The sequence below is a fragment of the Ixodes scapularis genome, unplaced genomic scaffold, assembly GCF_016920785.2.
Source record: "Ixodes scapularis isolate PalLabHiFi unplaced genomic scaffold, ASM1692078v2 PGA_scaffold11__112_contigs__length_91849675, whole genome shotgun sequence".
Taxonomy (NCBI): domain Eukaryota; kingdom Metazoa; phylum Arthropoda; class Arachnida; order Ixodida; family Ixodidae; genus Ixodes; species Ixodes scapularis.
This window is the reverse complement of record NW_024609837.1, coordinates 60,735,983-60,808,071: the sequence shown is the minus strand read 5'-3', so window position 1 is coordinate 60,808,071 and position 72,089 is coordinate 60,735,983. Positions and strand designations below refer to the sequence as shown.

Genomic DNA, 72,089 nt, shown 5'->3' with positions numbered 1-72,089 from the left:
ACCATCATGGCAAACCGTACCAACGGTGAAGCAGCAAGAATGCCGAATGACAGATCAATGAAGCGGGGTGAATCACATTGCAGAGTCCGGAGCGATGACAAGCTCTGTCTAGTGAAATGGAAAGACAACAAGTCAGTCCTTCTGTTGTCTACTGCCTTCGGCACTGTGCCAGAGGGTAAATGCCGGAGGTGGTCAAAAGACGAAAAGAAGAGAGTCGAAGTCACACAGCCCGACATTGTAGACAAATACAACCAGCACATGGGCGGAGTTGACCTCATTGACCGCTATGTTGCATACTATCGAATCACTGTTCGCAGTAGGAAATGGACGGTCCGCGTTTTCACAGACTTCCTGGACATGGCATGCTGCAACAGTTGGATAGAGTACCAGAGGGACTGCGACAACGCCATGGTTCTCAAAAAGGACAGACTGGATCTGCTGCACTTCAAAGCAGTTATAGCTAATGTGCTCATACAAGCAGAGTCTTCCACTGCAAGAGGGTCTCGAGAAAACGCACAAATCGACCAAGAACCGACTGCAAAGAAGAGGACCAAGGTAATTCCACTACCTCCGAATGAAGTACGGTACGACATGACCGGCCATTTTCCTGAGCATGTTAAGCTCAAGTTCCAGATGAAGTGCCGAAATCCTCATTGCAACGGAAAATCGAGAGTGAAATGCACAAAATGCCACGTTTTTCTTTGCCTACAGAACAAAAACTGTTTCCTGGACTTCCACAACCGTTAAGTCCCACAGTACCCCCTTGGGTACCAAGAAGCTCAGCACTATCCCTTTGTGTTTTTGAATAGTTACTTTTTTATATGTTTATTTGCATCATTTGACACGCAATAAACAAGTTTCAAACACATTGCTAAAAAATTGCCGTCTCGGGACTGAGGAGGATAACTAATTTTAGAAAAAAAGAACCCGAGAGTGGCAAAAAGTTGAAGGACAACACAACACACATAGTCTCAAACGCAGCAGAATTTTTTCCACTGACCTTTGTGTTTATATAGGATTTTACTGCCGCCATAAACCAAAAGAAAGGAGGAGGAAACCAAAAACACTCTTCACGCAAACGCATGACACCGCAAAGAATTTGGAACAAAGCTGAAAGAAGTTGGGTCTAACCTTTACCATTCACCCGAAAATCCTGCTAAGACAAACTAAGCACACTAGAATCCTTCTTTCCCGGAACAAACCAACCGGACCGTGGGCAAAAGCCTTGAACTTCTAAACACCCAAACGAACGAAAAACAAAAAGAAAGGACACAAAAAGATAGACCGATAGGTTCAAAACAACAGGACCGTGGGCAAAACTTCGAACAACAAAACAAAACATCAAAACGAAGACAAAGCAAAAAATGGACGCAAAAAGCTAGACGCCTATGGCTAACAAAAGACCATGCTGACACAGAGGCTGGCGGGTGACCTTGCTCAAAACAATACAAGGCGACCAAATTTGTAGAAATATTCTTAACTCCGTATCTAAACTTAACTAAATTAGCCTGATTAACAGGGTAACTAGGTTAGGCTATGAATAGCCAAATTGGGCTAGTTATTTGATAGATTTGTCGTCAAAATTTGGCGTTTGGCTATGAGGCTACGTTCGGCTATTTTGGGGCTATGTCCAATTTTTGCGGGATTTCCGTGAAAGTGTCCTTTTTCCCTCTGTATAGAGGCCCGTGAGGCAGGACCCCGAAGGGGGGGGGGGGGGGGGGGGGAAGAGGGGGGTTGCGTGGAGACAAAACACAGGGAGGCTTTGTTGTACGCAGTCGAGGTCATAAGACCTCGAGTTCGCAAAAATTTGAGGGGAAAGGTAATTCATGCTGGACAGAATAGCGACGTTTACTTCCGGGTCATATATGCAGAAGCACCTCACACGAATCCTTGTCACCGTTCACGGCTTCGACTGAAAAGACTACTCTTCGTGAAATGGCGCAAGTTTTAATAGCATGCATCAAAAGCGTCTTGAAATGACTTCCGTCAAACATGCAGCTTTTGAGCGATTTGCGGCTACTGCAGCCGAGCAGCATTTTCACCTTTTATAGACCTTTTCATTTGAGTAGTTGGCTGACCGTCGGGTAGAGGGCGCTGGTGCACTCGCCGCCATAAGGTTGCTTCAATTTGTTTGGTTTCGGTTTGTACGCGCACGCCATTGCGTTGCTGTTTCATGCCGTTTTCGATTTTTGTGATGCAAAGTTTTTTTTTTGTGGCACGCAACGAATGGCACGATGGTACTGATCACTTGAACAACCACGAGGTGGTTTCGAGTCTAAATTGCGAGCACTTTCCTGAACACCAGATGCGTCCGATTACGTCCAATCGTCAATTTCGGCCAGGTTCGGTGATGTAACAACTGCACTAATGCAAAGAGAGGATTACCATCGGCCACGGCTGTAACCGCAAAAAATATTTCCTCGAAAAAAAAAAATATCAGGAGAAGCTTTGGCCACGTGCTTTTTGCCTGCCGCCGGGCTTTGGCTGCGCGTGCGCCGAGTGATATGAAAGGGCTCGAGCTCAAGTCAGAGATTCGACTGCTCGTCTTATATTGTAACAGACTATAATGCATGAGTTCTTAGTGAAGAAGCAGGTCCACAACATGATTAACAACGGGCTGAATCAGGAAAAGTATATGAAGTGACGACAAGTTTACTGTTTGGGTTTCGTAGACCAACTTTTTGTGAACTTCGCAGTCTGAAGAAGTCGCCTATAATGACGTAGATAATATAAAAAAGTGTTGTTTCCTTGGCCTGTCTTATTTAAATAAATTAAGTTCTCGAGAAATATTTTACTAGACCAACCTAGGTTGACTAGCAAATTTATTTAGCTAAAGTACCAATTAAAAAGATTTCACAGTATTGGCCTTGTGAAATAGACTATTTGTTATATGAAAATATGCTTCCGACGTTCTGAAAGTATGAGAGACAAACGTCACTTATCTGCAGATGGATTCTTCTCGGCGTCACAAATTCTGCACCCTAGGCACCCTCAAGCTGTCTGTGATAGTTTCGTACGCGGAAAGTCAAAACCTTTCTGCTGAAATGAATTGACTGTATTGAACTGGTTATATTAAGAAATCATTTAATAGCTAAAAGACTGTAGAAATGGGACTAATAAAAAACGGCATACAGTTTCTTGGAATCAATAAATAAACCGATCGAGCGAATGTTTATATAGCAAAAACATTTAGTAACGTCAAGCAGAGTGTGATATTGTAAATAAACAAATTGCCTGATGTTGACGCAAATCAGATAAAAAAATATTCAAATTAAACGTTTGTTGCCTATCTTCTCCACCGAGTTCACCTATGTATTCAAAAGCCGCTATTTTCGATTTGTTATAAATACAAAACATGATGCTTTCAGGAAACACACGCGGTTATTTACAGTGAGCATTTTGTCATTTTCCTTGAGATCCCCCCCCTTCCTAAATATGCAATCATATATATATTTACATGGTGCTTCCTATTGCGAATGTTCCGCCTCTATTAGTAAGCAAACTTGAGTTCTCATATGACATAAGTTATTGACCTTTGAACCCTCCTGCTGTCTTAGAGTCATATATGTGCTCAATGTGCGTGAGCGTTAACGCTGATTCATGTGCCCATATAGCCTCATCACACGTAGCCGGCAGATCGACGGTAAAAATAGTCAAAATGTGGTAGAAAATTAACTGCAGAAATTGTAAACATAATGATGTAATGCAATTACATGATAAATTTGTTAGTCTCGGACGACATTTCCAGGAGTGAGGTAAGAAACACGGTGAAGCGCAATGAAAAACACGAATTCAACGCATCCGCCAAGACGCGCAGTAGGAGCGGAGGGGAGAGTGGAGCGACGAGTTGAAGCAACTTAATGGCGGCCGCATCACGTGATTCCAAGATGGCAGCGCCCAAGCGGCGGAGGGTGAAAAGGTCTATACTGATGTCATCTGTCACAAACATGGAATCATACCACATGCCTCTCCCGACGAATATAAAGAGTTGTTATGAGGAGTGCGTAGTAACATTTAGGATGAACGTTGAAGCTGCGAAAAACAGTGCAGGAGCGAGAAGGTTTCCGCTGTTGTCACAAGTCGTCATCTCTCTCCTGACCCTTCCAATGTCAAATGTCGCTGCGGAGCGTGTCTTCAGTCAGGTGTCTCGGACGAAAACAGATTTCCGCAACAGGATGTCTCAAGAAACCCTGGAGAGAATCCTTAATGTGAAGTTTTTTTCTTTGTGAAAAAAGAGTGTTACAGTCATTTTAAGCCTTCCGAGAAATATTTCGCTCGGTTCAACTCTAGGCACTGTACGGAGCTAGCACGAGTGGTACAAGTGCTTTTTTGATAATATTGTTCATGGCATGAGGCTCTCCAGACGTGTCCAACTGAGCTCTTTGTTATATTACTTGAAATAAAACTGTTTGTTTTCAAAGTAGCTTCTTCTAATATTTCTACATTGGGGGCACATTTTAAAATAAAGAAAAATTCGGTCGGGCATGATTATCAACAGAAAAAAACGCTCACAAAATATTCATTTGAACAATTTGCGATTGGTTTCTTTTCAATAGCCCTGTTTCCTACTATCACCTTGGTAGCTCCTTTTTTACTTGATGTTAGTTGTCAAAAAAACCTTCGTGGCGAATATTTAATAAAGTTTTGCATCTTAAGATTGAAGAAGGAGAATTTCGATGCCTTTACTTTTGCTTTAAGTTCCGTACCTAGCGTCAGTATTTTAGCCTCTAGTAAACCAATTATTTTCCAACGCACTTTTGTTCTACACCTGGTTAAGCGACTTTTTTGATGGATTATGTCCCTTGTAATTCAGTGACTATTTAATTGCGCGTCTTTACTTTTATGAATGCACTCTGGTACAGTCCTTGTAAAATTAACCGCAGCTCGTCCACTCCAATCAGGGGGTTCCTAGCAAAGTCCTCAAATGTATCTTAGTTAAAGCCTTGTTGATCAATAATTAATTAGAAATTAGCTTTCTTAAATCTTCTTCATTAAGATATTTCCGTTTTCTTAAGCTAGAGCATCCAACGATAGTTCGAAGTGTACCATACTCTCATCTGAAATTCCCTTGTAAACCTTGAAATCGTGTCTGTGACGTGAGAGGATCTGACTGAGGAATTTCAAATCTATTAGAGATCGTGATTCCCCTTGTACCTTAGTATGCTTTTTAACAACCTGTGTCAAGTTGTGTGAGAAGGCCAAATCCAGAAATTCGTCAGAGAACGACACTTCACTGTCCCCAGTTCCTAGTGTAGCCCAGCCTACCCCACCGAGATTGATATCTCCCATCAAAATAATTTTCTTAAAGCTTACTTTTAGGGAAAAAAATTGATTCAACTTCTTAAAATATTCAATACACATTTGTGGTGATGCGATACACTGCACCTACGATTAATTCACTGTTTTTCAACATGGTCCTTCACCAAACATTATCAAAACCTGGAGCACCTTTCATTTCGAAAGCGATCAGGGACGATATGACTATTAGGGCAACACCTCCTCCTTTACTTCTTTTGTCTTTTTGAAAAATATTATAACTAGGGGGTACTATCTTATTGTCTAACCCTCATGAATCAAGCCAGGTCTCAGCAATAGCTACTATGCTGGGGTCATGATCCATTAAGATGTGTTCTAGCTGAAGCGTTTTTTTGGCAATGCTTCGAGCAATAAGGTTGATCTGTAGGAGGTTTTTTGTTTTTTGTGAATTAAGTTCACGTCATTGTTCAGAATGCAATACATTGCACGGTACCTTGGGCGCAAAAAGTTAAACTCACTGGTCAATATCGGAGTCCCAACTGTGCGTTACTTCATTGATTTTTTAGCTTGTCGTGCTATAGGAACACCTTGTCCACATTTCATTTCTTTGCAGCTGCAATCTCTCATAGCTTCCCACGGATAACTCTTACGTTTTTTTCAAAAAGTCCTCATTAATAAAAATTTGAAAATTTCTACAAATCTTCAAATTTTTATTAATGAGGACTTCATTAATAAAATTTCTACAAATTTGATGGCCTTGTTTTGTTTTGAGCAAGGTCCCCCACCAACCCATGTGTCGGCTTGCTCTTTTGTTAGCCATGGCCGTCTATCTTTTTGTGTCCTTTTTTGCTTTGTTGTCCAAGGTTTTACCGACGGTCCTGTTATTTTGTTCCTTACCGTCTATACTTTTCTGTGTTTTTTTTTTTTTTCGTTCGGGTGTTTAGAAGTTCGAGGTTTTTGCAACGGTCCTGCTGGTTTGTTTCGGGAAAGGGGGTTCTAGTGTTCGTTGTTTGTCTTAGCCGGATGTTCGCGTGAATTGATTGAGGTTCAACCCATTCTCTTTCGACTTTGTGTCAAGTCCTTTATGAACTTATGCGTTTGCGTAAAGAGTGTTCGAACTTTCCTTATCTTTTCTTTTTTGGTTTGAGGGGACAGTGAAACCCTCTATAAACACGAACTTCTGTGGAATAAAATTATCCTATGCTTCAGACTCTCTGTTGTGTTGTCCTTCGTCTTTTCCCCAGTCTCGGGGGTTTGTCTAAAATTATATTAAGCCTTCTCCAGCTCGTTTTGCGCCCTAACATTTTGTTGAATAACAAAAATTTTGGATTCCGGTTGTATCTGGCGGTAGCTTGCGCAACATAGTTTGCCGTAACCAACTATAATTTTGAGTTTAGGTAGGAATCGAATGCTCCAATGCACGCGTAAATTCTAAATTCCAAAGAATATTATGCATAATATGCAATATAAAATGAAAATCACCGCACTGAACAGGGAAACAAAGGGAAGAACCGAACGAAAAATTTATTAACGCACAAATATTTATTGTAACCCCACAGAGAACCGTAACAAAAATAACTGTTTTGCAGGCGTCCGTAAAAATGTGTGCTCAATTTCACCGTAAGGATGAGCATAGGAGGAGAAACGAGAGCAAGCTTGACGCTTCAAAGGTTTGAACGAAGTTGTAATGCACATCAGGTCGTAAAGTGAACGCGTCGTTCAAGACAACACGTTCGTGTTCGTAGCGTCAACTCGGTCGAATTTATGGGAAGCAGACAATAGCTTTCTGGCGACGTAGCTGACGTTCTAGAGACATTTTAAACACTCCACATACTGTAACCATCTCACCTTGGCCACAAAAAAGAACGTCAAGAAATCCACGCGACGACCGCAACAGCCTGTCGCATCCTATCATGCACCTTGGCTGCCGTTATGGCGTGGCTGGCGCGACTGCCAAATCATGTGTCTTGCCAAAGCCGCAGTCGCAGTCGCTGTAATATTATTGAAAACGTTCGAAGCGAATCCAGAACAAAAGCTCATCGGACAAATCTCACCTATTCTTTTCACACACCCAGACAAAAGCTCACGAAGAGAGAATTTCATGTTAGTCTTAACACGAGTGCTGACAGCTTTGGTGCATGCGTGCGACACTAAAGTGGAACGATAAATAATAATGAAAAAGTAAGAAGTCGAATATACAAACTGAGTTGTAATTTAGCGCGTTGTGAGTTACTTTTTTTTTCTGGTGTGCGTGTATTTTGAGTGTTGCCCTACTGAAAAGAAAGATTATTCAAATCTATATTAGAATTGATATAGAATATTCAAAAACTGATATGCGACATATGAAACTGATATCAAATACCCTAAAACTGGTATGCGACATATAATAACTGATATGCCACATACGCCAAATGCTATGCAGCATACAAGTTCATATACGACTTAAATAATAACTTATATGGCTTTCATATCAGAATTTGCAGTGTGTCCAATAAACATATCAGAAATAAATAGATACGCTTTTTTTTCAGTATACGACGTCCCGCGCGGGCAAGCAAACACGTGGCTTGGAACCGCAGTGGAGCGGCTTGCTTTATTGGCTTTCAAATAATTACGGCATGAGCGTTTACTTTTTACTTAGAGATTCATCCCCTAAGCCGTTCAAAATATTCTCAGATGTATGACATTGTTGAAAATAAATAAAAATGTTGGGAGTAATATTTGTTGCTTAGTTGGTCACCCAGAAAACCCGTGCCTTCTGAATGACCATAATGAAAGGCTGAAACGCAGAGGTCAGAAGTAGTTATCGGGTGTGCTGTTGCATTCATGTTTGTTGCGCCGTATATGTGTTCTGCTCAATGTATATGTTCAGCAGTGTAAAGAACCACCCAATAATTTCTTCCCAGCCCTGCGTTTCGGCCTTTTATAATGTTCGTTTTGAAGGGACAGATTTTCTCGGTGACCACCTAAGCAATAAATAGCATTCCGAGCATGTTGATATTTTTTCAGTAATGCCATAGAGTATTTTGAATGGCTCAGGGGATGAATCTCTTAGTAAAACGTAAACGCTTATTCCGTAATTATTTGAAAGTCAGTAAATCAAGCCGCTCCACTTCGGTTCCAACTTCCAAGCCATCTGTTTGCTTCCTCGCGCGGCACGTCGTATATTAAAAAAAAAGTATATGAATGTATTTCTGATATGCTTATTCGACAAATCTTCAAATCAGATTTTATATGATATAAGACATATCACATAAGCATACCCTTTCTTATATGTCGCATATCAGTTTTTGGGAATTTTATGTGTTTCATATATCACACATTAGGTTTTTTGAATATTCGATACCAATTCATATATAGATTCACATAATTTATTTCAGTGGGGTTTAAACTGCCCAAGGAAAGCCTCTACGGCCGCAGAGATCTCGGCCGTGTTTGTTTTCGCATAGTTAGAGACCAATTTTTCGTCAGTAGGTCTATCACCTACTGGAATGTCTAATACCACTGTAACCAATCTGGGGTAACTAAGCTCTTCGAGCAAGCCAACTGATTTAACCGTTTAGGTGGGGAAGTTATGAATAACTGAAGAATCAAATTCTCACGAGTCGGCCTATGCACTACTTGCTCTGGATAACTCGACTTACACAAATCTAGAACTATTTCACACTGTGAAACATTTTTACGGCCAGCTTTTGGTTTGTATGCAGCCCGGTCAATACCTGGAAAACTAAAATCGACTCCGAGAAAAACTGGATACATAGAGAATTGTGGAGTGACATAATCAAGGGCTTTACTCATTTCATCTTTAAACAAGACATGTTCGTCTGGTGAACTGTAACATGCACTGATTATGGCATAGGCAAAGGAAAATTTCACGCGAACAGAAGCAATTTCAACATCTTTATGAAACAAAATTGGAGTGATAGAAAAACAGTTTCTGATAGCGACAAGGACACCACCGCCTCTTGATTGACTGCTGTCTTTTCTATAGATTGCGCACTTCGTATTTATCAAAAAGGGCATTGTTGTCTACGTCACTTGAAAGCCATAATATGAGATTGTACAAATGATTTACGCAAGGTAATAGCAGACCTAGTACAAAAATAACAGGTTTGATTAAGAGGTTTTCACAATCTCCGTATTATAAATATAAAAAAGATACTCGCTATTTTTCATGTTTATAATGGCGGAGAATACGTCTGCGGTATCAGCGGGGTTCAAAACCGTAGTTTCGCTATTGCGGGAAATACTACATTTCGTATTACTGTTATAAGCACTATTCCAGATCCTCAGAAAGTAGTCATTGGACTTAGTCGAAATTTCAGTACCGGAAATAAATCTTATTCTCTAATATCAATTTAGCTATGGCTTTATAGTAAGATGGGTTGCGCAGAAGAGAATTTAGACGCTTCCAGACTACATCAGGCCGGATTAAAAAATATGCGTCAAATTTAACGACGAAAGGCAAGCCATGCGTTCTTTGTGCGTGTGTGTTATTCTACTGGTCCTCGTTCTTTTGGCGCTTTTAATTGACACAAAGACCTCATGGTCAAAAAATAACTCGAATATGAAAACGGCGGTGACGACGATGTCGACGGATTTAACGGTGCGAGAAGTATTGTTCGGCCTCCTGATATCCTACACCTTAATCGAGAAAGATCCCCGACAGAAGAGACTGCGCCATTTGGCGTAGAAGATCACCACCTGCCACGGCTGCACTTAAAAACTGCTGTGCCGTCTTGTTATAGGTCAGTCGACACAAAGACAAGCTTGGTTTTTTTCTGCTCACAGAGCGAATCGATGCAGTACTCGTAGTGTGTTTGTGTTGACACTTCAAAGAGATATCCAAACGGAAAAGTCAGGTGAGATACCGATCCATATAAATTGAAACGAATAGCGGTCTACCCAGTTCAATTGATCTGAAGCATTGAAGTAAGTTATTTTTGTTAAACATCGCTTGATGGATAGGAATAGCGCTTATAACCACGCCGTCACCGTAGCCACCGACGAATTGAGAAGTGCAGGGCCTAGCGTCCCCTGAGCACCATATCAGGGACGACAAGAGAGTCAATGTTTGGGCGAGGTAGTGCGTATCGAGATGCTGTCTATCACATTTTTTTTTCCTCTCTGATTTATTTTCGAGCTTCATCCCAGTCTCGGGGTTTGCAGACCTTGGTCCTATTAGGGAGTTTTAAGATAGCGTGCGCAAAAGCTTTGCGTACTCAAAGAATAGCGTCGTGGCCACTGGATACGCGTTGCATGCTAACCGTTTTGCGCCTTTCGTGCGCTATTTTAGCGTACTCTATTTACGGGAACTTGCGTGCGTACGCAAACAGTCTTTGCGTTCCTCCAAGGAGAATACGTGTTGCGGGAAAAGTTGGCCAAAGCCAAGACAAGCACTGTTCAAAAATGGCGGTTCCCGGGAACCACGGCTGCTGCCGCATTGGCGGTCGACGTGAGCACGCGACGTCAGTGGCATCATTGCGCCTGCGATTTTTAACAGAAGACAGCATTGCACTCCTACGGGAGTGGCACGCCATAAAACAGCTTGTAAGACTCCACAAGGTGGGGTGCAAACGCCCGCAACTTGCTGCTTGCGTTGCGCGAAAGTTTCTCGGCGATGAAAGGGAGTGTGAAGCTCAACACACGAGTCCACTCTTGCCCAGGGCGACGCAAGCGAACACTACCGGTCAACCTCTCGCGCCGCATTCTCACATATGCACGCATATAAAATGTTAAACCGGACCATAGCCTCCTATATACCGAAAAATACCGGCAGATCGCCCCGAGAAGCGGCCGCCGAAATGGAAGAGGTGGAACGGCAGACAAGGGATGAGAGGAGAGCCTAGGGTGCTTCCGTCCGCCAGCCGCTTTGTCGACAGGGTGAAGACACCGCTCTCGCCAGCGCCATATTGTGGCTATCCTCCGGATTGGCGGAAGTGGACGCTGTGTGTCCGCTAAGCGTTTTTGAGCAGAAAATTGAGCCGCGACTTGTTAAAATTACGCACATTGTGCTTCGAGTGTTGGCCCTGAATAATCACACTTTCATTGACGCTCCATCAGCAAAAGAAAGTTACAAGCATACAGCTCGTGCGTCGTGGATCTTAAATGCAAAGCTATTTCCTTCTCATTCGTAAATATTTTGTTTTGTTGCGTTTTCGGCATTTTCACTGCGGGTCCAAAAGGCGGCTCCACTCCTTCTTGACGCTCAAATTTATCCGAGTGCTTATTTTAATTTTATGAAGTATTTTAGGCGCTTCATTCAAGTGGTAGCAGGGTATGTAGTATCTTTGCCGGCACTATATCAACCATCATATAAGCTTGAAAACAACGATATCAGATGAAATCAAGTGCATAGACGCAGAAGAGTCGAGTCAATGCCATAAATGTCGAAGCAATTTTAATTTATAAAATAACAGAAATTTGTAGATAGTACACTCCTACTCTCAACTAGCACAAAGCGCTTTTTCACACAAAATATTTCATTTCTACGGGAGATTTGCATCGGCAACAGTCTTGCTACCATAAGACTCACTTGTCGCTTCCACAGCGTTTATCCACCGCACATAACTGCGAAGCCACATCCATACAAAGCTGTTCAACATCCCCGCACCTTGTCACGGTGAAAAGGAAAAGCCGATTTGCTATTTTGGATGACCTCTTGCACAGTGGAACACAGCACCACGACATGACTTGCTGAAGACAGCCCTTGGTCTTTCACTCCGAGTGCATCACACGCGGCTGCTGCTGCTGCCGCCGATACGGAGAATAGCCACAATATGGCGCCGCCGCGGCGCGAGCCTGGTCAGAGCGTGTCTCTACCCTGTCAGTGGAAGCGGCCGGCGGATGGAGGCACCCTTTGAGAGCCACGTGACTGGCGCCCCGCTGCGGCGAGGCACCGAAACACACTTCTGCCGAGCGAACAAGTGTGTTTCGGGTCCTCGGCGCTGCAAAAGCTGTGCTCTGACGTCCAGGTTCCCTGAAAAATGGCTCCTTGATGCTCTGTGCTACCATATCCTCGGGCTCCAAATTTGCGACCGGGCACTCTATGGCTCTGTCGTCGAACTGCCAGGCTTTGTGAGTATAGAGGAGGCTATGACTGGACCAAATATCTTTTTTTCCCTCCCTAGTAACAGCATTTCGTGTGTAAAGTAACATCTGTTACTGTATCTTGGTGGATTTGCGAGCTCGAGATGCTTGGATTCTCGCCTTTCGGGGGATTAAAGGCTATTTTGAAATTCTCTTGCGTAACCTGCTCTGACGCAACCGCAAAATGGAGAGCTAGCACGTGCTAAAATTTCGTACGTTTTCCAAAAATTCCTTATTATCGCTCCCCCGCGAATGAAACAGAGGCATTAGCCGTCAAGAATGCTAAAAATACAAAGCAAGAAGTCTAATCATAAAATATCATGTCCTGCATTTAAGCTTGCAATTACTATACGTTTATATAATAGATCTAGTTTAGGAAATGTGGACAGCGAAGCCTAATTTTATATAGTCATACCTAGACGCGATCGCATTCAGGAGCTCGTGTCGGAGGAACTCCGGCGTCAGCATCGGCGTCGGTGGGGCGGGAAAATCCTGATTGGTCGATTCCTGAACACTTCCGGAAACAGATATGTAAATAAATGTTATCGGTTTCTGTCTCACGTTGCAATACGTAAGATGAAGGCTCCAGTACACTCTGCGGGTAGTGAGTCGAACATTTTAATATTCTACAGTAAAAAACAAACAAAAAACACGGTGCTGCGACCCCTTATTGTTGCTGAATCTGTTCTGAAAACGATTTTGGATTCGGGTTCTTCCCTATGTCCTACGCCAGGGGCTCTCAACCACTGACGTTTCGCGGACCCCTTGTAGATCCACGGAGATGATGGAGGACACCGTTTGTGGTGAGGGAAAAAGGAATGTATAGGTTAATTATGACAATGAGTTAATAAACGGATAAAACTTGGGGCTTGTGCGAATAAACTTCTTTGATTGGCACACACACGAGACAACTCACCCGAAAATTGGAACGTTTATTGACCACCTGAAAAATTCCAACTTTTATTGCCGGGCTTGACTGATGAGGCAGAGCTTCGCGGACCCCTAGAATGTCTTCATGGACACCAAAGGGTCCGCAGACCCCCATTTGAAAACCACTGTGCAAAGCAATCACTGAACGTTCATCCTTCTATGCTTCAACGGGTAAAAAAAAATATTCTTTAGAAAAATATTTGACTAGTGACGACAATTTGCATTATTACCGGTTAACTCTCAATACGCAAAATAGGCTTATGTATCTTAAACTAAAATTAATTAATTAATTCTGGATGCATGCTAAAAACGCGTCCTCTGTTTCCGCCACTGAGCCTTGCCCAGAATACCAAATTTCATCGCACTACTAGAGTTCTTCAATGCGCAACTCGTCATGAAACTTCGGCCAAGGCTCAGTACAGGGTCAAAAATTTTCGCTAGGTGAGCTACAGACCTAGGAAGGGCATTTTTGTTTTGCTATTGCACCATGAGTGAGCCACCCCAAATTCGCTTTAACAATTAGTTTTCCAAAAACAATTTCTTGTGCACCGACATTTTGATACGCCTGTAATTGATCACTCTATTCAATCAGTGATTCGTGATTGATCCCTAACAAGAAAACTTACAAATAAACTTTTCGCCGCTTGTTTTTGAACTAAACTATGTTTTTCCAATCGAAAAAAGAGCCAGCAGAGTAAACATGCCGTTCGCAGTTCCTCTACTCCGCGGCGCTAGTAGCGCTAGTCGCGGCGGCGCTAGTTGCGCTAGTCGCGCTAGTCGCGGCGGCGCAAGTCGCACCAGTCGCGGCGGCGCTAGTCGCGCCAGTCGCAGATGCCCTAGTCGCGCTAGTCGCGGTGGCGCTAGTCGTGGCGCTTAATTTTGACAGTGAAGAGCGCATTAATAGTAATTTTGAGACAAGAAAAAGGCTAAGAATGCTTTTATATTGAAGATTCTTGCAGACATATGTAAGATTTATCTGATGATTGAGTGTTCGGAGCCGAGGACGCTTACATTAACAAGGAGCGCTGTCAGTGCGATGACGTGTTTTTCACGATAGATGGGTGACTCATATAGATCGGGTTCGAAATTCGAACACACTTCATGGTTGCCAGATTCCCACCAATGCTTACTAGATTGGCGGCTCCTGGCCCCCTCGTCGACGCCAGCGCTGCGCGTGGTCGAGTACCAAGCTCTCCCATAGCGTGCCGGAAATTGTTTCGTGGCCAGTGATTTGTCTTTGGTTGACAAACTTTATTACGAGAACGGGAACGACGCCTGGCACATGGATGTTGTGTGGAGTAGGGTTAGTAGCACACATGGGTGTCAAGGCCGGTCCGTGAGAGAATACAGAGTGCCACGAAGAAGACGCCACCAACCATACGTCTCTAAACACATAATACGTCCTTTTTCTTTTGACAAGAAGAAAGTTTATGTGAATTATAAGAAATCAGAGTCCACACATTCAGCGATACCTTGCTGGTGGCACAACTCGACGGCCTGATCGAGTGGTTCCGGGTATGCGAGGCTGCTGGGCAGGACTTTGGCGACGTTGATCGTTGGACGCGAGTTGGTAGTAGTCCTCTGGGGTCACAGTGCTTTTCCACGTGAATGGTCGAATGTGGAACCAATTTTTTTCTGTAACAAACCTGGTCTTCTGCTCTGGCTAGGTATGATCGTGACTGTGGCCCGACTTGGATCACAATTCCGGGTCTCCATTTGTGATTTCGACGGAAATAGACTCTCTCGCCTTGAGTCAGAGGACGTAGTGGTTTGCTCTGTGCGTCACCATGTCGGTGTCCACGCTTTTGGCGGAACTGAAGGCGTGCTTGAGCCTCCTTGATGTTGTAGTGAGGCTGCAGTTGCTGCAGTGCAGCTGGCTTGAGGGTTCTGATCCTGTGGCCCATCAGTAGTTCCGCTGAGGACAGTAGCTGAAAATTCGGTGTGTCCCTAAGCTCCATAAGAACAAGAGACAGGTCGTCGCCTTCCTTCAGTGCCTTGGTCACGTTGTCTTTCACTGTTTAAACTGACCTAGAGGAGAACTTGGGTTATACGTAACGTCCCAACTCTTGAGAAACCCTTTGATTGTTTTTGAGTTGAATGGTGGGCCGGTGGTCGCAGACCACTTCTTCTGGAATGGCGAATTGAGCAAACTCTTCTTTTAGGGCTGTGATCACTTTGGTAGCAGAAGTGTCCCCCATCTGCTCTACCACAATGTACTTGCTGAAGTAGTCCACTACAAGAGGTAGGTGACACTGTGGAGATGAAAGAAGTCAATGGCGACGATTTGCCATGGTCGTGTTGGAAGCCGTCTGTCTTCCAGGGGCTCTCGTTGGTTCGACCGCTGGTGTTACTGGCAGAGTTGGCAGTTGGAGACCATTCTTTTGATGTCGCTGTTGATTGTCGGCCAATAAAAGGTTGCGCGTGCCTTGTTTTAGTAACAACGATGGCTTGATGCGCAGTGTGCAGTCGTTTCAGAGCATCGCGCTGACAAGGACTGGGAATGACAAGTCGTGTTCCTCGAATAATGAGGCCATTTGATACGTGCAATTCATCCTGACAGTCCAGATATGGTTTCGCCAGTGGATCAACGCTGGGATGTTTCGGCCATCCACTGCGAATGTACTCTGTGACTTTCTGAAGTGCTGGGTTCTTTTCAGTTGCAACCCGAAGCTCCTGTAGCTTCTGTGTTGAAGCGGTGATCAAGGTAGCTACCCTACGCTCTTCTACGTCTGATGTCTCAGCACGGACCGAGGTGTTTAGTGCACGTTAAAGGGCATCTACAACTGTAAGATGTCTGCCTGGCACATACACGAGGTGCACGTCATACCTTTGGAGCCGCAGAAGCAGGCGTTGTAGTCGGGGGGTAATGACGTCAAAGTACTTTTCGGAAAGTCCAATCAGTGGCTTGTGGTCGGTGTGGACTTTCACAGGTCTGCCATACGTGTAAAAGTTAAAGTGCTCGCAGGCAAAAACCACTGCGATAAGTTCTTTCCCAATTTGTGTGTAGTTTTTCTGAGCCGGTGTGAGCAAGGATGATGCGTACGCAACCGGTGGGTTGTTTTGTGGGAGCACAGCACCGAGTCTATACGGACTCGCGTCGGCAGACACGATCAAGGGCTCTTTGTCGTTGAAGTTGAAGAAACCGAGTGAAGAGCCAGAAGGCTCTTCTGTCGGTGGCAGTTTCTTTCCATTTTAGCGTCCCAAACCCATGCTGAATCATTCCTGACGAGGGCTCGCAGCTGAGCAGTTTCCTCAAATAGACAGGGGACAAATTTTGCCACGAAGCTGACAGTGCCTAAAAACCTGAGAAGCTCTTCTTTTGTTGTGGGAGCCTTCATAGAGGCGATTGCTTGCAGTTTCGCTGGATCTGGATTTAGAACATCTGGTGTAAGCAGGTGTTCCAGGTGGCAGAGACTCGAGACCCCAACCTTCATTTTGGAGGTGTTCAGCTTCAAGTTGTGGTGTCTTGCTTCCTTCAGTACCAGTTGAGCTTTCTGTTGTGCTCTTCTATGTTTCTGGACGTAATGGGATGTAACATTTTCGATTCTCGAGAAGATACCGTCCATGGCTCGTTGAAAGAGTTCAGGTGCACTTTTAAGCCCAAAAGGGAGCCGCAAAAATTTTTACCGACCCCACGACGTAATGAACGTGCACAGTTTGGAGCTGCTTTCATCAAGTATTATCTGCCAAAACGCTGACTTTGCATCCAGAACTGTGAAGACTGTGCAGTTGTTCACGTGGGGAAGGAGCTCATCCTGTGTTGGTATGTGATAGTGTTCACATTTGATTCCATCGCTCAGTTGTCGGGGGTCCAGGCACAGCCTTAACGTGTCATCCTTTTTTGTGACAACCACCAGGGGGATGACCCAATCTGTTGATTCTGTAGCCTTTGTGATAATCTCCTTCATTTCCATTTGGTCAAGTTCATGCTTCCCTTTGTCTTGAATGGCAAGACGGATCTTCCTAGTAGCTGCGACGGTGGGCACCACATCATCTTTGTGCGTGATGTAGACAGTGCCAGGCAGTTGCCCGATTCCTTCGAAGACATCGGAGAAGGAGTCTAGAATAGCGTGGGTGCTGCTGGGTGGGGAACAGTCTTTTCTGGTTGTGCCACTGGTCTGCTCACTGTTCACCGAGTGCACTTCGTTCAGCCGAGCGATCAGGTGTCCCGGCATGCTGATGCTCCAAGGACTGGGTCTACATCTTTTTTCGTCACCAGGTATTTAAAAGTATGGCTCTTGCCATTGACGAGTGATCCAAGTTTGCACTTACCCAGAACTAGGAGTCGACTGCCGTCGTATGTAGAAACTCTCACATTGGACACGGTAAGTGTTGGCTGTTGTTGGCACTTTACGAGTGTGCTCTGGGGAATAACGTTGACATCAGCTCCTGTGTCGAGCCTGAAAACAACATCCAGCCCAATGATGGTAATAGTTTCCGTCCATTCAGATATTGCGTGGAGCTTCTTTATGGTCAGGCTACCAAGGCAGACGGGTTTGGTATCCAAGGTAGACACGGCGTTAATTGTTCTTCGAGCCGCGTCCACGGCCTCTTGCGACGCACTGACGCAAAGTGTCAAAATTTCTGGTAGGAGTAGCGGTTGCTTCCATACGCTGGGCAGTTTCGTGGTGAATGAATATTGCCACACCTTGAGCATGAACGCTGGGCGGGTTGGGTGTGCTGAGCAGAGCCGCTGGTTTGAGGCTTCGTGCGATACGTGCCGGTGTGAGGTGTGTGACTTTGCTGTCTTCCACCGCGAGAGTCGTAGCGAGAAAGACGATCCACCGTTTGCTCCCCCTGCTTATCCTGGACGTCGGGAGCATGTTGCTTGGAGATTTCGGCAGCTCTGCAAGCTGATATTATCTTGTCTGGTGTCAATTTCGGTTCTCGGTAAAGTCGCCCCCGCAGCGTATCGTCTCTGATGCTGACGATGACCCGATCGCCGAGTAGGCGCTTCTCCTGTTGTCCAAGCTCGCACTTACGTGCTTGTAACTTCAACGCTGTCACATAGTCGTCGATGACATGCGCTGGTTACTGCACCATCGTGTTAAACTCTGCCGTTGCTTGGGTCACGGCTTTGTACGGCGTGCACAAATCGTTGAGCTGCTGAAGAATCACCGCGACGGAGTCCGATCCGTTTACTTCGAGAAACGTTTGTTGTATACGGCGCGCTGATGATCCGAGGATATGAAGGTGGAGTGCTTTTCTGGTTGCGTCGGTTTTCTTTTTTTTGTGAATTCAATAGCCATTTCGTAAATGGTGAATGCTGGGTGTCATTCTTCCCACGCGACGGCTGGGTTGTCGCCGGGTTCGAAAGGCGGTGTAGGTTGCAAAAAGGCGCTTGCCATCGTTGTTGGCTTACGTGGCAGAAGTATGAGTGCCGTCCGTGGTTGCGGGTGCTTCTGACACCATGATATGACTTTGGTTGACAAACTTTATTACGAGAACGGGAACGACGCCGGGCACGTGGCTGTTGCGTAGCGTAGGGTTAGTTGAGTCGCACACGTGGGTGCCAAGGCCTATTCATGAGGGAGGAGAAAGTGCCACGAAGCGAGCGCCACCAACCATACGTCTCTAAATACATCACAGCCATTAGTGTATTGAAGGACTCTGAAAATACACTAAATCAAGCTTATTATGTTCCGCAGATTAAAAGAAACTGCAACAAAACCCTAATTACGCTGCTCAGAACTATATCAGCAACCTACACACGCTATTCTTACATACTCTAAAATTTACAGTTTGGCTTCAGTGACCTAGGTTTTTTTAGGTATATCCATTTTTTTTGTTTATTCGCTCACTACTATGCTTTGTTTATAATTAAGCTGACAATGCGGTAGAAGGAGGTACGCCCGCGTTGTATCAGTTATGCATTTATATTGCGTCATATTATCACGCCCTCGGACCAACGAGCTTAAACTTTATAGTAAAACTTAAAAACTGTTATGATAAAGGGTTTTCTTTAAGGGAACAAAAATAAGAAAAAAAAAAAGAAGAAACCTGTGGGTGACTGCTGATCTGCTGAAAAAAATGAGAGATAAAGATAAGAAGTTCCACACTTTTATCAGGCATCGTGACCTAAACATGCTCGCTGAGTTTAAAACGATAAGAAATAAATCGAATTCAGGCTTAAAAAAGGCGAAGTGCGAATATTATCAAGCTAAATTCGAACGCAATCATGGTGACCATAGCGAGATATAGGACACAGTAAACGATCTCACTAATAGAAAGCAAGCAAACGACCACGTGGAACATATCCTAATAGATAATCAAAGTGTCTCTGGTAAAGCACTTGCCGACAAGATAAATCAGCACTTTGTTAATATCGGCAAGTACGCTGAGCAACATGACTACACGGCTGAATATACAACGACCGCCAATCCGTCTGCATCTATAATGCTAGCTCCGACGACGCCAAAGGAAGCTAATAAAATTATTGACCGCTTAAAAATAATGTTGCCGCCGGTGATGACGAAATAAAGGCTCTGCCGATTAAATATAGAGGATCTCTGCTGAGCCCATTACTATCTGACGTTAAAAACAAAATGCTTGTAAGCGGTGACTTTCCTGGCGAACTAAGATTAGCAAAAGTTATTTCTGTATACAAGGGAGGTGCAGCAACAGATATTCATAATTACAGACCAATTTCTCTTCTGCCAATATTCTCAAAATTTTATGAACGCGTGATCAATGATAGATTAACTAGCTTTTTTCTGAAGTATGACATAACAACGAAAGAGCAATATGGCTTTCAGAAACACAAATCAATTGAGCAAGCACCCCTTGTCATTAAGGACAAAATTGTAGAAAACATTGAAAGCAATAAACTCACGCTTAGTTTGTTTTTAGATTTAAAAAAAAGCCTTCGATAATGTTCAACATGATATCCTACAACAAAAAAACATAAAAAAACTTGAGAGATACGGTATAAAAGGAATAGCGCTAAATCTAATAGAAAGGTATCTACAAAGTCGTCAGCAGTACGTCTCTATTAACAATATAGCATATAGTAAATTGAGAATACAGCACGGTGTTCCTCAAGGCTCCATTCTAGGTCCTTTATTATTTCTAGATTACGCGAATGACATAACGATAATACCAGGCCCCCCTGAGTTAGTAATGTATGCGGATGACACAAATGTCTTTTTTACTGGTGTGACTAAAGAATACCTAGAAAATACTTGCAATGCCTACCTCATTAATTTATCAAATTGGTTACGAGTAAATAGATTGAAGCTAAACACAAATAAGGCAAAATACAAACATAATCTTCAACCCTGTTAGTAAGCGAGACAGCAGCTCTATTAACATCATATTTTAAAAAAACACCGTTATAGAACAAGTTGCAGACCAAAAGTTCTTGGGCGTCTGGTTTAGCGAAGAGCTCACATGGTTCACTCATGTAAATAGACTGAAGGCAGAGCTGTCTCGAGTTATTGGTATTATATATAAAATGCAACATTGAATACCCACTTGGCTTAAAATAAAGTTGTATTATTCTCTCTTTTATTCTAAAATCAGTTATGCTATGTTTGTTTGGGGTAGGACCACTGCATCCAACTACAACAAACTAATCATACTTCAGAAAAAAATTCTTCGTATTTGCGAACATTACAGAGGCAATGTCAGAAATTTGAGCACTCAACCACTCTTTGTTAAATATAATATATTGAAGGCAGACCTGATATATCGCTTTAAATTATTTCAGTGGGTCTACAAAAACAACCTATATTTGACACAAACACCTCATTCTAGTGCACACATATTACGAGACTCGAAACTTAGAATCCCAAGCATACTAACAAATTGTGGCAGGCAAAGATTATCGTACATGATTACTAAATTATTAAATTCCCTCAGAATTGATGTTAATTTTAGTTCCACTTTTCCAAAGTTCGAAAAAGACTGCAGAGGAGCTCTGGTTTGCAGTGGTTTCGCATTTTAATCTATTTAAGACATGTATATATATTTATATATATTTTCAATAAAATCTAACGTATATAAAACTTTGTATCCGCATTTTTTGGTTACGTAGCCTGATTTTTAGTTTTAATTTTGCTTGTTTCCGCTTTTTTTTATAGAAATCCTTGTTTATAAATTTTTAGTAGATATGTAAAATCGGTGTCTATTTTTATCTTTATTTTAATTTTATTTTACTTCTGGGTTATGAAAAGCATATCGCCCCACATTGTTCAAGCAGTGCCACTTGTGTATAGTTGTTTGAGTTGCGTCATTGCATTTCATGTGCTTTCAGATGTTTCTAAAATAATTGTTTCTATTTGTTTTCATGACGATGGCTGTCTTGTTATTTATTATCACTGTGACTTGTTTGAAATGTTATTCCCGCTGTATGAACTGCAGGGGCCCGGGCAAAAGTGCTGTTTGGCATCATGCCTTTATTTCAGCCCCCTTTGCAGGTAAATAAAATCCACAAAAAAAAACAAAAAAACTTAGAGCGGTAAATTAGCGGCCAAAAACGGCACCCTCCCGGTTGGCGACATCTTGCCTGTTTGCCAGACTAGTGATCACGGGACTAAAGTTGAGGTTTGGGCGAGTTGGTACATACTTCGGAATTAAAAACAGCGCGGAAAGACGAGGACCAGACAAAGAAGTGACACGGACGTAGCGCTGACTTAAAACTCTTTTGTAAGTCAGCGTTGTAAGTCAGCGCTACGTCTGTGTCACTTCTTTGTCAGGCCCTCGTCTTTCCGCGCTGTTTTTTATTCCGAAGAATCACGGGACGTTAAGATGGCTGCCCCCAGAGGCCTGCCTCTGCCTGTGCAGAAAAGTGTAGTGTGGTGTACTTCCGGTTGTATCTCAGTGCACATACCGCAAGTAGACTGCCCTACACTTTTCTGCACCGCTGCAGGAGGTCCAAGTAAACCGAACGCAACTTCTAGCTTACTCCTCGGTGAAGGTATTGTACCCGTTGCGTTCGAAAACCTACCCGCGTCCAGCATTGCTGCTATCTGTCTTGTCACGTGACTTGATCCGCTGGAATAACTCGGATTCATTTGAGTAAGATTGGAACACAACCCCCCAGAGTGCCCATCTGGTGACCGTGATCTGGCCCGCCTCTAGGCGCAGCCATCTTAACGTCAAGGGATCACTAATGTGGCAAACAAGTAAGATGGCGGAAACCGGGAGGATGCCATTTCCGCTCCAGGCAGTGGGCTCGGGTTTACCACTCTAAGGTAAGACTCAAGGTCGTTGCCTCGGACACACGAGCAGGCAGCGGCTTCGGGGGTTAGAAAAGGGGGTCGATTAGTATGGCGACCGAGTAGTTCCCAGCCTACGGTGAGCTTCGGAGTGAACAAAGTATAGGTCTCTATTTCATTTTTATCATTGGTTGTGGTATTTGTTGTATGTTTTGTAACTTAGAACAGAACCAAGGCAAGCGTTTCCTTTGGACGATTTTAACGATATACTGGAAAATCATATAGGTGCCGAAAATCCAGCGGTGTGGGCGAAACATTTTGCCAATATCTTTCTCGTATATGCTAGTAATGAACAAATACAGGCGAAATTACAATCGCAGGGGTGATATTACATAAGACGTCATTTGTATTTATCTAACAGAAAAGTGTATTTTATTCGTTCGCGTTCTGGTATAAATATGCGATGAATTTCAAACATAAATCGACGATGCTCACGCATCATCTTTTTATATGTTTGAACACGTGTCAACTTGGCAAAAGCGTTTGCTTCAATAGATTGCGAAACTGCCTCGACCTTTAGAAATCATTTTTATTTTTAGAGTCCGCTTTGTGCAGCATCGCCGGCAGCATTTGCACTTGCATTGGCTTACGCATCGAGCGCCACGAACATTTCCACTTGTTTTCTCGACACAAAAAGCAGCTGCGATGCTCGCCATTCTAAAGAAATGGCGCTTGTTCGCCATCCTTCTGGCAAGCAATGTGAGCGTGTCGTTAGGATCGGAAAGCGAGACGTTTACGCTCACAATTCTGCACACCAACGACGTTCACTCGCACATTCAAGAGACCACCAAGTATGGGGGAGTCTGCTCGGCGAAGGACAAGAACGCCTCAAAATGCGTTGGAGGAGTTGCAAGAATTGTAACAAAGGTATGGTCAAGTTCAGCGTTCCAAAAGTTACATGACACTTTTAAACTTACACTAACTTTAAATTGATGTTGTGGCTTTAATCATGGCCGCTGTCATGCAAACTTTAATTATAAGCGTATCACAGCATCAGTTATGCCACCGAGCAGAAATACGCGTTTTAGTGAATCCCTCTAAACCTTAGTTTAACTTCAACGTTTTTTAGCAAACAAGTTTTTTTTATAGAATATCTGGCATGCGAACTAACGTTCATATGTAGATTCGTGCATACCATTCTAAATTAAGTTGAAATAGTTCATATAATGGAGAGGTGCAAGCGAGCTGGACAAGAATAACGATAATAATCCTGGGCAAGAAGAAACAAGGAGGATGACGCTAAGAAAAAAAATCTTTTGAAATTCAAACGGGTGGCAAACTGGTCGACCCGTTTGAATCAAATGGACGGCAGACTTTCGTTATGTTTGCGTCAATCATGATCATGAGAACGGGTGCCGTTTGAAACAATACCCGTTTGATGCCCTCGGATGTTCAGGCACATTATTCGTTAGCCCTAAATGGGTACCGGCAGGAAAGTTGGATACCTTACACTTATTTAAGACATTCCAAACTTAAATAATCCTTTTGAAAACACGAAGGAAACCAGAAAAAAAAAATGTACTCGCAGAGGTGTGTGAAAATTGGCAGGAAAAAACATAAATTTTGTTCTTAAAGTTTCGTGGAAGTTTATTACTCAAAGCCTATTCTACAGATAACTAGAAAAGTGCAAGCGATCTGTGAAATGCGAAGAGGTGCTACTAATATTTTATACAATTGAGAAGATTGCAAAGAAACAAGAACCAGGGTAGTTTTAGGCTATAGTGCCTATTCTCCCGGCAGCTGGAAAAATGATTTCCCCGAAAGTTTTCCGGCAGACGCCTCTCATTGGCGGTGGCAACCAGTTCACCGAACGACGTTACATCGACAGATTGTTTCATTGAGACGCTATGTTTCATCGACAACTTATTTTATAAAGTTATGGTTACCTGTCTTTTTTTGTTTGTTTTTTTTGTAGTAAGAAATTCCATACTCTCGCCGCAAATGGCTTTCGCAGGTGGGCTAGGTAGGTTAACATTTTTGTAATAAACCGTCGCAGACTGTCGCCGCGAAACTGCGTGAACGGGTCGGTAGGCCAGTGATACACGCGCGACGAAATGTGCCTACCGGGAGGAACTCAGGTGACTAGTGTTGGCGATATGTTAGTGTCGATGAAAGGTGTGTTCAAGAAACGTGTATCCACGAAACGTCGCCTAGGAAACCTGTTTCCACGTAATGCCGGGAGAATCAGGAAGTCAGTATTCTATCGACAGTTGTTATATGATTTCAGACAGCTAATGGAAGGTTTCTGCCGGTAGAATTTTGGGGGAATTATTCTCCGGGGCTGGGAGAATACACTGTTTAATTCTAGAGGCGATATGTTAGAGTATCCGAAGAAGAACGGTCAATCGTTGCCAAGAGGTAGGTTGCAACGCAGTTACCATAAGAGTTATTGACTTGAAAGATGTAATCCGATATATAGGTTGACACAGGCACAAAACAGCACAAAATTAATAGCGAGAACGAAGGGCTCCGTGCAGGTTCAACTCGATGTGGCACAAGCTCTCATTTGCCGAACTGAACCAAATCACAACAATTTCGGTGGCTTCTCTGAAGAAATCGTCGTTGCCGATATACGCGTAGGACTTTTTGAACACTGATAGCTTTGGTAAACTGCAAATATGTTGTCGAGGACGATTAATTTACCACTAAAATCCACGGCATCCCCACAGGCCTCAGCCCACAGGAAACTGGGAAAGCAAGCAGGCATTCACGGATTGGGAACCGCTAGTGTGTCATACGTCTATCTTTTACTACCTGATCACGCTCCAACCGTTATCCTAGCGCAAGGAGCGGAATCAGTTGATAAAAATCAGAGGGTTCACTGGTGCGACGAGAGCGCACCTTCTAACCTGTGCCATGCTTTCAGCTTAGGCAGAGAGCGAGAGAGAGAAAGAGAAGGAGTACCAAAGCAGGCGCTCCTTCAAGGTCGGCAAGGGGGGGGGGGGGGGTACGGTCACAAAAGGCTTCTCTTCAAGGGGCATACAGAAAGTGAGCACAGCTAGAGGATTTGTCACACTTATATCCTTTTGAGAGTTCGTCCCAAACTGGATAGCCCAGTAGCCCAGGGCTGGTCATCTGAGTGGCCTACCAAGCACCGGCCTTCAAGCAGGGGCCGTGCTCTGCCTATTCACCCGCCTGGAGACCGTAGTCACGTTACCGTAACCAGAAACACGATTGGCCTAAAATGTGCATAGCGTTTGCTCCGCTGTCAATACAGAGAAAACAAGACAGATGCAGGAAGGCTAGTATTTGGAGTTCCAAAGGAACTGCCCAGCCAAAAAGTCAACCAAAAACGGGAATTATGAAGATCCCATGTTTTACTCAGCATAATCCACGTTTAAATTGAAAAACAGAAGTAACCGCGACGTATTTCTGCGCACGATTTCCATATTTATATATTTATAAATCTCTCTCTCTCTCTATATATATATATATATGTATATATATATATATATCGGTGGTTTCATCTAAAATCAAGCAGGCTGAAAAGGTCTAATTTTTTATATTGACGAAAAAAAAAAAGGTATGATTTGGGGGCATTTCTCGAATGAAGCGGAGCGGACAGGGCATACATAAAATTGAAAGAATAAAACACTGAGGGCAAGCACAGGACAACCACTTTCTTTCATTCAGCAACGACGTTTATTTTGGGCAAAGACATTGTACCCTGAGCGAGACCCCGACTAAGATAGGTTGATAACGGGGAAGGCTAACTGGGAGATGGAAAGGGTGATATGGGGGACGAAAAAAGAAAAACTGGGAGATGGAAAAGGGATAAAGGGAAAAGAAAACTGGGATATGGAAACTGTGATAGGAGATAGAAAGGGAAAACCAAGAGGCACGGGCAGAGCTACCGTGGTGGTGTGTATTTAAGGGGAGTTGCGATATTTTTCAAGTTCAGGCCTAATGAATTCTAATTCCCGTCTTGATGAGGTTACTGAGGCCGATGAAACGTTGTTTCTTGCGTTCTGGATGAGAAAGGATTCGATGATTTCACGTCCGTGGCGATTGCGGTGTCCCCTTCTTGTCTTGGATCCTGCGAAGTCAGGCGCGCATCCAATGCATTCGTTCGCGTGAACCGCGATCGGATGAATGGGGTTGTCGGTTCTTGAAGTGGCCTCGTTTTCGTGCTCTCTTAAGCGGTCATTGATACATCGGCCGGTTTTTCCTATGTACTCGGCTCCGCATTTGAGGGAAGTCGAGTAAACTTTTTCTGTGCAGCAGGTCCGGAAAAGCGTGGCGTGCTTTTTTTCGCAAGCCGGCTTGGCTTCTGGTCGGTTGATCATGTTGCACATGCGTGCCGATTTGAATCTACTGGAAAAGACAACTTTCGTGTCATAGCGTGATGCAATAGAACGGATACAATGGGAAGCATTATGAATGTATGGTATGCTGGCTATCCTTCGACTGAAAGGCGTTTTTGTAGTTGCCTTTGGGTTAATAAGTTGGGGGAAAACGGACACGAGGCGTTGCACCGGATATCCGGACCTCAGGAGTCGTCGAGTTTGGCTCTTTATGCTATCTGTTGCCGAATGTTGACAGGATTTCGTTTTAGCTGATGTGATTAACGTCTTGATGATACCTATCTTAACAGTCTTTGAATGAGCACTCTCAAAAGGGAGCAGCGGCTTTTCTGAACGCTGACTGAACGCCCAGCAAACGCCTTCGTTGGATTTTTTCAATCGCAGGTCTAGAAATTGTAGCCCTTCCGAGGATGGATCTTCCTTTTTGAATTTTAGTTTGCCTCCTGCGCTTTCGAACGAGGCCACGATCACCTCGACTTTATTGGCTATAGGGTGAATGATCAGGTAGTCATCAACGTAGCGGACTACGGTGCATTCGGGGCTAGTGTTCATGAGCTTTACCTGTATGGTTCTATCGACATAAGACAGGTAGATTTTACTTAGTATGGGTGCAAGGCAAGACCCTATACACACCCTTTATTTCTGCATCCAGATTTTTCCTTCTTACTCGATCATTGTTGATTTTAGGTAGAGTTGCAGAAGCTCGAGGAAGCCGGAAAGTGATACTCCGGATGAGTTTTGGAAGCTACAGATTCCGTGTTCAGTGATGGCTTCTTCTACGGATTCGAGAAGAGTTGGAATGTCCAGATTATAGTACATATATTCTATGTCTAGGGAAAAGAAGTCTAAGTTAGGAGCGCCAGTATGAACCGGTTCTAGGGCGTTGATAAGCTATAGGGTGAATGATAAGATCATTCACCCTATAGCCAATAAAGTCGAGGTAATCGTTGCCTCGTTCGAAAGTGCAGAAGGCAAACTAAAATTCAAAAAGAAAGATCCATCCTCGGAAGGGCTACAATTTCTAGACCTGCGATTGAAAAAAAAAAAAAACAACGAAGGCGTTTGCTGGGCGTTCAGTCAGCGTTCAGAAAAGCCGGTGCTGCCTTTTGAGAGTGCTCATTCAAAGACTGTTAAGATAGGTATCATCAAGACGTTAATCACATCAGCTAAAACGAAATCCTGTCACTATTCGGCAACAGATAGCATAAAGAGCCAAACTCGACGACTCCTGAGGTCCGGATATCCGGTGCAACGCCTCGTGTCCGTTTTCCACCAACTTATTAACCCAAAGGCAACTACAAAAACGCCTTTCAGTCGAAGGATAGCCAGCATACCATACATTCATAATGCTTCCCATCGTATCCGTTACATTGCATCACGCAATGACACGAAAGTTTTCTTTTCCAGTAGATACAAATCGGCAACCATGTGCAACGTGATCAACCGACAAGAAGCCAAGCCGGCTTGCGAAAAAAAGCACGCCACGCTTTTCCGGACCTGCTGCACAGAGAAAGTTTACTCGATTCCCCTCAAATGCGGAGCCGAGTATATAGGACAAACCGGCCGATGTATCAATGACCGCTTAAGAGAGCACGAAAGCGAAGCCACTCCAAGAACCGACAACCCCATTCATCCGATCGCGGTTCACGCGAACGAATGCAGTGGATGCGCGCCTGACTTCGCAGGAACCAAGACAAGAGGGGTCACCGCAATCGCCACGGACGTGAAATCATCGAATTCTTTCTCATCCAGAACGCAAAAAACAACGTTTCATCGGCCTCAGTAACCTTATCAAGACGGGAATTAGAATTCATCAGGCCTGAACTTGAAAAATATCGCAACTCCCCGTAAATACACACCATCGCGGTAGCTCTGCTCGTGCCTTTTGGTTTTCCCTTTCCATCCCCTATTCCCGTTTCCATCTCCCAGTTTTCCGTCCCCCATATCACCCTTTCCATCTCCCAGTTTTTCTTTCCGTCCCCCATATCGCCCTTTCCATCTCCCAGTTAGCCTTCCTCCTTATCAACCTATCTTAGTCGGGGTCTGGTTAAGGGTTGGAATGTCTCTGCCCCAAATAAACATCGTTGCTAAATGAAAGGAAGTGGTTGTCCCGTGCTTGTCCTCCGTGTTTTATTCCTTCAATTTTATGTACGCGTGTTCAACCCGCTCGCCTTCACCAGAACACCGCATGTTACCCGGATTTTGATTCTCAAGTTACGAAGCCTAGAAGCCGCAGTAGAATGAACTAGTATTTTTGCCTGCCGTCGCAGGTCGCGTGTTTGACACTTTCTGTTGGCGCTAGTTTTCTTCCTCCTACATTTAAACGTTTTCCCCTCATTTAATAGGTACTTTAATGATAACACGATGTAATAACACTTTTTGAGGAATTGTATTTTCTTCTAAAAAATTTCAAACTCGTCCCTGTGGTGGATTTTTGGTCAAATTTGTCAGGTCCTTACTTTGTATTTACTTAAGGTAAAATTTTTTTTCTTTAGCTCTGTGGAAAGTTCAAAGCAGGCTCATTATATATATATATATATATATATTGTTAGGAAGGTGAAGACGACGACGAGGCAGTGGCGCGCACGACCATCTCGCGCCAGGCCCCACGGGCCGGCTCGGCCTCCATAAATCCTCAGTGTGTTCTGTCATCGTGTACTGTCCTGTCCTTTCTGCTGCCGTCAGCATTACCCTAACAGTATGGTGGAGGTGCGGAGCCATACTCATCTTCTTTATTGAACATCAGCGCCGCTTTGATCTTGTGAACCCGCGTTGTTGAAGCAGTCATCCGCAGCGGCAGACCAAACACCAGCCCATGGCTTCGTCGCCCAACCCCCGCCCAGACGCCATGACAAGCAGAATCAGACGAAGCCGCATCAGACGAAGCAGACAGACGATCCCCCGCCACTATCCCCAGCCCCCGACGTTCCGACGCTTCTCAGTGACGTGAGTCCCCCAGCCCGGACCGTGCCGTCGTGTGGCTGGTGCAGAGGTCTGTGACGCTGCGGAAGAGGCCTAAATTCAACGTTTCCATCTTCATCGTCACCCTCGCTGTCGGCAGCCGTCCCTTGTCCTTCTGTGTGTGTGGCTTTGTAAGTGTGTTTTATGTGTTCATTTATTCACCGGCCGGGTCGGCCGTTTTCGTCGGAGGGAGTGCTGTCAGGAAGGTGAAGACCACGACGGAGCAGTGGCGCGCACGACCATCTCGCGCCAGGCCCCACGGGCCGGCTCGCCCTCCATAAATCCTTTGTGTGTTCTATCATCGTGTACTGTCCTGTTCTTTCTGCTGCCGACAGCATCACCGTAACAATATATATATATATATATATATATATATATATATATATATATATATATATATAAAGGGCATGGTGGCGGGAGGCCTAAGGCGTGGGTATAAAACTGAGAAGAAAAAAACCCGTAGTGAGAAACAGCAACAGCGGACGATTTAATCTTCGACGTTTCGGCCGGAGTCCGGCCTTCGTCAGGAAGCTGACGAAGGCCGGACCCCGGCCGAAACGTCGAAGATTAAATCGTCCGTTGTTGCTGTTTCTCACTAAGGGTTTTTTTCTTCTCAGTTTTATATAAATATATATATATATATATATACATATATATATATATATATATATATATATATATATAGAGAAAAAAACGAAGCGCAGGATGACGGAAAGTATATACCAGATGTGTGGAATGCCACGTGACGTGGTCAAGGAGCGTCAGTGTGCCTTTATGTGCCAGTCTTGAAAAAGGTCTGTCTCAGGCCGAAACGTCGACCAACTTTACCAATAATATGTTTTAAAAACTCCAACAACCGTCTCAGGTGCGTTTTCTTCCGTATATATATATATATATATATATTATTATTATTATTATTACCATTATGATCTGCTGTTCAGCCACTCCGCTACATTCACGTAAACGTTGTGAAAAATAACAAATGTTAAAAGTTTGAGGTCAATTTTCTCAAAAACACCATTCTTGTACATTTTCATTTTTTAAATACTTTTAGATATTATATCTGACTACAAGAGAAAGCAGCTATGAGTGTAATATTTTAATTGTATGCCCTCTATTTGAGCCGCAATCGCGTGAAATGTGTGCTCTTTTGACTAAAATACAGCAACCTTGAACGTTGTGCGCCTCTACGATATCAAAAATATGTTTTTATTTTTGTTTAGGTTTCCAAAAAGGAACATAAAGTAGGCGTACTTTTGATATTCATTGTAAATTAAAACTTGAAATAAGAGAGAAGCCACGTGAGCACACTAAAAAAACAATGAGTAACAAGTATATACAAATTAAAAGGCAACGCGACATCTCAAAACATGTTCTACATTGAACGGTTCAAAGTAAACGAAGGTGGCTATCATTACTCAGCCTATTACCATTGAATTATACATTCTCACACCATTCCAATGTTGTGCATAAATAATCGGAAAACATTCGCCCATTTTTGTTCTCCTCGCATCTGGCAGATCGCCCACTGTTGACTGCACAGTTCTTGCACCTCAGTATTCTGGAAACGCGGGCGCTGAACCAGTAAAAAGCTCAAAAATATCGATGGCACATTTTCCGAAGGCAGTACACTTTTTTACTAGTTCGACGTAACTGTGAATCAGTTCTCGCACTGTGTAGGAGCCACGCAGTCCACGGTTGCAGTTTTGAACATGCCGACACTCACTCACTGATGATCTTCTGAATTTCGAGACACAAAACGGTACGTGAATGCCTTGACACGTCTATGCAGCTACTTTGTGCTTTTGCAAATCTTTTCGAGAGCAACGTTCAAGGCGCCTTCTTTCAGTGTCTTCCTCCACACGTGTGAGGATGATTCCCCTTGGTGGGTTTACCTTCTCCCACACTTTTCTGGAGCTCCCGGAAATGCGTGAGCTTTACTTTGGCGATTGAGAGTAGAATGATTCAGTTGACTTTCGGTCCTAGTGCCTCAAAGAAGCTTTGCGCGCTCGTTATGCAGTACAATTCTGTGGTTGTCAAATGTCAAATTATGCATGGATGCCTGGTGCTTGAGCACACCGCCCACTCCATAACACGAGCTTTTCCCGTGCCCTGATATGGAAAATATGCACTTGGGAACGTCATTCTTTTTCTTGAATTCGTACATCCGATGCCTGTTTTCGAAGAGGCTTGGAGTACTGTCGGAAATATAAACGAGTTGCGTGAAAATAGGCAGAACTTCCTCCAGCCACCCTTCGCCAACGCTGAGCGCAAAGAGCGCATGGGGCGAGTCATGGACGATGTCTTCGCTCACTACGACGATCTTAAAGTTCCCTGTTCTTTCGTGGCCACGCAGTAAAGATGAAAACCATTTTGCTCTTCCAGTTATGTCCTCGCACGGCGCGCTGGCTCATGACACTGCAGCTTTCAGCAAAATCGAAGTGCAAGATAACGGCATGTGATTTCACAAACGCTTTCTCAAGCCCTATAGCTCTTCGCCGGACGCGACTGATGAAGAATTGGGGAATGTATTCTATTTCCCAATTCTAAAACTCTTAAAAAAAAACGTCGAAATGTTTTTTTGTTTTGTTTATTTTTGCGAGGCAAGCTCCAGTTCGTCTTTGACTTCGAGTCTTAGCTTAGAGAGGAACGCGGTATACTTCTTCAGAGTTCACATTCTAGCAAGAAGCAGTCTTGCGTAGGGGTATTTTTTTTTAAACGTAAGGAAAAATTAAAATATATTTTCCAAATTGTACAGGCGCCAATGCCTGTAAGATGGCTGTATTTTGGACAAATGAGCAGACATTTGTCACGATCGCGGCTCAAATAAAGGACATAAAACCAAAATATTACATTTTTAGATTCTTTATTTTTTGTAGTCGACTATTGTATCTAAAACAAATTTAAAAAAATAAGAATTTACAAAAGTGAGATTTTCGAGAAAATCGGCTTTAAACTTTCAACATTTGTTATTTCTCACAAAGTTTACGTAAAGGGGGGGGGGGGTGGCTGGTCAACAGATCATAATGATATTATTATATCTATACTAAGTTTGCTTTGGTCTTTCTATAGAGCTAAAGAAACAAGACTTACCTTAAGTTCAGACAAAGTAAGGACCTGTCGAATTTGACCAAGAACCGACCTGAACGACAAGTTTATCACTGTCTTTAGAAAAAAAAAATCCTAAGAATGATTGGATACGTCAAGGTGCATTTATGGAAAAAAGTTAAGAGAGTGGAGGAAAAACACTAGCGCCAGCAGAGGGTGTCAAACACGCAACCAGCCACAGCAGGACGCATGTTTTTTTTTTTTTTTTTTTTTTTTTTTATAGTTTCTGTTGCTGCGGCTTCTACGTTTCTTAACTCGAGAACAAAAAGTCTGGGGAAAATGCAGTTTGCACTATCCTTCATTTGAGAAATATCCCCAAAACATTTTTTTTCGTCATATTAAAAAATTAGTACATTTTAGCCTGCCCGATTTAAGGTGAAACCACCCATATATATATATGTATATACATTTACACTGGAATAGGTAGAAAAGCACAAACAATTAAGAAAAAAAAGATTTAGCGGATGTGTATCAGGACGAATAAGTATCAATGTCACAATTCATAGCGGTGCGTTTCTCAGTTCTCTCTTTTTTGTGTTTGTCTAATGTTCCAGCTGACCTCCCTGTATAAAGAATAAAGGATATAAAGAAAATATGCTTCCTACAGAAAACCTTGGTGTTTACTTGGAGCTTAGGTATCTTAAACTGGTCGGTAGAACTAAAAGAAGAATGAATTATCTGATTAATTTTTTTATCGAAATATAATAAAGACCAAAATAAAAAAAAATAAACGAATACACGTAAGACTGCTTACGTGTAGGAATGCGAGCGCATTCCTACTTCTTTTTTTTCACACGGCTCTCCGGCGGGAACATCACGCTCCGCCAAGGCGCAGGCGCGGAGCCCGTGCCGGCTCCACGGTGTCCGTGGCAATGCATTTGCGTTGCTCTGCTTTTCTTTGTGTTTTATTTCTGAGGCGCGTCCGCTTTGACCTTGCGCGCCCCGCCGGCTTCCGTGACGAAGCATCGGCGTTGCTGTGCTTTTGGCCAATGGGACTTTAGTTGCCGTTTCACTCAGCCAATGGGAATTGATGTGCCGTTTTTCGCTGCTACAGACAACGCCGGCTTTGCTCCACGGGATAGTTAATGCTTTCGGGTTAAAAGGGTTATAAATGTTAACATTAAGTTCTATCGCTGAGAATAGGGCAATGTGAAAATGTTATTCTATACAGAGTGGTAATTGTGTATTCGGTAAAGGTAAAATAAATTTAAAGCACTAATGATTGTCTTGCATACTATTATTTCTTTCGTGAGTCATCTGTTGAAATGCATTGGAATGGTACAGCCATCGGTATCCTATATATATAAGCTTGCTCTTAGTTTGACATACTCTCACTACACAAGGTGTAATACGAGTAGGTAACTGTAATTACACAAGGTGTTAATTTTGATTTAAAACGTATTCATTTTTGAGGAGTGGCTGGTACCAAATTCTTCAGTTAGCGTTTAACGTGATGGGCAGACTTTAGACTGGAGGACAACCGTCTCATTGTTCTGCCTGAATAACGTTTTATATATGGAATTTATCCACCACCTTCAGAAATGCAATTGCATTTCTGAAGGTGGTGGATATTAGAGGTTACAGAAATATTCTGTCTATTTGAGTAAAAGCTACTGGCTTTACGATGACCAGATAATGCGTTTTTTTATATTTTTGTCATGATATATTTACATTATATTCAGAACGAGCACTGCATGCACGGCCCGTAAACGTGATGTACAGGGGACGGGTATATCGTCGTTATCTCGGCGCTATCTGAACATGCTGTAAGAAAATGTACCCATTACCATTACGTCAGCCTTCTGTTACTCTTTTGGGCACGGTCCGCGAAGCCTAATAAAAACGAACCAGGACAACTTCAACGCAAATCCACCCTACCAGTTAGAAAATATTTTTTGTATAAAATGGAAACATGAAGTACCATGTATATATTTCAATAATAGAGCAAATCTCGCTTCAAGGGTACACGTACGTTAATACCTGCAGGTTAAAAAATGTGATTTTGTCATTACCTACACAGGTTAAGCAACTCAAGAAAGAGCATCCAGGTGCTTTGTTTATGAACGGCGGAGATTTTTACCAGGGGACTCCCTACTACACGATTCTGAAACACTATATGGTTTCAACAATAATGACTGCGATGGCGTATGATCAGGTGGTAAGCAGAAAAAATGTTTTGAAGATTGTTTCTTCAAGATTCGTGTCCCGAAAAAAAAAATAATGTATTGATTTATGCTATCAAGAATTCAAAGGTATATTTTCACGATTGTTGCAACTATGAATACTTTGCTGCCAGCTTTTAAGTATATTTTAAAATAATGCAAATCTTAAGCCGTATCGGAGTATTTTTTTTTACAATCTAGTTTGAAGTTTACGCATGAATACCTAGAATTTTATTAATATATATTGAAATTTTGTTTATTTCCACACGCAATTCCTATAATGTCTCTCACCTAGACCTATATGAGGGTAATATCAGAAATAGTAAATTGAGACCCAAGTGTCCCATAAAGAACGATGAGATGGAATCTATATTGTTCATCCGAACATTTGTTATGCGTAATATAGAAGTTTTGAGTGTTGCACTATAATTTTACCTAACAAATGCTACCGTGTTTGTAAATTCAGCGTGTAATATATGCTGTGTTTTTATATTATGTGAGCTTTATTATATTTTCACTGCCGTGGCTTCCCGTAAACATTGTTTTTAATACAGATTTTTTTTTAAACGTGAAGAAAAATCTATGAAAATTTATCGCAAGGTAAATATCAGAGCGAATTTTGTGGGCATAAGATTAAAAATCGTATTACAGTTTCAAAATACTTGAAAACTGTAACTGCTTCACATGTTTTTTGTTTATTTGTTAAGCTAGAAAAGTGGTATTCAAGTCTTGCCGCGCGTACAAGGAATGAATATTTTATAGCTGTTTTACTAAGTATTATATCGTAAGTCCTGTACCTACAACGTTCATTATGAAGCATGACATGTACATTAATTCTCTACAAAAAGAAAACGGCTGAGATATCCCGCCATATGGAGTTATCTGTGCTATAACAGGCCTTATCTAATTATGGAAAATGTTTAGCATTTTGGAAGTCCTATTTCTTTTTTATGATTTTATTCTGAAGCACTTATTTTATTTTTCTTATTTTATCCTGAAGCATTATTTTAACTATTTCAAAATATTCCCAGCTTAGCACGTAATAGCTAGAATTAGTTTCAAACCAATTTTAAACACGTGTATTAGTTGGTTTTTGTAGGACCTCCTAGGCATGTTATCCTCCGTTTCGCATAATGTCCGAGTGCAGCTAACGCTACGATCCAATAAAGTCAATGAAACAACGTCCAACTTGCATCACCACGGCGCTGGTCGTCTTTGATCACTTGCTATTACCGGATAAACCAAGCACGTGAAGAAAAAATGTACGATCACGGATCTTGGACTGCGCTTGATTGCTTTAGCCTATGATAGAAAACGCATAAAGAGGAAGGGTACCGTGACAGAGCATGTCTGTTGCTACTTGAGTGACTCCATCTATTTGTAGCGTCGGTTGCACTTGGACTTGTCTGAAATAAAGTGTAGAAGCTGCAGACGGTCATCACCTCAATCTCATGAGCAAAGCGGGAGGTTTTCCATGTTGCTCATCCCGTCAAGTTTGAAAAATTGCATATGATTCCACTTTTACATGTTGTTAAAGTCATCATATCATTAACCTGCTATAAATAGTTTTCTCACATTTTTTTTAAAAACTCTCCTTTCCTGCCAATATTGTAGGGTCGTTATAGACACTTTTCAAAAGTATGCCCCATCGCCTATCTGCCATTGCTTGCTCATATACTCTGAGCAGGTATTGGTCATGAGCGCTGCGTCAGCGTTCGGCGAGGACTCCGATCCAATCACGTGCTTCCTGAGCAAGCAATGGCGACGCCCAATGTTGCTTGATGGACTTTTGAAAAGGGTATATTAAAAGCAGATAAAAAATAAATGGGACTCCGAAAGGTCTGAATACAGTGATGGAAACGTTAAAATGGCTTTTCTGAGCATTTTTCTCTCTTGCTATGCAACTACAGAAAAAAGGCTACGCTCTATAAGTTCCCAGAGAGACATAACGACACAACACACCCGTACACGCGCATCACTTTTATGACGGCATTGAAAGGAAGAGTTCATTGTCAGAGCCTTTTTTTCAAGATTGGCCGCGGAAACCAACAACGCTCATGATACGTCAAAATTTAAGTTGAGCGCTGGTATTCTCGGTAACGCGTTACTTCTACGGTAACGTAGCAACGAACTCGTTACTTCTTCAAAGCAGTAACGGATAACGTACTTACGTTACTTGTTTCAAGTAACGGGTGGCGTAGTTACGTTACAAGTTACTTCTTCCAAAACTAAAAAAAAAATACACTTCAATTTTTTTAGTGCTTTTAGGCGTCAAGCCACGTGAATTTTCGAGTTTTCCTGCGTTTGTTTTTGTGTTTCTTCTCGTGAGTATTTAGGTGAAACCGTGGAAAATATAAACATAATATGCTCAGTTTCTGCATGACCATGTTTCTTGAAATATGGCGCTTATGCATACATGTACCGTCAAAACAGTAAGTCGTGTTAATTCTTAATTAAGAGTAACGCAAAAGTAACTTGCACTACTTTTTATTGGTAACAGTATCGGTAACGTATTCCTATTATCTCGAAGTAACGTAGGTCGGTAACGCGTTCCTTTTATTCGCAAGTAACGAGTAACGTGTTTCGTTACTTTCTTTCGGTCACGCCTATAACACTGGTTGGTATTGACCTTTGCCAAAATCGCATTCGGCGCGCTGCTATCTTTGTCTGCTGGGCTGTGGAACGCCTTCTGAGCATGCGCTGTTGCTCTGCTGAGTGGTATATCGGACGCTGCGCATGCGTCCACAGCTCAGTGACTCAGCATTTTTGCCCAGGTGATTAGTAATGGAAAGGTCTATATATCACCTCGTAAAAGTCAAATATTTCACTTCAGTCATCCTGGATGACTGAAGTGAAATGACAGAAATCTAGCAGAAGGTGCCAGATTTCATTATTCAACGAATTCTTCAGAAATATTCTAAAGGTTAAGAACACAATCGATCATTTCTACTGTACAGGGAAATCTGTTTCTTTCAGTGCTTAGGAAATCACGAGTTTGATGATGGACCAGAAGGACTAGCTCCTTTTCTAGAAAGTATGGACGCTGCGAATATAAGTGTTGTCAGCACCAATACTGATTTCGACAAAGAACCGGCTCTTAAGGACAAGCCGATCAAGAAAAGTGTTATAGTAACTGTGAAAGGAAGAAAAATTGGAATCATCGGGGCTGTCCTTCCGCAAACAAAACAACTTTCAAATCCAGGTAGGAATATAGTCTAAATTATTACACACCAAATAGTATAATGTTCCGGCAGTACTCCCCGTTTTGATAAGGACGCGTTATTTGGGAAGTTATCTCTTTACGAATACAAAATGCTCCGGGCTACTATAATCTGTAACAACATTGTGTGGCTTTTAATCCTGGGCAACCGATTCTAACTGGGTCCTCTGACTATGTGGTACAATAGAGTTAACGAAAACAATGTTCAAGTTCTATTGAGAAAGGACTCTACAACGCAAACAAAACACTGAATAATTTATTTCAACTTCAGTTAGCCCAATTTCGCTTCAGGTTTGCTATTCCCCACGTACATATATAAGGTGGTGCCTGCCTGAATTGTATATTTGCGTTCATCGGTACGCACTTTAACCGTTATTTCTATATTAAATTTAACCCGGATTTTTTTTTTAACAAAAAATCATGTGACACAAAGACTAAACACCAAGAATGTGACTTTCAAGGCCTACAATAAAGAAAGAAGAAATGGACAAGTCATGTCAGTTATTTTAAGAAGGCGCAATGCGAGCGAGTTTGCCTTCCATGTCCCTCTTTCGTTATCGTAAATTAGACATTAACACGCTCAACCATTCCTATAGTCCCTTTAAGTCGCAAATTATAAAATAATGGACTCATACTTTGTTTTTGCTTTAGTCTTGTCTTTATTAATCTGAACAGTAAAAAAAACTAACTATCAAAGCGTTTGCATTAAAAATTTACAAACAGAATGTTAACAATATCGTTGATCTGCCCAGATATAAAGACACCGTAAAACATTGGGATGGTTTTTGTAGATGATGTCGTCCCCACGTGCCGCTTTCGTGGCATCGAGCCGCGTGCCACCACCAGACCGAGTGTCCATGAACACGATAAAGTGTGATTATATTTTCTCCACAAGCGGACATGACTGCTGTGTGTCGTCGCTCTTAACAAAGTTCTCACAACCTCAGTTCTGATGGTTCTCACAAAACCATTTTTAAAGAAATGGAACGAAGGAGTTCTTTCCGCTCTTATTGCATAGGAATAGTAGATTTTCTGCGCTTGAAGCCAGATACGCCTTTATGGCACACAGCCACGCATCCTCGGACTTGTGCTGAGCGTGATAGCTTCTTTCACTGAACTTCGGCGGCAACTCACCAGTGACTAAATGGAACAGCGCGGAACATAGGACAGAAAGAACAGGACAACACGAGCGCTGACTTACAACTAACTGTTTAATGAGAAGCGAAGGAAGAAGAAGAAATAAGAAGCGAAGGAAGAAGAAATAAACTGACGATAAGGATTGAAACAAAATACTTGCAATGAAAATAACTAAAAGATGAGGGAAAAGCAAAACAAAAACAAAAGTGAAGAAAAGAAAATAACTTTTTAGAAAAAGCAAGGTTCATTAAGTGCTCTCGAGATATGCGATTTCCTTCCTCAACAGGGTCACGGAAGGCATGCTGACTGCGCTTGTGTCTTTCTTAATGATGGAGAACGCTTCGATGATCTCGCGCGTGCGACAGTCTCTATGGTGTTTGATAATCTCGCATCTGTCAAATGCTGGGACGCAGGCACACGCTGCACAATGCCTGGCTAGGTTGCTGCCAGTGGTCGTTCCCAAAGAGGCGCGGTGTTCTCTCAGACGATCGTTGATGCACCGCCCGGTCTGGCCAACGTACGACCGACCGCACGATAGCGGAACGTCCTACACGACGCCTTCGACACACTCGACGAAAGGATTTGCATGGCTCTTCTGGCATTGCCTGATGGAGGTGGCAGAGGGGTTGGTAGAGTTTACTTTTTTGCACAGACGACCCAGTTTGTTAGGTGCAGAGAAAAGTACCTGAACGCCTGCCTTGGCTCCAACCTTTTTCAGGTTGTGGGACAAGCCATGGATGTAGGTTATGACTGTCCAAAGAGATCTCTTGCGTGTATCTTGAGGCTTGCTAGTGGAGCGACGCGACTCAAGAAGGAGCTTTTTTGCCAGGCTACTCAGCAGAGGTTGCGGGAAGCCTGCGGACAGCAGTCTGACCTCTTGGGCGTTGAAGCCTCTCTCAACCTGGTGATGGCAGGATCTTTGCGTGGCATTTTTCATAGCCGCTAGCGCTATTCCTCGCTTCACAAGCTTGGAGTGAGCGGACGAGAACGGCAAGAGCGCCTTTTGCGAACGAGGGGAATACCTCCAACAGACGTGCTCCGCTCCAAACACCAGGATCAGGTCTAGGAACCGCAACTGATTGTCTTCGGTCAGTTCCTTGGTGAGAGTGAAAACACGGAGGTTCGACTTGAAAATTTCAAAGATGTTTTCAACTTGCCAGTGGGTGTCAGCTCCAGAGGTTTGGAACAGCACCAAGAAATCATCGACATACCGGAACACTCTAGCTACCTTGAAGTCCCGCAGAGATATTTCGAGCAGTCTGTCATAGTAGGCCAACAGCAGATCGCTGAGGACTGGCGCAAGGCACGATCCTATGCACACACCCTTGCGTTGTATGTAAAACTGGTCGCAGTACACCACTGATGTAGAGCGCAGATAAAAAAGGAGGAGATCTAGAAAGTTGGCGATACTGACGCCGCATGAGTTCTGAAACTTTATAGTTCCAAACCTGTCGATGCAGTCACTCACGACCTCGCAGAGAAGGTCGTGGGGCAAAGAGTAATAAAGGTCTTTGACGTCAACTGAAAAGCCCTGCAGGTTCCCATCGTGCAGTTGTTCAAGGTAATCGGAAACTGCAGACGGCCTCCTGACCAAGAAGGGATCATCTAATTCTAATACAGAAAGCGACTTTTGGAGGAAAGATCCTACCGAGTGCTGCCACGTGCCTCGTTCAGAAACGATAACTCTGAAGGGACATTTGGTCTTGTGGGTCTTGGCCGTGAAAAAGCATTCCAGACTAAGACCTCGGCTGTTCCGTACCGACGTCGCCAGTGTGGTGAGGCCTAATTGCTGGCACTTCCTGATCGCTTCTGCTTTCACCTTTTTTGGGCGATGGTCTTTCAGTGGGCGAAAATTCCCAGTGATTGCTTCTAGGGATTTCTTACTGTAGATCTTGTCCGGTATGACGACAAAGCCTCCTTCTTTGTCGGAAAGGAGTAGTTTTAAATTTGCCTCGCGGAGCAGGGCAACCGCTTCACCTGTGCGAGCCGGGCAAGGGCTCCTGGGCGAAACTTGCAAGTGCTCTACGCCTTCGAGAATGCATCTGTGCGCTTCCTCACCTTCTGCTTTGGCGGCCGTTCTTCTCACCAAAGACAATAGTTCGGGCTTGTCTAATTTGATAGGGTTGCAATACTTGGGACCCAGTTGCAGTACGCTGAGCGCCTTGTCAGGAATCTGGGTGTTGCCAAGGGCACGAACATCTTGAGCTGGAGGAAAGCGGGGTCTCTTCTTGGGGAGTGAGGCAAGGATAGTGGACCAGAGGAAGTCGGTTGCCTGTGAGGCAGTTCGGAGTTCGAACTGCAGGCGCCTGGAAGCTTGATCTGGTGGTCCGTCTCGAAAACAGGCGAATCGAATGCACTCCGTAAAGAGGCGAACCTGACGCCAAGCTTCTGATCTGAGGATTCGGCAGATCCGGCGACCATGATTGGGCGATGGCGGGAGGGGCCCGACCATGACTGCGATGTCGGGTGGTAGGTAGGAATGCTTGATGGAGAAGGCGAGCAGCCGTGCTCGGCAAGATGCTAGGATGAGCAAGGTGACGTGGTTGGAAAGGGACGAACATAAATTAGGATGGAAAGGGCCCGATATAGAAGAAATAGATAAAATAAATAAAAGAAGAAAAAAAAAAGAGGTCCAACAAATGACTGCAGGTGCGAGGTCACCAGTGACCTCGCACCTGCAGTCATTTGTTGGCATGGGATGCTTTCTTGTTGCGTTGGAGTTCTGAAGAATACGCATGGACGAAACTCCTACAGGACGCGTGGAGAATTTTAGCTCCCCACACCAACGCGGAAAGGTTCAGTGACATCGCTTTCTCTCCCAGTGACGCACCGTCCCTTTTGTAAACTAATCAATCATTGACAATGCAAACGTCCATAGAACAATCGAAAATAGCTAGGTTCCATCTGTAAGACTTGGATAGAATCTTGTTGAGGTGAACTAGCATGTCTGAGAGATCAATCCCATCCATTTGCTTATTATACGCTGAACTGATCGATGGGGAGTTCACAATAACTTTTGATTTCTGTTTGTTGGACCTCTTTTACACAAGCAAGTGTTTATACACCATGTGCACTGCTTAGTAGCGTTACGCATCTGTTATCGTTCCATTTCAAAGCTTTTCCTCCTCAGAAACGTTTCCTTACTAGAGCCAAGCTCAGAGCCGCTTGGGTGTACATAAACGAGTGCCACACCGCGGTCGTTTCATCTTGCTTCGTAAAATAGTGTTTCCTTCATTCCGTTAGCAAAAATACTACTTCATAGCATACAAATATGTAAATATGATCTCAAAGTCACACCCCCATTATATAAAGTGGCCGATAAAGAAAGTAGTATTGAACATAAATTATGTAAATTATTTAATGAAAAAACAGTAAAAACATGAAGTGGTAAAACATGCTCCTAAAATAACAACAATGAAGGAGGTCGAAGATGAAGGAAGAAATAAAAGCCTCCACAAAGCACCTTCTTCTTCCTTCTCACAACTGCCTCATACCCACAAAGGGGAATTTGCCATGGCCAGATATGTATTTGAATAATATGAAAAACAAGCTACGAAAAAAGGCAAAAACTTACACAAAAAAAAAAGAAATTAAGAGAAGAAAGAGCAAAACGTTATATTCTTTCACAATTCAGCCAAAAATATTTCACAATTCAGCCAAAAATACAGGAGCCTTTCATGGAGATTTCAACACAAAACTGAATTTAGGTTAAGCTATCAAAGCATTACTACCAATGTGATAGGAGAGGCAAAGTGACTTTAGCCGTAAGAAAGACGCACAATTGTACATTGCTTCCTGCGCACTAATTTACAGAAATATATTTACAGAAACAACCTGCAGCGCCGAAGCATTATAGCACTTACCATATCATTGCTGCTCGGCAAATTTGTAGTCTCTCTTCATGCGTGTTGTGGGACGACTCTTGAGATTTTGTACGAATATCTTCAATGAGCCCCTCTGAAGCAAGGGAAATTTCGAAAGTATTTCACCTAACAATAATATTTTTTTAATGAATGTCTGCACGTAGCCAAAGTGGGAACCGGTGAAAAGTGGGGAGACGGGCGCTTTTCAGAACTAAACGTTATTGTTACGCCGTTTGTTCGTTATTAAAGACCTACTAAATAAAAAGCTTGGGTCTAAAAGTTGATACATTTAGCAGAATTCGTCAAAACTTTAAAGTAGTCGCGTTTTTTTCTTTTTTTTGGGGTCTGCTAAAGTGTTGATTTGCGCGCTAAAGGGTTAATTAGAATACCACCAGAGAAATATTCCAAAACAATGTAACATACACTTGGCCCCCGAAAAAAAAAAAAAAGAGTAGGATAGGAATGCACAAAGTAACCGATTTGCGGTGCTTCGGAAGTTTTCTCAAAACTGTCGGTAGTCATTAATAAACCAACCGCGTCCGCAATTTCATGGCAATCGTATCGTAAAGTAATATATTTCCGCTTACCGATACACAGACTTTGTCAAACTTTCAAAACTGCAGGGTATATAATTTCTGCGATACCTGAAGCTGGAACAAGTCCTGCATTACCGAGGTTTATGTCAGCATTTTGAAAGCTATGTCGACATAAGAATACAAGAAACCTGTAACAAATTTATGGCGTGCATCGTTTTGTTGTGTCGGCCAGCTTCATTTTAGTATTGAAGAGATTTCATTATTTAAATTTAATGAGAAGCACTGCACCAACGTTTCGGTTTTCGATCTTTAAAGCTGGACGGAAGCAAAAAAAAAATTCAAATTTTTCTTAATCTTGATTAAAATTACCGAGTAGAAAGGCCTCAGAGTACACCCTCGTTTTTTGTAGGACTATACAAACAAAAATTATGTTGAAATACATTAAATGATGCTGAGATTAAAACTTGCGGATGTGTCTGAAGCTTTATTTGGAAGTCATAATGCCGTTGACGTAAAAAAAAAAAAAAAAAAAAAAAAAAACATTAGCGTTGAGCCGCAGGAGTAGAGCTTACCATAGTCGGTTACAGGTTTAGAAGGTAGCGGCAAATGCCCCTCAAAGGGAATCATATATCCCTCCGCCACCTCCGTATCCAATAGCGTCCCATCGTTTCCGTGACGTCGCGGCCAACGCGAGAGGAGGGTCTTGCCTTTTGTACATATTTGCTTTATCTTTCGACTTTGACTTAGCATTGTGGAAGCCACGAGAGGGAGGTTAGAGTTTTCCCCCTCCGATGGAAACAATTACCACTCTCGGGGATTAGCTTCCCCCTCCGATGGATACAAAGGCTGCTTTCAGGGGCTCGGTTCCCTCTCCAATGAATACAAAGGTCGCTTTCTTAAAAAGTGGGATCGGAGACAAGTTGGAATCCATTGAAGCGGAACAAGGAGCGTTTCCAGTGAACTCTTCTTTCGACTGCGGAAAGATTTAAAACGGGCGCATCACGCTTGTGGGAGGAGCTTCTCCTACCTTCTTGACTTGTAACCGACTATAGGATATGCGAGTCGTGTTACTCGAGCACAATATATTGTCGAAAAAAGACAACGTCGAGTGGGGCACGTTGGGCCGCGTCGGCAAGGTTTGCCGAGTCGTCGCTACCGTATTCACGTAAGTTGACGGCCAGGCAGCCGTCTCCTTTGAACAATTTGTTTGAATGTTGAATGGGGCGAGTGTTCTCGAACATTCGGTGCGTTTACGGCGAGACAAAGTGCTAATTTGTGGCTGGAAACTGTTGCAGCATGGTGGTGCACCATTTGCGCAGGTCCACCATTTTTCGAACGAGGAGGAACTGCCGAAGCTGTGTTTCACATTTAAAGTGAACGCTTGCGAGGCAATCATATACGTAGTAAGGACTTTCTTTATGAAACGGTTGCAAAGGCGTTGACATATGTGGACCCACCAGTCACCACGTTTTGACAAAATAATAAAATCGCTTGACTGGGATCTGGCTGCAGGTACAGCGGCACAGGTGTCGTTCACTGAGGTCGTCATTTCGATCATACTCTTTGTACTGAAATGTTGTTCTACATAGAGCCGCAGCCTGGATGGTGAGCACTCCGCAAACGGGGTGCTGGTGGTGGTGGTGCCGATGGGGCAGTCAGGACAATGGGTGCGATTGGATCGACTGTCGTGCGGCTGTTCAGTCCCTTGGTACCACAACTGATCAGGATTGTAACGTGTCTTTGCCACCAAGTGGCAAACTTCTTAACTGCAGTGCACCTAATGTACCTACAACCAATTATATCACAAGCACAACGGATGTCTCTCAACGTTTGAGCTCTTCAATGGCTTACTTTGAAGTGATGGCCAAAATCACACGTTTAGAACAATAAATGTACACATTCTCTTAAATAAAAACGTAATTTGCATTTGCAGGTATTATTGATCTTATTTGGCTTATTGATGAATGTTTTGAGTGTATGATAAGTTTCGGTATTATTTGAAACATACCATATCGCGCAGTTATCAGGGAATATTCTGCACGAGTCTCTCTTTCTGTTCTGTACAGATTTGTGGCATTAACTCATTAGCGGGAAGCATTTTTGATCAATACCTACGTAGTTTAATAGATAACTTGAATGCTAGAACGTGGGCAGTTAATTTTCTCCCAACACAACACCTAAATCAAAACGTTTGTTTTTTTAGTTAGAAACCACTTACGGGGATAATGTATACGGGAGATTCTCTTACTAGCTTTGAATTTATTGCCAAACAAAGTGGTCCACAATTATAGGTGTGCAAGACATCACTAGGATAGTTTAAATTATATCTTCCCAAAATAAAGCTTTATGAATAATTAGCCCAGAAAAGTGCGTCCTCCTATAAACAAAGAACGTGATTTAACACTGAGGTTGACGTCGGCATTATATACATCATGCTCAGGGTCTTTCCGCAAACTTTTTTTCTATTTCATTATATGTCTCGGCGCTCGTCGAGCGCCTCCCTTAATGAGAATATGAATTGTACAGAGAGCTCATGTGACCCAGAAGGAATACGAATTCATTGTTTTCTCCGCAGCAAGTAAGCTAATCGCAATGTTCTACAAAAAAAAAAAAAAACAACTTTACAAGTAATTTAAGTTTATTGACGTGTTATTGAAAACACCACATTCGTTTCGATTGTGCTTCTTGTAAAACGTAGCGCCAGGATAAATGTAAGATTCCACTCACAGATCAGCATTTGATTACCTTGCCGGGGCTCACATCAAAATACACTTGCGAGTGACCATGGTCACCGAGAGGTAGGTCGCGAGTTCCCATGTTAACTTGCATGTTTATATTTGACAATACGCTACTGTATAAGTAGGCCGGAACGGGACCTCATGGGTACGACACCAGCACACCAGCACTACAACCACACCCATAGGTGATACAACGGAGCGTATGTTCATTCAAAGAATTCTACACGCAGAAGGAAATCGTATAATGCTCCAAATAAACATATACAGATTTCTTCCAGTTGCATAAGGTACAAACACTGCTGAGCTTAGTAAGCTAAACTTATCAGTTTTCAACCTTACTTGTGAATATTGACGATCACCTTGTATCACCCATGGTGTTGTAATATCTGTGCTTCAGCGCATAACACGAAATAAACTGTATATTAATATCTGTTTCCTTTTTTTTAAAACCGTAGGTCAAGTCGAATTTCATGACGAAATTGCGAGCTTTAAAAGTGAAGTTCAAAATCTGAAGAAAGAAAACGTGAATATCATCGTAGGAATTACTCACTGTGGGTACCTACGAGACATTGAAATAATGAAAGAAGTTGAAGATCTGGACGTTATTGTTGGTGGCCACACGAACACTTTTCTTTATCACGGTAATTTGTTTGAACAATTTTTCTATTAAAATAAGGTTTTCACAAGTACTTACTTATAATATCTTTTAGGCAATGGGTACCCCCCAGAAAATACCCCTGAAGGCGATTATCCCACACTTGTAGATAAAACCGACGGTTCCAGAGGGCTTGTAGTTCAAGCTTACTGCTACGGAAAGTACCTCGGATTCTTACAGGTTACATTTGATGGGAATGGAAATGTTATTAATGGAACGGGAAACCCTATTCTTCTAAATTCATCAGTCACCGAAGGTAAGTCAAGCAATATTTTATAAGGTATCGGCACATATTCATCGTAATGGATTCTTGAAAATAAATTGAAGTATCGGATAAAATGGTCAAAATGAAATAGCTACAGAAAAAATTGAAGTGAGAATGACAGTCAGTTTTTTAATATGTTTTGTGTGTACTCATAGCTATGAAGTGGTCACCTTACTTTGCCACTTGGCCCCCCGAAGTATTACTAATATATATTTTTTTTTGAAACATCAATTATGAAACAATAATATTTATAATCGATTTTAATTGAAAGTTTCTAAGACATACCCCCAGGTACAAACATTTTTTCCTGGTCACAGTATATCTCTATTGAAAAGGGATGGTTTGGCAATAATATTTGCAATCAAACACGAATGCTTTCGTATTAAAAAAAGCATTCCTACTGATGAGAACGCTACGCGTTCCACTAATATTTTATACGTGACTTCATGTCAAATATAACAAGTGTAACGAAAAAAGACGCCTCCTTACTCGTATAGGCATACCTTTACTACAATACCATATTAAAAAAAATGCGGTGGTTTAGCTCGGCTATGCCAGGATATACGTAGCGTGAGCTTATGCGCACAAATAGAGAGGCGCTATCAAGCGGCTTCGGTGCAGCGTCAGACTTGACTACTGCGCAACGGAGGCGCACAGTTGGGCACGCGGCGGCGGCAGTGCGTCTGCCGCGGCTATGACGTCACTCCTCTGGAATACGCAGACCGGCGAGGCGGGCGCGGCGGCGGCTCCGGCGCGCCAGCTGTGCGCCGCGTGACGTCACTGCTCCTCGCGCATGCGCAGCACGGAGCACGGCTTATTATGCGAGCCACGCGAAACTGCTCGACCTCGGCCAGTGTAGCTCACGCTACAAAAATAGGGTGGCTAATTAAAAAAAAAAAAAGAACTAAACGTTGTTCCAGCTGCGTGGTACATTCGTTCTTCGAATTTCTTGCAGATGAAAATATGACTCGAGTAATTGCGCCTTTCAAGGAAAATGTCACTAAGGTAATGCAGGAACCAGTTGGTTACACCAAAGTGTTGCTCGAACAACAGGATAATATATGCCGAATCCGGGAGTGCAACCTCGGAAATATGATGGCCGATGCGTACTTCGCCTACTACGCGGATATGAACACCTCTTCAGCAGAGCTTTGGTCCAACGTAAACGCAGCGATAATCAATGGGGGAACCATTAGAGCTCCACTTGAGCAAGGTGGTAAGTTGAAACACTTGTGTGATTCAATCGAAAAGATGATGATCATTTTGGGCTGGAACCCAGATATGCATTTTTCTCTTCAATCGGAAAACAAAAACATATAGCTAAACAGATTCCACAGATAAGTAACTACTGATTTACCAGGCTCAGTTGACATTGGGAATTTATTTAACGATCACGGACCTATGCCCTATAAAGTTGAAAGCAAAACTTATTCCGAGCGTTTTGATTACACACGACCTTCATTCAAAAACCGTGAAAAATCTTCGATTTCATTCAAACGAATACGTAGAGAAATTTGAAACCATGAATATACATTCCACAGATGTAAAATATTTTTTAGAAGCTTTCATTACGAGACAACAACACTACACAACTCCGAGAATCGAAGCGATCATAGCAGCGAGATGAGACACGAATCATTTTGGTCTCAGGCTAACCATGAAGTTGTGGTTTCGATAGGCCAAATGCACTTCATAATATTATGTTACAATCAGATACAATGTGCTTCCGCTTTCAAACATGTTACTTTTCTTTAATTTTAATAGTTTTTGTGTTGCCGACAGACATAGACGGATTCTGGGGCACGTTTTATTTTGGAGTCCCGACATGCTGTACTTTGTGCGTGTAAGAACAGCTGGTTGTGAGGTAAACGTAGGAAGACGAAGCCTTACAGGTCTCGCTACAGGTCGTTGCTTTGCGCTCAATTTTAACAGCTGGAGTACCGCAATTAATATTATATCACTTTTAGCTTCTCAAAGTTCGTGGTTTGCTAGATGTCCGATTATTGCAACTACCTGCCAAGCAACAACACGTCACCAGTCCGGCTGCTTTCGTCGCAGCCGATCTCAAAGTTTGCAAGAGCTTCAATCTTAAGCACTAAACATTTCGGGAGATATTTTTTGAAATAGGAAAGACTTAGCCGCCCATTTTGTGTAGCACCAAATGCAATTTGTTTGGCGTTTCGTTGATTTTCTTTTGCGCCAGTGACGGGCATAGCTGCGAGTACAGTGAGTGCGCCATGCGCTTCGCTGGCGGTTGCAAATCAGCGAACAGCTAAGAAATAGCACTTACTGCTGCGCGAAATGAACGGGTATGGATTTCTGATGCCAGCCGATATTTTCAATCCAAAGTTATTAGTGTGTAGCAGCCGCAACAGCTGTACCACTGCATCGAAATGGCGTTTTAGAAAACGCTGAGATCGGCAGGGACGGAGACGGTGTAGGAGCGGGAAGCAGCGACTTCCTTTCTCCTTAAGCCTAAGCACGCCCTTAGGGTCGTTGGATGTCCGTGTCACAACAGCAGCTCTGAGATTTTCCCGGTAAACTCACAGGGTAAGGTAAGCAAATATATAACACTTGCGTATTTATTTACCAAGGTAAATATGTGTAATGGAAGCCAGTGCCAAATTTATTTGTTCATTTGCATTTGTAATAAAATATTCACTTTTTCATTTGCAATAAAAATAATGTTAATATTAATATTATTTATTTATGCAGTTCTGACGTCCACTAATCAAAAATGAATTTATTTCCTTTTTAAACCATGTGCCGCGTTCTACCTCGCGTGCTCTGTCTTCGGCTGAAATCAGTCTTTGTCAGCTAGTTGATGCAATAATCACGCACTAAATCCGTTGACCAGCGAAATTGCCGTAAACGAAAGAGTTTGGCGTTCGAGCATGGTGACTCTCACCGCGTTTGTCGGGCCTTACTTGAGACGCATTTTTAAGTACAAAGCATTCAGGTGTCGAGATCTGGCCTCGCCAGATATCAGGACACAATTCCAAGTGGTCTAGTTTGAAAGTTCGGCTTCACCGAGGGAAACACTACATAAGCACTGGGCTAGCGCTTGATCTGGCATTCAAGCTAGCATACCCCGCGCATGGCTGCGTCGGTTATGACGGTTACGAAAACACTCGACTGCGGCGACAGGTTCACATGGTCAACAATAGCTCGGATCGTAGTTGACGTCGAATTGGGCTCAACCGTTGACAGAAGAGGCTCTAGCAGCGTCAACTGTTTTTCAGAGGTCGAAGACGGCACCATAGTCGCAGAGAAAGTCCATTCCGAGATTAACGCCCCTCGCACAGTTTTGCAGAACGAAGAACTTCACAGGGCACGTGTCACAGAGGGTTATCGACGAAGGCAGTGCAGCTCCCGACTAGTGTGATGAGGTGCCCTACGGCGGTTCGTATTTGAGTTCCATCCCACGGCGTCGCCATCTTACGGAGGCGACGAGAGAGCCTCCCACTCAAGACTGAGTAGTCTGCTCCGGTGTCCACGAGAGCCTATGCGTCGTGGCCGTCGAAAACAACGTGTAGGTTGTTTGGCACCGGTGCAGGCGCGTCGGTGCGATGCGTGGCCTCGGGAGACTGGGAGCGCTCCAGCGTTCTTAAAGGCTCTTTAGTCGTTTTCGGCAACGCCACCTACAAGCGTTGTCGCACTTAGTTTTCCCGACGAGATAGGAAGGACAGGCTGTACCACCCGGAGGGCGTAAGGGCGAAAGAGCACGTCAAGGCGAAGGCTATTGGGAACTTCGTTTTAGAGCCGGAACCGGGGACAGGTGTTTTCGGAGGTACTCCTCGGATATACCTCGGTCGCTCCCCAAGGCGGGGTCGCGGGTCGCTCGGCGCAAAACCTCGCAGGCCCATTTGTCGGTATGGGCACCTCCGGTAGACATCGTCGTCCTCGCCGTAGTGATCTCGCAGCGCTCGTCGATCGGCCATGCGCCACACATCCGTCTTCCTAGGTGCCGTTTCAGTGCGGACGAGCTGGGGCTGCCCTTGCCGACGTCAGAAAGCCTGCGGCGCTGGTGGGTCACGTCGAGGCGGTGTCGAATACTGCCGGCAGCTGGCGCTGGTCTCCAACCTAGTGCGGCGTAGGTCAGGGTTGGCTCCTCGGCTGCTGATACGCTGGCATGAACTTCCAGTTGGATTGTCTGTTGAACTTCCTCGCAGACAACTTCGGCTATCGATAGCGAAGCCGGCTGGCTGAGAGCAGGCAAAAGCTCCTCGAGCTCTTCCCGGGCGACATCGTGAATGATCTTGCGAATGCCTGGGATGCTAAATCCAAGATCGCTGCTAGACTGCCCGAGGGCAGAGACGCCGAGTAGTCGCTGGGTGTGACTGGCTCGGCCTGTAGGGCGCGCTAGTTGTTCGTGGCAACGGTGACGAAATCTTCGACTGTTGTCGAAGGGCTGCGGTCAAGACCACCGAAGGTGTTCTACCTCACGCCCCGCATTAGTATTCTTAGGTGCTTCTCTTATGCAGCCTGGGGTGCGGCGCGGGCGCTCAGGCACAGAACATCCTGCACGAAGCCGATGACGCTCTCGTTGGGGCCCAGGGTTCTGTTTCGAAGTAGATCTTCAGCTCTCTCTTTGCGGTGTTGGCTGACAAAAGGGCGAGCTAACTTCAGCTGGCCCTTGGAAACATCCCACGATGTCAAAGAAGACTCGTGATTTTGGTACCAGTACCTGGCAGTTCCTTCCAGCGAGAAATACACGTTTCTCAGGCGCTGCTCGTCGGTCCAGGCACTGTGGCGAGCGACGTGTTTGTACTGGCCGATCCCATCTTCGACGTCCTCGTAGAGTTTACCACGGAACGGAGCAGCCGTCCGTGGTGCGATGGGCAGGTAAACGACGGCAAAAGAGGCCGGGAACGGCGACTGGTTGGCCATCGGCGTCTTGTTCGGCTTGGGCTTGTCCAGCAGCACACCTAATTCAGGAAACTGTCCCCGGGGTGCGGCGGCTGCTGGCCCGAGTTTCATAATCCTTGATGAGTGGTCTTCACGCCGGGCTTGAAATGGGACTTGGTTGACGGGTTCGCGGGGGTGAATGAGTAAATTTGAGCATAGGCTGCTACCCCCGCGCCTCCACCAAAATGTCCCCAATGACTATTGATGCGGCGGGGTTTCGTTCAGCCATTCCCCGCCGCATCAATAGTCATTGGGGACATTTTGGTGCAGGCGCGGGGTAGCAGCCTATGGTCAAATTCACTCATTCAGTGAGGTTTCTGAATAGACCGATCCCACCAAGCATTCGGTGCATGCGTGACGCCGCCATAACTTTAGTTCACTGGAGGCAAACGGCAGTGCTCGCTCTGTCTCGTGCTCCACTCGCGCAGAGCTCCAGCGGGGTTGTCGCACGTGCAGAAAGACTAAAGTTCCCTCGATGCATTGCGGCAGCGGTGGCGGAGTCAAACTGGCTGGTGAGATCGGTCTATTCGGCGGTAAACGTTTCATGGGGCGCACTTGTGCCCAAAACAAAATACGTGAAGGTTAGGGTCGCTGGCGTCGACGGCAGCGTAACAGCGGGATAGAGCGCTGGGGCGAGACAGACTCCGGCTCGCCACGCGGAGCCCCTTATGTGCATGCGTGGGTTTCTTGAAAAATCGGCGGAGAATATTCGGTGCGCAGAACATTCGGTCCTCGAACAGGGACGGGGTTCTTGAATTCACGAGAACGTGACATTCACAAAAATAGCAAAAAGGTGCTTCGGCGCTTAGGCATCCAACCTCGGCCCCGTTTGCGTGGGAGTCAAGCAAAATAACCGTTCAGCCACGGGCGCGCTTGCTGGGAGACGTGTGTGGCGATATGAGTCGAGGAAGACAGCCCGGCCTCAACATCCTGGCCCGTTTAAAGCGTGGTAGCGTTGATATTTTTCAAGTCAATTCTATTCATTTAATCTTTATCGACTCCAGTTTGGAGAACAAGACGGGGAAAAAAGCTATACCGTGTAGCTTGACAACTACATTGCATAGCTTTCGCTGCAAGACGCGATCCCTGGAGAAGCGTTGGCGGAGAGGCCGCCTGCGTTTGTTTTTAGTAAAAATTCACGTGCTGCGAACCATGCCGACCTCTCTCGTTAGTTGATCGTGTTGCCAAAGACGCTGTCGCCACAGCAACAGCCCGCTCACGCGTGCGAGAACGTCGCTGCCTTTCTCTCACTTCGGAGCGCATTCATGGGTACCGATTTCTCTACTTCTTATGATGTGCGTAACTTACGAACGTCTGAGCTAATTTGTCGCAGTCTAAGAAGCTCTTCTTGAATCGGGCCCTTGTTACTTTTTAGGCTTGCTGGCGAAGACGTGCATCATGGCGATGCTCTCCACGTCCTCGAAATGCAAAACTCACTATCAGATTCTTTTTTTTTTTAGATGCGGAGCATCTCTTGCTCGGGCTATGTCCCGCGGCGTCGTAGTCCGCACTCACGCTACGCATGCGCAACTCTCCTCGCTGCACGTGCGTTCTCTCTCTCTCCAACAGCTGCGCGAAGTGCACGCAACTACCAGCTGCGTCCCTCTCTCCAACAGCTGCGCGAAGTGCACGCAGCTACCAGCTGCGTGCACTTCGCGTGCGTTCGCTTCTATAGTCGGTTACAAGTCAAGAAGGTAGGAGAAGCTCCTCCCACAAGTGTGATGCGCCCGTTTCAAATCTCTCCGCAGCCGAAAGAAGAGTTCACTGGAGACGCTCTTTGTTCCGCTTCAATAGATTCCCACTTGTCTCCGATCCCACTTTTTAAGAAAGCGACCTTTGTTATTCATCGGAGAGGGAACCGAGCCCCTGAAAGCAGCCTTTGTATTCATCGGGGGGGGGGGGGGGGGGGGGGGGAAGCTAATCCCCGAAAGTCGTATTTGTTTCCGTCGGTGGGGGAGAACTCTAATCTCCCTCTCGTGGCTTCCACAATGCTAAGTTAAAGTCGAAAGATAAAGCAAATATGTACAGAAAGGCAAGCCCTTCCTCGCGCGTTGGCCGCGACGTCACGGAAACGGTGGGACGCTATTGGATGCGGAGGTGGCGGAGGGATATCTGATTCCCTTTGAGGGGCATTTGCCGCTACCTTCTTAACCTGTAACTGACTATACTCACACCGCGCGCGCAGGCGCAACTCTCCTCCTCTACTTTCTTCTCCTTCAAGTTTGAATATAAGTAGCGGCAAATGCCCCTCAAAGGGGAGGAGTGGCCGAGTGGGCTAACACGTCTCAGCTCGGAGCGTGGAGCGAAAGCTTGCGCTGGGAACCTCCTGGGTTCGAGTCCCCGCCACCCCCGCCCGTTTCGATCTGGATGAGTTTCGTACCGGCACGCTTTCGTGTGATGACTACTGCGTGGTGCACGTTAAGAATCCCTGGTTAGCGGTTGTACTACACTGGCTAAATTTCTCATCTACAGCTAAGAGACCGATTACCCGTTGAGGCGCATCTCCATCCAGGCTGTATAAACATAAAGAGCAAACCAATTTCTGCGCGCGTTCAGTTCACCGCTGTTGACTCCACTCCGTTCTTCCGATGAAGTGTGATGGAACGATGCTCCGCATCACCTCATGGTTCCCCTCGGGAAGATGGTGTAATTTTTTTTTTTTTCGACTGTAGCCTCCAACGGTGCTCGTGTCGGTATCGAATGCGAACCTTCTTCAAGCTTTTGTCCTCTGAGTACCACGGCACGAGACCTGTGCGTTGCTTATGTGTTAGTTGCCTCATGAGGCACGAAAGTCCAACAAAAGACGACGGAAGATAAGAGCGATCAACGCAACGGGAGGGCCGGTGTCCGGGTTCCCAAAGACCAAGAATGAAGACGACGACTGTTTGAATAATTATTCTGAGAAATGTTCTATCTGAGCAAATGCATCCAAATATCACGTTGTATTTTTTTTTCTTTTAATTTTCGTTGAAATAAAAAAAAAAAAAAAAACGGTTTAGGTAAAGCACCAGAAAGTATTGAACAACGATTCTGTTTTACCGCCAAAACCAAACCCAAAACCAGTGGCTCTTACACTGACGGACTGGTGGTGCCATCTATGCGATGTGAGTCAAAACAGAGGCGTTTGTTACACTATTCCCCGTGGTCGTCGTCTGCTCGTCCATATCCGTCTTTACCTTCTTCTAAGTTTTGTTCCAGATAAGTTCGTGATCTCAAACTTTCGCATTCAGGCTAAAATAGTTTCACGTCAAATTTTGGACAATTAGTTTATTTATGTGGGCTAAAACCCCGGGTTTACCTTTCTAGTAGCATGGCGCATACACATGAGCCATGAAATTCATTTACTTGAGGCGGGAATTTAAGTTCTAATCCAACCATTTGAGGCGTACAAAAGCTTCAAAGCCATCGTAGCCAGAATCTTTCAGAAAGTTGAGAGTATCCGCTCGATCAGTTTCCTGAAGTGTAACTTTTCTTTCGTGTGCTTCACGTGGATATAATGATAGTGTAATGTACGATCTACAAAAGCTATTACCTTTCATTGAATATGATGTTTCGATTATCGAATATCTCAGTGTTTGCATATTTAATGCCGCCCCATACGGATTTTAGCGATTCTGGCACCTCATTCAGATACGTACATTATTGCCTTATTACAGTGATAACAATGGGCGCAATACTCACAACTGCACCATTTGGTCAAACTATTATCAATGTCACTCTGAATGGAACCACCTTACGAAAGATGTTCGAACATTCGGTTGCAAACTTCAGCTACCTAAACAAGAAGGGAGAATTTCTTCAAGTTTCTGGTGAGTATCTATGTTTAATAGGCAATACAAAAAAGCCTCACAAAGAGTAGAGGAATCACCGTGACAGATAGGTGACTTAGGCGATTGTTTTGCTTTCATATTTGAAATCGTAGACCTATGAACAGTTATAAACTAATTTTTTAACTCCCGCAGGCATGCGCGTGGAGTACAACTTGTCGCTGCCATCATCATGCCGGGTGATATCCCTAAAAATACTTTGTAAACAATGCCAGGTGCCTGTCTATCAAGACGTAGTTGACAGAGAAATGTACACAATCGTTACAACAGACTTCGTAGCCAGAGGTGGCGATGGATTTACCAAAGCAGAAAAATACGGAGAATCAGGTAGGAAGTTCCGATATTTGGATTGATTTTAATTGGCTTGAATAATACTTCGGGAGAAATAAATAGTTACCAAAATAATGCCGATGGTCACTATTATGGGTCCTCACTTAACTCGCTCATGGCTGGTGTTAATGTAATTAATGCAAAGGTGCAGCGAGCTGGACATGAGTAACGATAATAATCCCTGGAGGAAGGGTACAAGGGGGACAAAGAACAAACCTTCGTCCCTCATGATTGTATTTGCCGGGCCGTCGTTTAAGACTGTAGTTTGTCGTAGGGTGAGAGGCAAATGGCATTACCTTTCACAGCGCAATTAGCAAACAAGTAATGGATAAATTATGACGTTTACAGTTTTCGTCGAAAGCAATTTTTCTGTCCAGGTGATTATCACACTTTCCTCAGATAGCGTTCATTACTTGCCACCAGATGGATGGAAATGAGGGGCATTGACATTTTAGAAGTAAGAGTATGCGTTAAAAATTCACGTGATGCTAAGTAATCATTTAAACTGGGTGTTATTCGGACAGCCAGATATTTTAACATACCGTCTTGCAGAATAGCAACTAGTACACCAACGAACCCAAATGATTTTGCTTTTCAGGTCCCGTTGATTTCGATGTCCTAGTCTGGTATATTCGTAAGATGTCACCTATCAAGACACCTATCGAGGGACGAGTAATCATCTACGGGAACGTCACGGAACCACCCATATAGTGAAAAACGCATTTCGGAAAAATATTAAAATTAATACTTCTTTTTTAGAAGTAACCAAGTTTAAAATATGGACCATGCATCATACACGCTGTCATGTCACCGGTTGGGGTAACACGTGAATTTAGCAATAAATTAGTGAACTACTGAGAACACTTTATTTGTTTAAATGTTTCCTGCTCCTGTGCCCAACCCGGACTAGCACTTATTTGGAATTCCATTTTCATGTCAAGTTTTAAACCCATCCTATTCTTTTTGATGGTTTGAAGTGTTAATTACTAAATAAAAAAAATAAAAAATCTGAGGGTGGCTTGGGAAACAATGCAGTAGGGTTTTCTATGCCCCTGTTTCCTGTTCGTAGTGTCACCCTAATCCTGTCTTCAATGTTTAATTTTTATAGTCTAGTACGCAAACACGTGCACCGTTATTAATAACTTACCGTACATTAGCCGAAAATGTTATTATAAAATAAATTCGTATATAAAAAAAGAACTACCATGCTCCGTTTCACTTGAAGTGCGACCGACGCCGAAGCTAGAGAAACGAGCATGTTGGACGGAATGATGCTTGAACTGCAGGGGAGCGCGTGCTTGACAGGGACGGTGAAAGACCGTAGCTATCTCTTTTAGCTACTGCTACGTTCGCACTTACAGGGAAACGAATTTTAGTACCCCTAGTCCATTGCTCGAAAGATAGTTCCACCCCGCCATCGCTCATACAGAATATTTTTCGTTCGTCGATCTACTGTTTTAGAGCGCAGCTCTTAGGTGCCCGTTTCCGGGTTGAGGTGCGTCCGCGTCGGCGTCGGCGTCGGCGACGGCGGAACCTCGCGTTGCGTTATGGGACGTTTACTCTCAAAAGTTAGTGGCGAAATTTTTCCGCGAAAGTTATTGGGGAAAATGTCCCGCTAGAATAAGCGGAAATATTTTTTCCGCTAAACCTGGCTGGGAAGATTTTCCGCTAAATTTAGCGGGGAAATGTTTCCGCTCAATTTAGCGGGAAAGTTTTTTGTTAAATTTAGCGAAAAATTTTTTCTAAGTTTAGCGTAAAAGGTTCCCGCTAACTTTAGTGGGTTAAGTTTCCCCGCTAAATTTAGCGGGGAAATTTCGTCACGAGTTCTCAACACTGATTCAGTTTCCCCGCTAAATTTAACGGGACGCCACGACTTCGTGTCACGTCACCCATGAACAAATTCAGCAGCAGGAAGAGACGAGGAGGAGAGGCAAACCTCCCCTCCGTATCCTCCCTCCTCCTCCTCAAAAGCTGAGCTCTAGTTTCGCAGTACAGAGATTTGTAAACTTCTTTCATATTTATTTTTAATCTGTATCAGGCGATGGTAGCAAACAAGCTATCACTATTTTCCATAAGAGACACTCGAGTTTCTTGGCAGCTACACGTGCTTCCATTTGAGGAGAAAGAGGCCCTATCGACCAACACACTGTTTACAAACAAGCCTGCGTTTGCACGGACCGGGTGTGGGCATTGCGCATGCGTAGAAACCACATTCGCCTTAGGCGAAGCATCTGCGCATGCGCAGTGGCGACACCAGCGCCACCACAGTGGTGTGACGTCAGAGAGTTGAGTTGGTCTATACTCGCTTTCACATGAGGTCAAACTGCAGCCAACCACTACGATCCGACTTAGCCGATCAAGAAGCGTCAAAAGTGTATCCTTACGGCGCACTTGGTCTTCGTGCGTTTCATATCAACGGCTAAAGTAGTCCCGCACAGTGAATGCGGCATGACACTGCACTTTTCTGCTCTCCGCATGTTTAGCTGGCTGGACGTGTTCGGGCATACTTGTCTCAAGCATTTTTTTTATCGCTTTTTGCCCACACATATTACTTATTTTCATTTTATTCATGCACGAACCGAGCCATATAGACATACGCGAAAACAAATGGTCAAAGTGCAGGCGAGCTGGTGCGTATTAATCGTGTTGTTTAAACCCTTAGGCTAGGAAGTAAACTTCAAGATGAATTAGAATTGCCGGAAGTTGAGACGCGGTCTCTCACATTTATTTTGTCCCTTCTATTTTATCTTCAAGTTTCCTTCCCAGTCTCGCAGTTTAAGTAACACGATTAATATAACAAATTTCAAAATTGGGACGCTGTCTCCACACAATGCTAGAGTAAACGTCATGTCTTTGATGTTTTTTTTTCTTCTCACTTGTGCTGACTTCGCATTTCTTCTGATAGCTCCATGCACTTACAATAAAAATAAAAGATATATAAGACGCATTATATTACACACATCTCAGGTGTTCTTGGAATTGTAATAACTCTTATTTACAACCTTTTTAATTGTCGCCAGCAGGCATGCAATCTAGGATTCCTGGTATTGACTTGTGCTCCCAGAGCTTCGCCTTTACGGCTACATTTCTCTGCCCATACCACATAAAACATGTTTTCGGACAAATAAAAAAAAAAAAAGAAAAAAAAAACGCTAACAAACTTGCGTGTAAAACGTTTCACAATTCTGGTTTACCCGATGAACTCTAACAAATTTAAGGTGGTGGGATGCAAATATACTTGGTCGGAACCAGAGTGCCGAAATGAAAGTTTTATCGGTTCAAGTCGGGTTCGGGTTTACAGCATTTGGATCAGTTCCGGTTCGGTTCCGGATAACAAAAATAACGTTTCAAATCGGTTCGAACCGGTTTGAACGGCTAAATTGAGAATATATTTTTCGGGTTGTATTAAATCTAGGTACTATTTCCGCCGTGTAATGAGTAACTATATGTTTTTTTATCCTTTGTACAACCCACTTTTATTTTCAGGTAGAGTACTAATATAAGAAATGCGTTATTTATTTTCGCCTCACCAGTAAAATAAAATCTAGATTAATATACAAAACGTCGGATTTATACAACTCAACATCCATATGTTTACCTTAAAGGGATACTGAACCAAAGAATTTAGTGCCCATAATAAGTGGCGCACGTTCTTTCCACCAGCCAGCAGCCGCCGGTGTGCGCGAGCACACGCAACAAAAATGACGTCACAGACCTCCATTCGCGGTTGAGATGACAGTAAAATGCATGGGCTTCGGACTAAAGGAGAATAAAGACAGGCTTTTCATCTCTACAAGTGAAAGCTACGTGCATGTTAGACCAATTCATCGCTTACTTTTAGAGCGCAGCTCTTAGGGGCGCGTTCCCGACTTGAGCGGCGTCGCCGTCGCCGTCGGCGTCGCCGTCGGCGTAACCGCGCGGTGCATTATGGGTAAATTTCCCCGCTAAATCTAGCGGAAAAAATTTCCCCGCTAAATCTAGCGGAAAAATTTCCCCGCTAAATCTAGCGGGAAAATTTCCCCGTCAAATCTAGCGGAAAAAATTTTCCCGCTAAATCTAGCGGAAAACTTTCCCCGCTAAATCCTAGCGGAAAAAATTTCCCCGCTAAATGTAGCGGAAAAAATTTCCCCGCTAAATCTAGCGGAAAACTTTCCCCGCTAAATCTAGCGGAAAAAATTTCCCCACTAAATCTAGCGGGAAAATTTCCCCGCTAAATCTAGCGGAAAAAATTTCCCCGCTAAATCTAGCGGAAAAAATTTCCCCGCTAAATCTAGCGGAAAAAATTTCCCCGCTAAATCTAGCGGAAAAAGTTTGGTCACGTGACCCGGGGGTCACGTGACCTGGGGAGTCACGTGACCCCCTCCCGAGGTCACGTGACCTCTGAGGGGGCACGTGACCCCCGAGGTCACGTGACCCCCCCCCCCCCCCGAGAACACGTGGCCCTCAGTACCCTCCCCTCCTCCTCCTCAAGAGCTGCGCTCCAATTCGTCGTTACAGGGAGTGGTAAACGGCTTTCACTTTTTTTTTACACCAGGCACCATTGTGTAGATGAAAAACCTGTCTTTATTCTCCTTTGGTCCGAAGCCCATACATTTCACTGTCATCTCAACCAGGAATGGAGGTCTGTGACGTCATTTTTGTTGCGTGTGCTCGCGCACACCGGCGGCTGCTGGCTCGTGGAAAGAACGTGCGCCACTTATTATGGGCACCAAATTCCATGGTTTAGTATCCCTTTAATCACATATACACGAACTCAACTCTCCTACGTCACGCCGCGGGGGTGGCGTGTCGGGCGCACTTCCGGTCTGGGGCGGTGGGCAGAAGCATAGAGTTATTACAATAAACTCTAGAGGCTCACCTGGCGCTAGTGTCTATGGGACTTCCGGTTGCAAATTGAAGCAGACAGCATGCAGTCTACTTTTCCAGTTTCCCTGTGTATTCCTATGGAAAAACGCGCGTGAATTTTGTCTCGTCGCCGGAAAATAACATGAATAACTTTTGTTATTTCGGTTGTACCGGGTAATATGTACCTTTATTAATATTGTGAAAGTGTAATTGCTTTGGTTACAGCTTTTTTCCTTTACCACTGAACGATGCTAAACTTCGCTATATTTCAGGCCCTTAACCACTGTTCCATGGCAGGTATGTAGAAACGAGTGACGATTCTAAGCCAAATGACGATCGAAAGGAATGTAGAGTGTGTTCAAAGTTCGCCAGCATTCCGTTGGTGCTTATATATTGTTAATATGGCTGTCCTCTCACTATATGAAAATGACCCCGTCGTGCATCTTTACGAGTGGTTTAAAAAACATTCAAAACGTAAAGAATAAAGTACGTGGCCTACGAAAGGTGTGTTTTCTTATTATTTCCTCTGTTGGGCAGTTTTTATCGCGCACCTGTTCCCTGGCTTCCCCCTATTTGCAAATATTTGGAGCGTGCGGGTGATGATTTGAACACAGAACAAGCATCTTCGCACATATTCAGGAGCAGAAAGAATAAAGCAGCACTTATTTATTGCAAATCGGACTATATTACGTGACTTTCAATTTATTGTTATCGTCTGCAAGCACAAGGAGTTACTTACCCGGTGTTACTGCGTAGTTCTTGCCGTCTCTCTTCGTTTTCCACATGTCCTTTGTTCGTTTGGCACGTATACCCCCATGCTGGAAAGCGTCGACGCCGCGTTCGCGCTAACAGTGTCTGACAGTGCATATAAATACACGTACGAAGAGGTTTTAACATCGTTTTTAATGCCGCGAATTAAAAAAAAAAAATGCTGTAACTGACCAATTATTTCGTCTGCGTGACTGAGAAATGTTCCAATGTGCCTAGTACGTACAAATTATTCGTGATATTTGCTCTTATAATCGAGCGCAGAGAGAAAATGCACTCGCTTTTTCCATAGAAATGCATTACCGGAAGTCAATGGACCTTTTCCAAATACCGACGGCACCAGGCGGTGGCTGCACGAACTAAAAATCAAGGAAGTGACCTACCTGCGCTACCATCGATAATGGAAGCTACGTTACCAGTTGCTTCGCTCTCTGAGCAGCGTCGCGTGCCCAACGCAACGAGGTAGGCCTAGCGCGACTTTAAAGAAGGAAATCCGTAGCGTCCGCCCAAACGTCGTGTTTTTCTTTCCGTCCACTTTCTTTTTTTGTGTAACACAATTATATATATGCTGCAATTACGTGTTCTACTCGTCGATTTACAGCCTCATTCCGAATTTCCTCGATTTTTTCGTGCCGACTTCCACCGCTTGGCATCGGGCGCTCGCGCGTGCGCAGAACGCTTCTCGGAAAAGGTCCATTTCTGACTGCTTGCTGTCTGCTTCAAAATGCAACAGCACACTAGCGCCAGCTGAGCCTCTAGTGTTTATTGTAATAACTCTATGGGCAGAAGTCGCAGTGCGAGCCATACATTCCTGTGTGCTTTTCGGAGAAACCAGACAAAGAACCTGCGTTCTTGTCAAAATTCTACGACGGGGCCTGTACCAAAAGAGTCTGGAAAGGTTTGAAGATCACTTTTCATGTGTTTCTGCCCGCTCCGTTCGTCCGAGCACGTGAATAGTAGCCGTGAAAAGGGTAAACCAGACGCTGTCAAACTACGATTGCTTGTGCAGGCAACACTTTGTGGTAGCCAGATGTATTTGTTTTGTTCCAACATGAACGAGAGAAAACCGCCAAGCTGTCCGGGCCACCCGCGGGTTCAGTGCGTCTTCAAATTCAAACCGCCGCCTGATCGTTCCAAATTTCGTCTGCTCTTTCGAACTTGTCTGCTTTTTGTCGTCTGCTCGTTGAAACAAAAGCGGCCCGTAGACCAAACTTTGACCCGGTGATTGCAATAAGAAGTAATTGCAGGCCTCAAACGACTTAAGTAGGCTCGGTGTAAACAGTACATACAAGATGTTGATTATTGGTACCAGTGGCCATCACCGACTTGTTACGCTTTGTCTGTTTCCGCTTCCGAATTTCAGTATCAACGTCGATCATCGCCGCTACCTTCTACACTTTTGCAGCACGAGCGACGTCGCGACCGAAAATATCTAGAAGATTCTCATCTTGGTTTTGGCGTCCATTCTGTGGCGTTCACGCAAATGAATCGCCGCATGTCAAATTATTTACGCAAAGTTTAGCGGTGTAACGAGCCTAGGTAGTTACGCTCAGGCGATTAAAGTGGTAAGACATTGCGATGAGGACGTAGAATCGACAATTCCAACGGGAAAAGGGTATGCAGACTCACACAGACGCCGACAACGTGACATTCCAATGGCTTGTGGACGCGGGACGCGGTGCTTCTTGCCCGCACTCCATTTCGCATGCGTTCGAAATGTCGTCTGCTCTTTCAAACTTGTTTGCTTTTTGTCGTCAGCGCGTTCAAAGGACAGCGGCCCGTAAACCAAACGTTGACCCGGTAATTGCGATAAGAACTAAGTGCAGGCCTCAAAACACTTTTGAAGGTTGGTTGGGGTAAGTGGGCTAAGTGTAAAGAATACATACAAGAAGATGTTGATCATTGTTACCAGTGGCCAACACCGATTTGTAATGCCCGATTCTACTTGCGGTTTTCAGCATCTACGTTCACCATCTCAGCCAGGGTCCACGCTTTTGCAGCCCGAGCGATGTCGCGACTAATAGCGAGCAGTATCTCATCGTGGGAGTCAGGCTTTAGCGCCCATTCTGCGGCGTCCAGGTGAAATGAATCGCCGCAAGTCACATTATTCACGCAAAGTTTTGCCTCGTTAATTTTTCTGAAGCCGCTTAAGTAGTCAGGCATTGTTAGGAGGACGTAAAATCAACAATTTCAATGCGAAAAAGAGCACGGTGACTCCCACCGACGCCGAAAACAACGCAATGCAATGGTTTGTTTATGGGCGACGGCGGGCTTCTTGCCCACCGTCCACCGCGCATGCGCGGCGCCGGTGGCGTCCTCTGGGGGCGCTCCGGTTTGTTTGTAAACATGAGTTGGTGTATATTTTACCTAAATCAAAATATTATAAGAAAGTGTGGTGGGTCGCCTAAAATACCCGTGCTTAGGAAAACTTTGCGTCGCAGTATTAAAAGTTGAATCATAGTTCTGCTTTTGAACTAATGAATTAATTAGAGTGCTTAAAATCATGGAATGGGCACCTCGTCACCATATATATCGTGAAATACAGTTTACAAAATACGTTTCACGTCATAAATGATGGCGACGCATCTAAGCTAAAGTAAACATATATTCAAAATGTCACGAAAGTTTTAGGACAAGCCCTTTCAGTCTATCTTTTATAGGGACACTGAGAGGCAATCACAATGGCCGTTTTACTAAAGAACATTGTTTACACTCAGCACCGTGGTGCAAGCGAAGATTTATTAAAAAAAGAGTGATCAGAATTGTTCATTCTAATCAGTAGGCACCTCCATACTGAGATCAAATCAGGCCTAAAATAGCGGGTATTATGGCGCACCGTGGATTCACGAGGGCGCCTATCAAACCACTCTGCCAGTTTGGCCTCGAGGAAGCTAAGTACATACTTGTACACGTTACTGAAAAATAGTAAAGAATTACATATACAGTTACTCAAGGCTAAATTGTAATTTATTACAATTACAATTACCCTCCCTTGTAAGTAACTGACCGTTACTTGAAAAAGTAATCCGTTACTTTTGTGGCGTTACTTTTAACATTATTGTTATCAAGTAAGAAACAAAAAGAAGAGGGTTATTCAAGTACTTATTCTTGCCACCTGTTCCTTTTAATGACCTTGAGTATTTTGAGCAACAGCTGGCTCTTATATGTCTCGTCAGACATTTTGCATTATCTCTTACTCAATATGTCGACTGCTACGCTGAACACAATTTGAACTGAGGCACTGGATGGGAGTGTCATATTGTTCCTCACGAATGCTTCATGATCTGCATTGAGCTTTTTCAGCGAAGCAAGGGAAGTACTATTTTCCTCGCGAATGTAGAGCAAAGCTTCGTCGTTGCAGCCGTTGCCTGCTATTTGAGAGATGTAGTAGATCCTTCCGATACCTCCCATACCCGCGATAACGGTACCCGATAACGATATGATGCATAAGCAAAGACGGCGGCGAAGTATCGGATATCGTTATCGGAGTCATCAGACCGATCTACTAAAATTCCCCATTCTCTAAATCGCGAAGCTGTAGAAGTCATCAATAGCAAAACATAGTTGTAACAGTAAGGTTATAATTAAATAATAAATAAGGTTTGGCTCGATATTCTTCTTCCTTTGGTTCTGAACAGTTCGAGCCTCACTTGAGACGTTGGTGAATAAAAAAAAGTTTCCAGTATATAAATATAAGTTAAAAAAGAAAAAGAAGGACACTCATAACAACAATTAACTAGAACGTCCGTTAAAACAGGGAAATGTAAACGCACGTTCGCCGTGTGTACCTTTCTTGGTGCCGTTCAAAAACGCACGGAGCACCAACCGACTGCAGTTTACTCCGGTGTTCTCCAGATAAACGTCTGTTGGACCACGGGCAGCAAAGGGTAGAGTACTAAGTAAGCCGCGCTATGGCCCCACTCACGAATTTCACCCTCTCCTCAAGCCCAGAATATCAAGTCTACGTCAGCCACCATTATGTTTTATTTGTAAAAATATCTGCTTGAGATAAGATGCGCCCTGCTAGGGCAAAACAGGAAGAAGAAGAAAGGAAGACTGTTACCATATTCTAAATGCTCGCAAAAAGCTGACTCACAAGAAGGGTAGGGTAGACGGAGCGTTGTCTCCAGTTGTGACATTGTGAAAATGGTCTTAGTCGCTATATCCGAGAGGACATTGTTAATTCTTTTCAGTGCACTTACCGCCTCGAGCTTCTCGAAGAGGCGCACAATCACTTGGTGTCCTCCTCTCCCGGTCTTCGATCGCAAAAAAAAGACAAAGGGACTAAAAAAAAAAAAAAAATCGGAAATAACTTGCCCCTCCGCTTTTTTTTTCTTTTCGTGAATTGTTTATTTGGATTTTTTTGACATTGATGTTAGGGTTTAAAAAAAGGATGGATTCAGGGGCTTGGTGTTGCAAAAAAAGGCTTTGAGGAACTGAAGAGTGCCAAGCCTCCCTTTACCCTAGTCGATTCGCGTGACAGTGTCACTGCGTTCGACTTTACAAAAAAAAAATCTTTATTTGAAATGGGGCGGGGGGGGGGGGGGGGGTTCTGACAAAAAAATGTAACGGATTACAAGGAATCCGTTACGTCAAAAATGTAAGGGAATACCTTTAAAATTACTCTAGAAAATATGTAATTATTCCGTTACAAAATTACTGATAAATGTAAGGGATTACAAGTAATTTCGTTACTTGTAACGGATTACGTACAAGTCTGGCTAAGTAGCTGCCTCGCCTCAGACACAATCACATGGTCGTGTCGCCGCGGGGTCGATCGGGATCTCGAATTCGGCTCCCGACGTGCCGCTTTCTCTCCTAGCCACTGGATGGCGCTGCAGGCGCCCCTGTGGCGGGCGAGGAGAAACCTCCTCGCCCATCGATTGAGAGATATAGACCGGTGTCCGGAAGTGCTCTTTTTAGCCTCGACCGCAAGGAGCAAAAGCGAACAATAATCTTGAACCCAGACGCTCGAGGGGAGGGGGGGCTGCGTCAGCCTGCGTCGGCTGCTTCCCGCCGCGGGCTTCTTCACTGGTGTGCCGACTGCCGTTTCACCGGCATCGGTCCTGTTTACCGCGGTATGTGAGTATAAAGCCCGTAATGTGAGAGCCGTTTGTCCATACGCCACTTTGCCGCTGTTGGTTTCCATCTAGCCGAGCCAGAAAACATCTCGCGAAGATTTGACCGCACCGCGAGTGACAAAGAAAAAGCAAACATGGCGACGGTTTGTACGATTGTTTTGGTGGCTCCGGTGTTGCGTGTCTTCAACGTCCTTGTGTGAAGATTCCCCTGCCCTTCGAAGTTATTGCAAGCTCCACGAGTGGCACGAAAGGTGTGGAATCATCGCCTCAACTACAAATAAGCAGGCCTTCACAAGCAAGGACAATGCCGAGTAGGCGCTCGGCACCGTGGTGTCGTCAGATGCTCTACAACGCCGAGGTATTTTCATTTATCATTTGGAATGCCTTCAAGAGTGGGAAATTAATCTATTTCGCGGATTGTTAACGCCGAGGCGAGTGCCCTCCGTTGCAGTGCCGTTGTCGCGCAAAGCGCAGAGGAAACCGGGTGGCGATGGCGGCGGTGCTCTTTGATCGCTTTGATCTTGCGCCGTCGGGTTCATGGAGTCCGGAGTAAACGTACGTACGTGCGTTTGTTGGATCGGTGTTGTGGACTGCCGCAAAACTCGTTCTCACGGGTATTTTCCTTGTGAAGCTTAGTAGCTCATTACACCTCGTCGTCGACTGCGCTCATTTGACTACGACGCACTAGCCTGCGTGATGTGAATTTTACTGCCTAAGATCTTTGGTGTGCTGTAACAAGGGCTAATAAAATATCCCCGCGAACTTCTGAACAAACTAGTCGAAGGTTCGTCTGTTATCATAACTGATCGCCTGTCACAATATTAATCAGTAGCGTTCCTAGACTCCGCCCCCACAGGTACTCCCTGCTTCGTTGCCCGATAGTGTCTCCTGGTACCTCGTAAATTCCAGCTCCCACTTCAAGTAAGTACCATCCTTTAGAACTGGCAATTAATAGTCTCGAACCCAGACGCTCGCAGCGTGTGTGTGTGTGTGGTAGGGAGGGGGGAGGGACGGGGGGACGCGTGTTAACATACTCGGAGCCTTCGTTTACGCCGCTTCGCGGTGGCAGACAAGGCGGCACATTACAGAAGAAAGCTAATCCGAGCTGTCTATGTAACTAAACTCATTCGCTAATATGAACGCCGCCATTCGCTAGTCATTCGATGAAACGTCGCGATCTCGTTTTTATTCCCTAAAACGTCGTTCAATCAAGTGAACGCGTCCCACTTATTTCGGCTCGGCAGTCGTGCTGCCGCAGAAAGGCAAGTAGATCGCGAAAATCGGTCTCAAACGTGCCACGAATGTAATGTCGTATACAGGAAGCCAACAATCAAGCATTTGAAAGCTACAAGAAAGCGGTAGCGAAATATTTACTACGCAATAAACCCGGACTGAAACGCGGATGTCAAGGATCAGCAGACACCGAGAACATCTAAGACAAGAAAGGTTTTCCCTTGTTTTCTTGATCGAGATGGGTTCTCGAATGTTCACGACATCTTATCTGTTGAAGAACGGGCCGCGGAGGCTTCTGGTGAAGACTCTTTCACGATGTGTCGGTGCATTCGGACAGCCTGCCGCATCCAGCTCCCCAAAGCAACGCCGCCAACGCGGCCCTCCCCCCTCCTGCCTGCGAGTTCTTTCCGCGTGGTGGCGCGAGCGTAGATAAACATGCTATTTATACATGAGGAGTGTAGACACAAAGTGGAGACAGCGCACTAGGAAATTAAGAGGAGAGTTTTTGGGCTATAGCGAAGATACCGAAGAGCAAGTCTCAGTTAAGAAGAAAGTTAAGGCCACAGAAAGAGATTGGTGGCTAGAGGGAATGCAGACAAAGACGGCTCTGGAAAGCTATAGATTAAACAAAAGAGTTATTGCCAAAGAAAGCATTTATGACAATTCTAGGGGAAGCTCATTGCTGTTTGAGGCAAGAACGGGTGTTCTGCGAACCAGAACATACAGAGTGAAGTACCAGGAAATTGATACAGTGTGCACTGCTTGTGGAGACGAGGACGAGACGACTGAGCACTTGATACTCTACTGTAAAGGGCTTCACCCTATGCCTACCAAAGACAACATAGATTTAATAAAGTCATTGGGTTTTAGAGACAGCGAAGGGAGAGTGGATTTCAAGACTGTAGAGATTACCAAGCAAAGATTAAGTGAATGGTGGCAGAAATCGAGAGAAAACTAGGTATTTTCTTATCCACTGATGGCAAGGGGGTTTCATAGCCTCACTTTCTTTGCACTGCGGAGTGAATATAGATTTCACATTTAAATATTCTAAGCTTAAATGGTAAAACAAAATGGCTAGGTGGCGTAAGCTACCGCCCGATCCAAAGGGCTCAGCCGTATTCATCCATCCATCCATGGCGGCGCCCTGTAATTGGCGCGGACACTGGTCTAGGGGGCGAGAGGCCTCTGGACGAGACCGAGACGCAGGCAAGTGGGTGGCGACCGAATCTAGGGTATCGCGGGACACGAGGCCTGGGGGCCTTCTTCGTGTTTAGCTTTGGGCTTAACGTGCGTTTGTAAATATTTGTGTAATGTAGCTTGTGTTTGTAGTTAAGATTGAGTGTTTTGTAGCGTTGTGTTTTATTGTACCAATAAACTGGGAGCGGAATCCCGCTCCCATAAAAAAAACCAGGCTAGACTCGGGTTGTTGACCATACGGGAGCGGAATCCCGCTCCCGTACCGCCGCCGATTCGCCGTTTCCCCCATGGTCCATGGGGGAAACGGCGAATCGGCGGCGGTACGGGATTTCCTACAAATGGCGCAGCAACGTTGGGGCAGGCGAGCCGTAATTACGGTCGCAACGTCCGTCGACGACGCTGCGTGAAAGTTCACGCGGGGCGGTTCCCCTGTTTGGCGGGTCTATACCGCGGCACTGTGAAGGTGGAAAGGGCACGTCCATACAAGTGTTCGGGATGGCCGCGGGTAATTTCGCGCTAACAGATTTAATGTTTTTGGCTGACGTCGCGACGACACAAGCGGAAAAAGCGACGGCTCTCGGGGTTGGCGGAGGGGAACGCCGCGGAGATGACCGTAGTGCTGAGTCCGGAAACGCCACGGTATCGCCAGTAGTGTCTATGCCGCAAAGCACGGAGATGTCCCGTGGATCCACGGCGTTGGTTGCGGCGTTCGCTCAGGCCTTACAGGGCATGCAAAGGGAAACGCCGCCGCCAGAAACCCTCATCCGCATTCCGGTGCGGGAGTACAGCGGACACAGCGATCGAGCTCTGAGCGCGACCGACTTCTTGCTGGAAATCCAGCGATATTGGAAAGGTATACCGGCCTGACCGAGAAGGAGACGCTAGGCAGCGTTCTGCCGGTGGCTCTTGTAGGCCCAGCACCCAGGTGGCATCGCCTTGTGGGCGAGTCAGCCGGAACACTTGACGAGTTCACGGCCCTCTTCCGACAAGTGTTCTTGCCGGCAGACTACCTGCCAAGAACGCGCAGGGAACTGGAGGAAAGAACGCAGGCTCCCGCTGAGCCCTTCGGAGAGTACCTGCGGGCAATGCAGGAACTTCTGCAGATCGCCGATCCAAATGCTCCTAACCAGGAGCAGGTCGAGCGGGTGGTGAGGCAGGCGCATCCCACCTTTTAGCGGTATCTGCCCACTCGGAAGTCTGAGTGAGCTCGCACAGGAGGCGCGCAGGGTTCAGGCCGACATACTGGCGGAGCGCAGGTACCACGTTCCCCAGCACCAATCGACACGCTCGAACCCCGATGCGCGTGGCACGGGCCGGTGCCACGTGGGTATCGGCGGGGGGAGGCCGCAATGGCGGAGGCCAGCGGGAAGCCGAGCGTGAATCCCTGGGAGCTCACGGATGACGCCTTGGAGCCAGGATCGCTCCGAGGAGGGAGCGCGGCCGTCCACGCGACGGAATTCCGGCCGACCAGCGCACCACGGATCGCCGCGGCCCAGGAGCAGGCTGCCGCTGACTTGCTGCCACTAAGGGGTGAGCGCACCGGACGTCCCACTGGGGAGAATCCTATCCCAGGTTGGCGAGGCCGCTGCTTTCGGTGCCACGAAATCGGGCACTATAGGCGCGGCTGCACAAGGAAGATTTCGGGATACGGAGGAAGCCGCCGATAAAGTTATCGGCGGCGAAACAGACCAGCGAGCGGGTCCCCGACACCCCATCGACCGTGTGCGTGCCGACGGCGTATCGAGTCGTAACAGCGACAAGCACCGCGGCCCCATTTATTTCCCTGAAGGTGGCGGGAAAGGAGTTCGCAGCTCTTCTGGGTAGCGGAACTAGTGCGTCGCTGATTGGGGACGAGGTCCTCAGGCACCTCTAACAGAAGTCCGTTCGGGTGAGGCATGGGGAGACCACCTTCCAGTTGGCTTGTCGGTTGGCTTGTCGACGACTTCGAGGGGAGCCGTGCGTCTCGTGGCGTGGTACGTTGGAATCAACGCGGGCAGAGACGGCGTTTCGTCCATTTGGCCGGGCTGACAGTGCCCATCATTCTGGGACGGGATTTCCTGGCCCACACCGGCATCATCATTGACATGGCAAGTGGCGGGTACCGAGAGTGGGCACATGCACCCCTTTCAAGTTTCTGAGAGGGCTCCATGGGGGCCATGGCGGCAGCGCTGGGAAAAGCGACAGAACAGGAAAGAACCGACCGTGACGACGTCATGCCCATGTGTCGCCCAACTCCAAGCTCCGCCGAGCACTGCGACGGAATGGGCCACCCGTTGGCCAGTGCCGATGGACTGTCCCGACCAGAGCGAGAGAGGTTGGCGGCTTTGCTGCACAACTTTGACGAAGTGTTCACCGAACAGCCGGGCTGCACTAAGCAGGTGCAACATCGCATTGAAACTGGGGACGCACACCCTTGGAAGTCCATTCCGCGTCCTGTTAGCCTGGCGAAGCGAAAAGC

At 44.7% G+C, this 72,089-nt stretch overlaps 2 protein-coding genes across 2 annotated transcripts in view; both read left to right on the top strand.

Annotated features, from left to right (window-relative positions):
- The window catches only part of LOC120840944 (piggyBac transposable element-derived protein 2-like), a 2,114-nt gene extending 1,367 nt beyond the window's left edge, over nucleotides 1–747 (top strand). Inside the window, exon 3 of the mRNA XM_040211742.2 lies at nucleotides 1–747. This exon is cut by the window's left edge and continues 766 nt beyond it. Coding sequence (XP_040067676.2) covers nucleotides 1–747 — 747 coding nt within the window.
- Nucleotides 748–23,129: 22,382 nt separating this feature from the next.
- Nucleotides 23,130–57,218, top strand: LOC120837467 (protein 5NUC-like). The gene is made up of 9 exons (XM_040206852.1): nucleotides 23,130–23,360; nucleotides 34,887–35,024; nucleotides 38,005–38,230; nucleotides 46,978–47,163; nucleotides 47,233–47,433; nucleotides 48,398–48,658; nucleotides 56,007–56,159; nucleotides 56,313–56,504; nucleotides 57,106–57,218. Exons 1-9 carry the CDS (start codon nucleotides 23,139–23,141, stop codon nucleotides 57,216–57,218), a joined length of 1,692 nt encoding a protein of 563 aa, XP_040062786.1. The 5' UTR covers nucleotides 23,130–23,138.
- Nucleotides 57,219–72,089: the final 14,871 nt, after the last annotated feature.

What these genes read in the sequence shown, in the direction of transcription:
- LOC120837467 (XM_040206852.1), top strand. Translation starts at nt 23,139, where the DNA reads ATGCTCGCCATTCTAAAGAAATGGCGCTTGTTCGCCATCCTTCTGGCA. An exon ending in AAAACAACTTTCAAATCCAG is followed by an intron (nt 38,231 to 46,977) that starts GTAGGAATATAG and finishes TTAAAACCGTAG; the next exon opens with GTCAAGTCGAATTTCATGAC. An exon ending in AAATTCATCAGTCACCGAAG is followed by an intron (nt 47,434 to 48,397) that starts GTAAGTCAAGCA and finishes AATTTCTTGCAG; the next exon opens with ATGAAAATATGACTCGAGTA.